Here is a 72,089-nt window from a genome sequence, read left to right as displayed (position 1 = left end):
GTCGTTTACTAAAAGTTGTCATGGAACTTTTTTTTTACACATAGTTGCCACGATGTGTTCCTTTAGAAAATGATAGCACGGTATGTGCATGTATCATGGTAAAATTTACACAATTTCCATGCTCCGTTTTTCTCAACATCATGGCAAGTAGTGTCATGGTAATTTCTACACATATTTGCCATGATTTGTTCTAGAGCATCATGGCAAGTAGTATGTATGCAACATGGCAAATTTACAAAAATGACTACTTTTTTGTTTTGTGCCCATGGCAAATTTATTGAAGATATCATAGTATTTATATATATATTTACTAGAGTCAATTACTCCGGTGGTGCTAGAACTTGACGCAAACGGTCACTTTAGTGCTACAACTTGTGGAATGCATCGAAGTGGTGTAAAAACTTGGCTTGGACGTGCAAATACGGTGCTAATCGCGTTTGTATATGTCCACGACGCTGGCAAGGCATGCTAGCGTGGCGTGGGCCCGTTTGTCAGTGACCCAACAATGAAGACAAGGCGTGCGGCATGCTTTTTTGCATGGAAACCTTTTATTATTTTCATAGAAAAGCTGCTGACAAGCGGGGCCTAGCTATCTGCAGCACAAATTTTAATTGAATGAAATTAAAGGTATGCTCAGGTTTCCAACCAGAGCAACCTCAAGTTCCCTGCTCGTGAAGTTAGCCATCCAACCCGTTCACCGTTCATGTACATTAAGGAAACACAGGCTATATTTTTGCCAAAAAAAGGAAACACAAGCTATATATCCTCAGTTGAATAAGAAAAAAGAAGAAAATATAGTAAAAAAGATGCAGCCGCAGAGACTCGAACCCTGAGCGTATCGTTAGCTTTTTAAAAAAAATTCAAATTGTTGTTTTTTTCCAAAATTTTATTAAAAAATGGAATTATATTTTTAAATAATATACATATAAATAAAATAAATAACGTTAAGTAAATGCTCATGTAGTTTCATAATTAATTTTTATTACAAACTGCAAAAAATAAAAATAAAATAGTAACATATTAAAAATAGGTCACACTAACTGACAAACTGTTGTCAGTTTTGGCCCATGTGCACGTTCTGTTATAGACGTAAATTGTAGCATTGTCTAAAAAACGTAAAGAGTAACAAACCTTTGCAAATTTGTGTTGTTTAATTAAAGAATATTCACCTAAAAATATTAAAGAATATAAGGTTGTGTATCCTCTTCAGACAACGAGCATGATTTTTGTTAGGTGGTTCGCAGCGGACACGTTAATTGGAGGTCACTGGTTTGAAACCTAAGCGCACCTTTTTTCTGTTCAATTATTATTTTTGCTGCTGACAGCTGAGACCCGCCTCTCGGGGTCTTTTTGCTGAAAAAAATATAAAAGACAAGCGGGTTTCTAGGAAAAAGGAAAAAAAACCACACGCCTTGTCTTCATTTTTTGGTCACGAACAACGGGTCCTAAGCCATGCTGGCAGGCCTCGTTAGTGTTGCGGACGTATACAAAAATGATTAGCACCGTATTTGCACGTCCGAGCCAAGTTTTTGCACCACCTCAATGTATGCTACAAGTTCTAGCACTAAAGTGACCGTTTACGCCAAGTTCTAGCACCACCGGTGTAATTGACTCTATTTACTATCACGTTTATTGACATGGCAAATTTCTGCCTTCTCACAAGTCCAAACCTTTTTCGCAACACATAATTTGCTAATACTAAAAAAGTTTATTGTTGCCATTGGACCAGTATGGCAAAAATCATGGCAAAACATAGAAATTTCTTAATTATACCATACAACATTTCTCTAATTCTTGCCATCATTTAGGACACAAAAACTTCAACAAATGCCATGCAACCATTTACACCCCCCCCCCCCCCCAATTTTTGTTTGCCATATGTTTTAAACTACGAAATTTCATATCTTTTGCTATGTGAATACTACAAAAATTTATATTTTTTTTCATGATTTTTATGGCTATTTTTCAAAAGCACGAGGGGGTGCTATTTCTTCATGATGATTAGAGACAACTTAAAATTAGTTGTCATTCCAACTTAAAATATGCCAAAAGGAACTTATACCACTATTGTACTTTTATTAATTAAAGAATGGTAATTCTTATAAATCAGAGCATGACCAACACATATTATATTTTCACAAAGTAGAAACATCACCCACAAGGCCGACACATGTTAAATTGCCATGCGTTATATTTTTTTGCGCATTTTTCCTCTGCATCTTTTTAGTCTCCGAAGTTTTTCAGGATGTGGGGTTTTCAATCTTCAGTAAGGCACGACAAATTCGAGCCTTTTTTAGCAGCAACAACTAGTTGAGGAGCGTTCGTTCGCAGCTTACCCAAGGGTCACTCTGGGTTTGCTGGGAGTGCTCTAGTGGCGTGCTCTCAGCCGCTGCCACGTGTCGCGCTCTGGACGCTTTCTCTGAATTTATTTTTCTATTTTATTTTCACAGGCGTTTTTGGTTTTTTAGATGTTTTTTTTAATTTTCCACAGGTCTTTTGTGTGAAAAAATGTGTTTTCTTTGTTTTCCTTCCACGAAAGGCACAGTTTTGCTTTCGCTGGCAGTGGCCCCACGTGATTTACTCCAGGAATATTATCGTTCATATGTTTCTTTCTCATCCGCACATCCTCTTCCATCTCTTCTGCCCCCGCTCACGCTCGAGACGCCATGGATGGCACAACCCGAGCTGTTTTCCTCCGCTTCTCTCCACCTCAAACCTCCACCCCTGACTGGCCTATTGCGCGAAAGCTCTCGCCGCTATTTTGCGGAGGCCATGGCTGACTTCGAGCTGCCCGGAGACACACGCCATGCATCGACGAGGAAGTTTTTGCTGCCACCGACGATTTTTTGCAGATGCTACAACGACCCCTAGTGGTTGCTGAGACAGGTGCCATGTCTTGGTGCAATCTCCAGGGGGAGAGCGAGGTGCCCTGCTGCCTGCTGGATCTGGGCAAGATGATGTGCTGCAATCGTTTTACAGGAGCTGCAACCAGCCACCGGAGTGCTACAAATGGGTATCCGAAGGAGCTGGAACCGGCCATGGGGGTGCTACGACACGTCGACGAGATACAATTGGGGGGAAGAATTCCCGGTGCTGCAACCGTCACGACGGCAAGATGGAACCAGCACGGTGGCAAGCGGGATCCAAAGGTGGGCGATGCTACAACCGACAAACGGCGAGCCGCCTCCCCATCTCTTCTTCCCACTTCAGCCACGGTGGCACGCATGAACTCCCAGGAGACGCCGTGAGTTCGTCCTGGTCACCCTCGGGACGCGCACGACGGTCGTGCTGCTAGGAGATGCACTGGATTGGGCCACGGCCATGCAAGCCATGGCGGTGTTCCCTCGGGATGCTACAACCATGCACCACGGCCACCCAAAGACTGTGCTACAACCAGCGTTAGTCGAGCTGGAGACGGCGACCACATGTGTTGCAACCGACAACCATCGATGCTGGAACGAGGTGGTGTCGGTATGATGGCTAGTCAAGGTTGCTGCAACCGACATCTGAGAAAGCTACAACCGGCGAGAAAAAAAGCTTCAACCGAAGGGAAGACAGAAGCGGGGCCTGGCACCACAGAAGCTGCAACCGGTGTTTGAGAAAGCTACAATCATTGATGAAAAAAGCTTCAACCGACAACAAAAAGGCTTCAACCGGAGGTGACATAAGCTATGAACGACACAAAAAAGCTGCAATCGGTGTCCGAGAAAGCTTTGACCGACACGGTGAGCTGACGATGGTGCCAGCGGTGAGAGGCAGATGATACACGGTGATGCTGCGACGAGTCGGCGAAGAAGCTACACTGGCCGGCGAGAAGCTGCAAGCCTAATCGTTGGCCGACCAGCAAGCACAAGCGGTCGTCGGCGAGCGCGGCGCCACGAGAGGACGGCGAGCACGGGGCGCGGGTGGCCGGCAAGAGCGGGAAGCCGAGGATGACGCAGGCGGGGGTGTCGCCGATCGTGAGCGTGCTAGGCGGCGCAAGCAGAACGCCCGTGTGGTGTCGGGCTCCGCGGGGGATGGGGAACCCCCCCTTTGTTGACTTTTTTTGTTTGCGGTGAGCAGCGAATCCTACGGACGCTATGCACTGAATCGTTCGGACGGGCTGCGACCGGCCGAGTTTTGGGCCGGCGCGCCGGCACCTATTAGCGGCCTTAACCGAACAAAGCCTAAGTGAATTCGTTTTTCAGCCATACAGTACACACAGGAGGCGTTTTGCGCGAGCGTTAATAAGGTTGTTTTTCTGGGCTACTCACTTGGACGTTTTTCGGGGGCCAGCCCATTTGCCATGAAGACGCCATGATAACATCACCCATGTTTTTTAATTTTCTTTTATTTGTACTCTTTACCTTTTTCCATTTTAGGTTTTTAAATTATTCATCAAACTTTTAGAAATGTAAATTGTGTATTTGAAAAATGTTAAAAAACTATAAAATATTTTTGATGCACACAATTTGTATGAAAAAATACTAATCAAAACATGTATTTGAAAACAAATGTTAATCATGTATTGAAATATTTAAAATGTATATAAAAAAACTTTTCATGTGTATATTAACATTGTAAAATGTGTATGGAAAAAGTAGGCATCAATACACATATGTTTCAAGAAATGTTAATCATGTATTTAAAAACGGTTACCTGTATAAACAAATGTTTCATATGTCACGAGAAAACGCAATATGTAGAACAGCTAGACATGAAATATATATATATATATATATATATATATATATATATATATATATATATATATATATATATGAAATTATTTTCCTAAAAAAATATAGACTGTTAAAAAATTAGACATCAGAAGATTTATCTAAAAAATGTTAATTATGTATTTGAAAAATGTGAAACTTATATAAAAATGTTCCCTCATATATAAAAAACAATTTACATTGTGTAAGAAAAAAAGAAATAGATTAGAACATATATTAAAATGATGTGGAACATATATTTAAAAATTGTTAAATTTATGCAAGGAAAATGTCCCTTATGTGTACAAAAAAGGAACATCATGCGTGAAAAAAGTAGTCAATTGTTGAAATAAGAGAAAATATGAAAAAACTAAAAACTGATGAAAAATTAAAAAAAATGAAAAGTGAAGGAAACCATAAAAGAACAAAGAAAACAAAAAACCAAAGAACACAGAAGAACGAAATAGTAAAATGAAAAATATAATGGAAAACAAGGGAAACAACTAAAGAAAAACCAGGCTGCAAGAAATGGAAATACACCGAAAAAAGATAGAAAAATCTAACGTGGGTCGGCACACTATTTCCCACTCGTAGGCGAATCCTAATAGGAATCAGTACGGGCGAGAAATGGCCCTCACAGATTTTTGGGACAAGCGTGGGGCTGACGTAAGTGCGGCTCAGCTTGGGGAGGGTTGGGTCGCATTGTCGGGTCTCCTCGCAGCGGATCCTATTCCCTGCTTGGGTTAGGGAATAACCATGAAAGGCATAGCTCCTCGGCCTCTGTATGGGTCGGCCCATTCCGGGTGTTTTTCTCACCAGTTTTGGCAATGTTCTAGAACCTTCTCTCTTTTTTTGCGGCCCTGAACCTATTTTTTCCCATATGTTTTTTCTTAGATTTTTTTTCAAATTTTTTGGGGTTTTCATTTTCCTTTTTAAAATTTCATAATATTGAACTTCCCGAACATTTTTTTGAATCCATAAACCTTTGTTTAAAGCCGTGAAGATTTTTTAAACTAAGGAATATTTTTTTAAATTCCAAATTTCTCTAGCTTATGAGACCTTTTCAAAATTTCATGAACATTTTTCTCATGGACATGTTTTGATTTACAAAGATTTGTTTGAATTATCGAACATTTTGAGCAATTCATGATTTTTTTGTATTAGTGAACATTATTTTTTCAAATTCCTAAAGAGTTTTTGAATTCAAAAATACTTTTTACGATTGAGAACATTTTATTTTTCAAAAAAAGGAAAACTTAAATCTTGAATTTGTGAACATTTAAAAAAATTCAACACTTTATTAAATCGATTTTTTTAATAAGCAGATAAAAATAAAGAGAAAACAGAAAACATAAAAACTTAATAAAAAACAGGCTACCCCACGCCCGCAATGGACCGACCCAAAGTGTGCGGATGGGAGCGCGTTGCTTGCTCCCTCCCACACTGGTCGAGGAATGGGAGCACTCTCTCCTCGCCTGAATGATTTTTGTTCCCTGGATGATCCCTCCCCAAAGGTTCGCGTGCTCCTAATTGACGCTCTAAGCGCCGCTTTCCCATACCAGCACCCGCTACACAGCAGTGGCGCTTCGTGCGCCAGCTCCCGTGGGCCGGCCCAGCAAAGGAGGGGATCACCAGTTCGGGAGTCGCTGATTTCCCGGTTAGTGGTCATGGTTGACTGGTCATAGTTTACCATTGACCAGTTGACTCTTTGAAAAGAATGAAAATCACAAAAAAAGAGTTTGCTGAATTCAAAGAAAGTTCACAAAATTGAAAAAAGTTAATCAATTTTCAAGAAACTGCACGAATTTGAAAAAAAAAATTCATTGATTTTATAGAAACTTTAAAATTTTGAAAAAGTTCATCAAATTTGAGTTAAAAACTCATTAATTTTTTTAAAAGTTCATTGAATTTGAATAAATTTCATAAAATTTGAAGAAAAAATCATTAGTTTTAGAAAAAGTTCATCAAATTTGGATAATAATTCATTGATTTTGGAAAAAGTTCATCAAATATGAAAACTAAAAAATAAAAGGGAACATGAAAAAAAGGAAAAAGAAAAATAGAAAGAGAAACCAAAAAGGAAAAGTAAAAAGTAATAAAAAAAGAAACAAAAAACTTAAAAAAGGTAGAAAACTGGGTAAAAAGAATCCACCGGAACCTAGCCTAGAAAATCGGGTGAAAAAAACCCGGTATTCCACGCACTAAGGAAAGACAACAAAAAGATAAAAAGAAGTAAACATAAACAAGTCCCGCGAGTTGGTCACTACGTGTCGCTATGAACGAAGTGGTTTGGAGTTCAAATCCTAGGGCGCACCCTAAGAAAAATGAATAAAAACATAAATGTGCCAGCCCAACGCACATGGAGTGTGTGCCCGTTGGCGAAATAGCCTTTAACCGGCGGTGAAGACATCAAATAGGGTTTGCCCTCCCTGAGCATACGGACCTTCGTGCCAACTTCCCATGAGGAACGTCAGCTGGCTATTTGAGTCCAAACATATTTTCTAAGACAAATTCACACATATGATTTTGAATACTTGTAAATATTTTTGCAGTCAAAATACTGAAACTCTGACTATCTTTCTTGAAAACGGACATAGTAGTCAATTTTTGTTGGGCGGGCCAAGCCGAAGGAATGCATTGTTTTTCTCCCACAGGACCCAACTTTTGCCTTCACTATTCACTGTTTTGATCGTGGATTGGGCGGGCCATGGCCATGTTTTGTTTCAACTAAGCTCCGCCTCTGATAGTAGTGTCGCTGCTGCTACACTTTTCTCTTCTTTGATGGAAGATTGGAAGTCAACTTAGTGCCTTCTCTTGTGGATTGGACTTGTTGTATGAGTCAAGCTTCCTTCCTGCACAAGAAATTTCTGACGTCTTTCTCAAGATTTTTTTTTCTGACGTCTATAATTAACATTTTTTAGACAGTAATGCAATATTCATACCGCTGATGATATGGACAGCTTAAAAATGGAGAAGAAATTCCTTAGACAGGAAGGAAGCTTGGCGTATGCAACAAATCCGATCTACAAGAAAAGTCACTAGGTTGAATTCCAATCTTCCGTGAAAGAAGAGAATAATCAACAGTAGCCTGCCACGTGAAGTACATCTGCACTACTACAAGTCTACAACCCATCAACTATTCGGGATGAATTTGCAAAGAAACACATACTTTTCAGGTTAACACCACCTATTGGTGTAACCGGTGCAGACAGCTCTAATTCATCACTTGATTATGTTGACATGATTTCTAATAGGTGGTCCTGCATGTAACTACAAACGCATAAAGCATGCAATGATAGTTGGCTCCGGTTAACTAAAACCTTTAATTTCTCCCAAAGGTATGGTCAAAATGAGTCAAAAAAATTCCAAGATCAATACTCCATTTACTAGATTTTTATTGTACTTCTTAAAATTCTTGAATTTGATTTTTTTAATATCTATTAAGCCAACAAGCTGCCAATATCTCCAACACATGGTCCAAATAAGCTAAAATGTTCTCAAATTAGTATTAGGTATATATATGATCACTAGTAGAAAATAGGGCTATCGTTCGGGCCTGGCCAGCCCATTAGTCCCGGTTCTTCAAGAACCGGGACCCATGGGGGGTATTAGACCCGGTTCGTAAGCCTAGGGGGCCGACCGGGGCCTCGTGGGGATTGGTCCCGGTTCATGTGGAACCATTTGTCCCGGTTCAAGCCACGAACCGGGACCAATGGTCCTCGCTCCTGGCCCATAACTATTGGTCCCGGTTCGTGGCTTGAACCGGGACAGAAGGGGGTGCTTTAATCCCGGTTCATGCCACGAACCGGGACAAATAACTTGCCTATATATGCCCACCGCCGCGGCAGAGCACTCCACAGTGCTCTGTTTTTTCAATCCGGCGAGGAGAGGGCATTTGGGTGCTCTAATTCAGCTCCTATGCACATGAGGTGTTCGATGAAATGCCCGAGCCACACTAGTTAAGCTTTCTCCTCTCGAAGCTCGACCTCAGAGCTCCATTTTTTTCGAGATTTGTCTAGATTTAGCGGTCTGTCACGCCCCGTCCCCGTTTTCACCGCCGCTGACCGTCTGCGCCGATCTCGTCGCCGGCACCACCGTGGTGAGCCTCTTGTTCTTATCTTCTTTCTGATACTTGTCTGATTTTCTTACTTTAGATAGATATTTGTTTGATTTTCTTACTTTTGACACACATAATTATATATAATGCACGCAGATGAACCGGCAATGGATGTTTGGTGACAGACACACCTCCGAGTACATTAAGGGCGTGCATAATTTTCTCGAAGTGGCTGAGGCAAACAAGCAGAATGGTTTTATGTGTTGTCCATGCACTAAATGTGGGAATACGAAGTCTTACTCTGACCGGAAAATCCTTCACACCCACCTGCTTTACAAGGATTTCATGTCACACTATAATGTTTGGACGAGGCATGAAGAAATAGGGGTTATGATGGAAGACGGCGAAGAAGAAGAGGAAGATGACAACTATGTGCCCCCTGAATACGGTGATGCTGCAATGGGGGGAGCTGTTGAAGATCAAGAGGAACCAGACGATGTGCCCGATGATGCTGCAACAGGGGAAGCTGCTGAAGATCAAGAAGAACCAGACGATGTGCCCGATGATGATCTCCGCCGAGTCATTATCGATGCAAGGACGCAATGCGAAAGTCAAAAGGAGAAGCTGAAGTTCGATCGCATGTTAGAGGATCACAAAAAGGGTTGTACCCCAATTGCGAAGATGGAAACACAAAGCTGGGTACCGTACTGGAATTGCTGTAGTGGAAGGCAGAGAATGCTGTGCCTCACAAAGGATTTGAGAAGCTACTGAAAATATTGAAGAAGAAGCTTCCAAAGGATAATGAATTGCCCGACAGTATGTACGCATCAAAGAAGGTCGTATGCCCTCTAGGATTGGAGGTGCAGAAGATACATGCATGCCCTAATGACTGCATCCTCTACCGCGGTGTGTACGAGGATTTGAACGCATGCCCAGTATGCGGTGCATTGTGGTATAAGATCAGACGAGATGACCCTGGTGATGTTGACGGCGAGCCCCGCAAGAAGAGAGTTCCTGCGAAGGTGATGTGGTATGCTCCTATAATACCATGATTGAAATGACTGTTCAGAAACAAAGAGCATGCCAAGTTGATGCGATGGCACAGTGAGGACCGTAAGAAAGAGGGGAAGTTGAGAGCACAGTGAGGACCGTAAAAATCGAGAGAGAGTACTGGGCTGAGTTTGCACATGACCCAAGGAATGTATGGTTTGGTTTAAGTGTGGATGGTATTAATCCTTTCGGGGAGCAGAGCAGCAATCACAACACCTGGCCCGTGACTCTATGTATGTATAACCTTCCTCCTTGGATGTGCATGAAGCGGAAGTTCATGATGATGCCAGTTCTCATCCAAGGCCCTAGGCAAATCGGCAACGACATTGATGTGTACCTAAGGCCATTAGTCGAAGAACTTTTACAGCTGTGGAATGGAAACGGTGTACGTGTGTGGGATGAGCACAGACAGGAGGAATTTAACCTGCACGTGTTGCTGTTTGTAACCATCAACGATTGGCCCGCTCTCAGTAACCTTTCAAGACAGACAAACAAGGGATACCACGCATGCACACACTGTTTAGCTGACACCGAAAGTATATACCTGGGAAGCTGCAGGAAGAATGTGTACCTGGGCCATCGTCGATTTCTTTCGACCAACCATCAATGTCGAAAGAAAGCCAAGCATTTCAAAGGCGAGGCAGATCACCGAAAGAAGCCCGCCATGCGTACCGGTGATCAAGTACTTGTTATGGTTAATGATTTACATCTAATCTTTGTAAAGGGTCCCGGCGGACTAGCTGTTCCGAGTGACGCTGAGGGACACGCACCCATGTGGAAGAAGAAATCTATATTTTGGGACCTACCCTACTGGAAAGACCTAGAGATCCGCTCTTCGATCGACGTGATGCACGTGACGAAGAACCTTTGCATGAACCTACTAGGCTTCTTAGGCGTGTATGGGAAGACAAAAGATACAGCCGAGGCACGGGAGGACCTGCAACATTTGCACGTAAAAAACGGCATGCCTCCAAAGCAGTATGAATGTGACGCCCGGGTAATTGAGCTACAGTAACCCCCCTCGTAATGATGCCATGTCACCCCAGTTACTATTGACAAATCTCGCGTTAGTTCAAAACGATTCGAATTCAAATTTGAATTAGAGGCAAACAACAAAAGTTTTTAACATATTAAATTAAAATGTTCGAAGTGTGCAAAAAAAATGCTAAGGTATTTATGGTCAGGGAACCATGCTTTTATAAAAAAACCTAAATACATAATATGAATTAAAATAGAAAAGAGAATTCAATAAAAGAAAAGGAAAATACAAAACAGAAAACAAAAGATAAAAGGAGAGAACCCCCCTGGCCAACTGGGCCAGACGACCCAGCCGGCCAGCCCATTTGGCCCTAACCGGCCCCGCCCCACTCCCTTAACCACCCACTACGACCGAACCCTAACCCCTATCCACCCCACTCGCTGCCCACGACCCCCTCTCTCTCGGTCGCTCCTCTCCCCCTCTCCCGATCCGATCTGGGGGGGATCGAACCCCCCAGCGCCCGAGGCCGCTGCCCCTGACGCCGCCCCAACGGCCGCGCCCCGCCACCCGGTGCTGCCCGACGCCGCTTGTCGTTGCCCGCCGACGCCGTTGCTCGTCGCCTCCCCGACCCCGTCGCTGGTGTCGTCCCGGACCGTCGTCGCCGCTCGCCGGAACCACGCCGCCAAGACTCCGTCGCCGCCCGTCGTCCCCGAGTCCTCCTCGACCCCCACTGCCCCGGACCCTACTCCCCGCAGTGAGCACCGCACCTCCCTCCTTCTTCCCCTTTGCCTCCGCCCTCGCGCGTCGCTAAGCTCGCCGCGGCCCCGCTCTCCCCCGTGCTCCTCTCCGTCTTGCACCACTTGCGCGCCTCGGCCGCACTGGCCGCGCGCCACGCCATACCTTGCCCGCGCTCCGCCTCACCCCACCGCTCTCTGTCCGTGCTTGTCCTTGGCCGCGACGGAGCTCTCTGCTCCTGCCGCGTGCTCCTCCTACCTTGGCCGGTCGCGCCCGCAGCCGTTCGGTGCCCCCCCCTGTTGCTCCGGCCAAGCCACCCCGCGGCCACTGTCGCGACTCCCGCAGGGTTGCAGCCGCTGTTGCGCCGTCTCCAGCCACCGCCGCTGCCTCCACCGCCCGTCCTCGCCGCCCTTTCGCCGTACTGCTCCGGCCGCCGTCGAGGCCGGCGCCCCTTGGTGGCCTCGGGCCTGCACGCCCGGCGCCCGTAACCGCGCCCGGGTGCCTGATGCCTAGTGCCCGTTAAGGCCCCTGGGCCATTGACAACAGGGCCCCACCCCTTGAGAACGTTTAAAAAAGGAATTAATAAAATTAATAATTAATTTAATTAATTAATTAGTGAATTAATTAAGTTAATTACTCCTGTTTAATTAATCTAATTAACTAGTCAGTTTAATTAAACAGTAATTAGATTAGCTAGAACCTAGTTAACCTAAGCAGAGTATGACAGGTGGGTCCCGCACGTCAGTTTGACCCAGTCAACGCCCTATTGACTGCTGATGTCATGCTAACGTCATGATGACATCATGCAATGTTCTGGATAATGTTGTATTAAATTAATTAAATAAATGCTAAAATTAATTTGAATCTTTTAAAATTCATATAAAATAAACCGTAGCTCGGATGAAAATACTTTGTACATAAAAGTTGCTCAGAACGACGAGACGAATCCGGATACACAGTACGTTCGCCCGCCACACATCCCTAGCATAGCAAACCTGCAACATTTCACCTCTGGTTCATCTGTCCAAAAACGCGAAACACCGAGAATACTTTCCCAGATGTTTCCCCCCTTTGTCGGTATCACCTACCACTACGTTAGGTCACCCTAGCACCGCATATTGCCGCGTCTTGCTTTGTGTTATATTTGATTGCTTTGTTATTTATTGTGTTCCCCCTCTGTTACTTCTTTCCGGTAGACTCTGAGACCGGTGCCGATGTCCGTGTGTTCGACAACACCGAAGATGACCCCTCCTTCTTGCCAAAGCAACCAGGCAAGCCCCCCCTTGATCACCAGATATCGCCTATTCTCCTCTATACTGCTTGCATTAGAGTAGTGTAGCATGTTACTGCTTTTCGTTAATCCTATTCTGATGCATAGCCTGACATTGTTGCTACATCTGTTGATACCTTACCTGCAATCCTAAATACTTAGTATAGGATGCTAGTTTATCATCATTGGCCCTACATTCTTGTCAGTCAGCCTTGCTATACTATCGGGCCGTGATCACTTGGGAGGTGATCACGGGTATATACTATACAAAGATACATGCTTTACAGATGGTGACTAAAGTCGGGTCAGCTCGTTGAGTACCCGCAGGTGATTCCGATGTGGGGGCTAGAAGGACAGGTGGCTCCATCCCGGTAGAGGTGGGCCTGGGTTCCCGACGGCCCCCGACTATTACTTTGAGGCGGAGCGACAGGGCAGGTTGAGACCGCCTAGGAGAGAGGTGGGCCTGGCCCTGTTCGGCGTTCGCGGATACTTAACACGCTTAACGAGATCTTGGTATTTGATCTGAGTCTGGCTACTGGCCTATACGCACTAACCAACTACGCGGGAACAGTTATGGGCACTGGGCGTCATGGTATCAGCTGAAGCCTTCGTGACGTCAGCAACTGAGTGGCGCGCGCCGGATTGGAACGTAAGCCTGCTCTTGTATTAAGGGGGCTAGTTCTGCTTCCGGCCGCGTACACAACATGCAGGTGTGCTAAGGGCGATGGGCCCAGACCCTTGTGCGCTTAGGTTTAGACCGGCATGCTGACCTCTCTGTTGTGCCTAGATGGGGCTGCGATGTGTTGATCTTCCGAGGCCGGGCATGACCCAGGAAAGTGTGTCCGGCCAAATGGGATCGAGCGTGTTGGGTTATGTGGTGCACCCTTGCAGGGAAGTTAATCTATTCGAATAGCCGTGATCTTCGGTAACAGGACGACTTGGAGTTGTACCTTGACCTTATGACAACTAGAACCGGATACTTAATAAAACACACCCTTCCAAGTGCCAGATACAACCTGGTGATCGCTCTCTAACAGGGCGAGGAGGAGGGGATCACCGGGTAGGATTATGCTATGCGATGCTACTTGGAGGACTTTAATCTACTCTCTTCTACATGCTGCAAGACGGAGGCTGCCAAAAGCGTAGTCTTCGACATGATTAGCTATCCCCCTCTTATTCTGGCATTCTGCAGTTCAGTCCACTGATATGGTCCTTTACACATATACCCATGCATATGTAGTGTAGCTCCTTGCTTGCGAGTACTTTGGATGAGTACTCACGGTTGCTTTTCTCCCCCTTTTCCCCCTTTCTTTTCTACCTAGTTGATGCAACCAGATGCTGGAGCCCAGGAGCCAGACGCCACCGTCGATGACGACTCCTACTACACCGGAGGTGCCTACTACTACGTGCAGGCCGCTGACGATGACCAGGAGTAGTTAGGAGGATCCCAGGCAGGAGGCCTGCGCCTCTTTTGATCTGTATCCCAGTTTGTGCTAGCCATCTTATGGCAACTTGTTTAACTTATGTCTGTACTCAGATATTGCTGCTTCCGCTGACTCGTCTATGATCGAGCACTTGTATTCGAGCCCTTGAGGCCCCTGGCTTGTATTATGATGCTTGTATGACTTATTTTATTTGTAGAGTTGTGTTGTGATATCTTCTCGTGAGCCCCTGATCTTGATCGTACACATTTGCGTGTATGATTAGTGTACGATTGAATTGAGAGCGTCACAAGTTGGTATCAGAGCCAAGTTGCCTGTAGGAATCCCCCTTCCGCACTCCTTGGCCGAAGTCGAGTCTAGACGTTGCAAAAACTTTTACTAACATGGCTGTGTGTCTTACGGGCACATGTCGCCATTGGGTGGTAGTAGTATCTTTTATTCCTCGACCTATACTCTGGGACTCTGAACTCTCTCCTATTCGGGTTTAGTGAATTTACTAAAATCTAACTTTAGGTTCTCGAAAACACTTTCCCACGAAGAGCCCCTTAGTACAGATGATCGCCTGCTGCACCATAAGAATCCAAAGATACTCTCCGATGTTCTCTTGAGACTTTGTAGCATCACTTTTGCAAGTCCCTTCAATCGATAAACCCATATGGATAACCACGTATACTCGCCAATTATACAATGCTTCCCAGTTGATCTTGTTATTACAAGATACCCCGAAATTCTCTCTGTTGTTCCGAGAATCCTTTGGGCTTACTGCCTTGCTGTTCTTTGCCACCTGAATACCCCTACGGATAACTTGTCGCACTTATCTAGTATCCACCCATTCCCAGTTGATTCATGTATTTCACAACAGTCTTCGAAACATCATTCGATCTTCCGAAAATCCTGAGCAATCTATTGCTCTTGAAATTCTTGCTCGCTTGCATTATGGTTAATCCCATAAGTCTCGTAATCTTATTGGCATACCTTGTCATTATCATTTTGAGTCTGTTGATTCAATATGTTGAGAATGCTCGCAATCCTCAATCAGATCCTAGAATTCATCCTTCTAGCTCAGAAGTCATTTGGATATGAGCTGGTTCTTGACCAATCAATTCCTTGATCGATTGTGCTTCTAAGTCTATCGAACTTATTCATTTTCGATCAGAACAATTGCTTCTGATCCCTTAATTTGGAAATCATAAAATTCTTTGCATTAAGCTTTGAATTAGTCAGTTATTTCTACAATCTATTGCCTTGGCATTCCTTCTTCCTCTGATTGAGTACCAATACTCACATCAGCCCCGTTGTGGACCGCCATACCCATTACCGGGTTATTATCCGACAGTGTCCTTCACAACCAAAATTCTTATGAGTTCCTTACTCGATACATAATACCTTTGGTAAATTGTATCCTCTAGTTTTGTCAACCATGCTCTACTTTTGAGCTTGTGTTATTTACTCCTGAAGTTCATGGTATATGTTCTAAGAAGCCCCGATGGGTTGAACCTATGCCTTCCTTAATCTGTGTGAACTCGAAAGTTTTCACGGGTCATACTCCTTTGGTAATTCACCAGGTAGGTTTTGACACTGAAATCATTTTTATCTAGAGCAGTGAATGAAAGGTTATGCATTGAAGAAGTGGGAGTCGACCTTGAACTTTGTGTTCATGCCCATGGACACGATGTAGATCCTATCATGGAAGCTACTCTTAAGTTAATTATTCCCTGGGTATAAGTTCATCTTATATCTGGGATATAGTGTTTTGCAATCTTGGTTCCGGCCATATTGATATTCTTTGATTCCTTTTCTCGGACAAGTTGAAGTACTTGTCTTCTGCAGATCATTACAGCTATCCAACCTCTATTCTGCTCTACCTTTGAGTATACCCTCTAGTATCTCGAGAATATCACGGAACTACATAACTACTTATGAGTTCTTCTTCAAGTATTATTTCACACCGATTTTAATTTCGCCTGGGTTCTGAGTTGTTAGACACTCAAGGACACCGATAAGTGAATCAATTCCGCACTTCGATTCAATAACTCTAAGTAATCTTTGTTGCTTATGAGCTTATTAATCCTTCAAGTCATTCATAGCCTGATCGGCTATATCAATATCGTGCAACTTTTAACTGTGCTACCTGGTCCTTCTTCTCGAAGCACAATTTTCGACGATGATCTAAGCTTACGTCAACTTTCCTCGTCATATCATTTTGCCTTGAACAACAAGCTTGATTCCGAGTGTGTGTCGTACCCGTGGTTTCAATAACTTTTCGCTCCATCCTTCCTTTTGCTTGATGTCGTCGATGAGCGATAATATCTTCATGAAACCTCTCAATAAATGTGTCATGATCATCATCAACATTCTGAGCTCTTCCAAGATATCTATTGAATTCTTCATGGGAAATACCATCCTTGTCCCTTGGTAAATCGTGTTGTCATCGACTACTTCCTTGCCTTCTTTGGCTGTACCTTGAGTTCCTGGCAGTCCAACTTATCTTATGTCCTATCTTGAAGTAATACCATCTTAAATATCAAGAATGTTGTGAAAACTTCACCACCTCTTAAGAATTCTTGGTATAGTGATACTTCTCACCCTCACCATTCTTTCTTGGTATCGGTGTTGATTCTAACCAGGATACCGACAATTGAACTATAATGTGTGAATTCAAAACTTCTAGCAACCCTATTGCTTTGAAGTGAATGGTCGATTTTCATTCTAATTCTTTTGTTCATCAAGTCACCATTCTAACATTGACCGTGCAACCCAGCCCATATTTCGGGTGCACCTTTCAACCAATGTTTAATTGTGTATGTATTTCCTCGAGCATACCTCATTATGTCATTTGATCTGACAAATGTTATCTCCTTGTTCACATAGTTGTGGAAATCCATCTTATGAAAATCTCGAGGAATTGTCGCTGAGTCTATCAGCCACACCCTCATCTCCTTGATTTAATGATGAACTCTTGTTTTTGACTCGCTCCCATAGTTCATTTCCCGAGAATCTTACAATGTCGTCTCACCAAATTGTGTTGCACCCCTTCCTTCTGAGGCATCCTAAGTCTGAGGTATCATGACCCCAATCAGATCTGAATCTCGGTCAGATATGATGGTTGGAATATATTTCCAAGAGTTATAACTTTGGTCTTTATATGACCCGGTAAGATGATGTCATGCCCAGCACACCTGGCCGGAGGACCTGTTGTTATAGTTTCCTTTTTAACAAGGTTAACCATTCCTCCATGAGGAAATTGTAAGACTTATTCTACAAGTTGTTCCTGATGGATCCTTCTTGTATCCAAGGTCTGACCTTTGCTTGAAGACCATGTTGATGCTATCTCGAAGCATGTCTGTGGTAATCCAATTTTCAATAAGAGCATTTGGATCACAATGCTAAATGTTCTTTATCATTTATCCTAACACCGTTGGGTAATATCATGAGATTCCTTCCCCCTTACCTAAATGGTTTTCTACTTTCTATCCTGTCATGGATATCATGCTCCGCTTGTCCTTGGGGAAGGATATACCCCTGAAATAAGTGTTTAAACACATTTTCCTTTCCATTGTTCTGTTTAATCTGATGATCACCTTTTCCATTCCATTATTTTGTTTGACCTTTCTTGCGAATTATATGATCTAAGCAGAAATAATTCCCAACATATGCAAACACCTCGATGTACAACTATGTCAGTGAGACCCTGTTACTATTGTTGATGACATTCCGGTAGCCACCGATGGACGAGAACTTTGCCTATTGGTCCGCCTCGTTCAACAAGCAGGAAAATGGTTCTCTTTGTCCCTCGTCCTTGGTACCGACGTGGCCGACATAATTGATAGGCTATCCTCTGACTTGCCTTGTTATCATGACTGTGCAAAATATCACCGCCCTTTCTACCTTTAACCCACATGCTGGGTCCATAACCCATAGGTCCCAGGATCGAAACCTGAATGTCCTGTATACCCCTATCTTCAAAGTTATTCCTCGCGTGTGACCTTGTATGTAATTCACGAGCCACCTTTCAAGAGATCATCAATACTGGTATCAGACACAATACTTATTTCCGTTGCTTTGAGCCCCTTTCACGCCATGTTTCAGGCAACGAACGATTGCCCATGCACTTGAAACTTCTACTTTGCACCTTCTTACTTTGCTCTCGATAATTTCTTAAATTTCAATTCGAGAGTTACTTTTTGCCACCTTCCCTAATGTTATATACCGGATAAGCCACCATGCAGGGTTCCGTTCCTTCGAGTTACCCCTTATCATTATTCGTAAGTACGATGAAAACCCCGAAGAAAGGATGACGACTTCATCATGATACCCTGAAGTAGAAAAATGAAGACATCAATGACAGGGATCAACTTATTCGCGAAGAGCAAGCCAGGATGAGAAGACCCGCTAGATTCGTAACCAAAACCTTTCCCCCTTCACTACCTCTTAAATCTCGGGACGAGATTTCTTGTAGTGGAGGAGAATTGTGACGCCCGGGTAATTGAGCTACAGTAACCCCCTCATAATGATGCCATGTCACCCCAGTTACTATTGACAAATCTCGCGTTAGTTCAAAACGATTCGAATTCAAATTTGAATTAGAGGCAAACAACAAAAGTTTTTAAAATATTAAATTAAAATGTTCGAAGTGTGCAAATAAATGCTAAGGTATTTATGGTCAGGGAACCATGCTTTTATAAAAAAACCTAAATACATAAAATGAATTAAAATAGAAAAGAGAATTAAATAAAAGAAAAGGAAAATACAAAACAGAAAACAAAAGATAAAAGGAGAGAACCCCCATGGCCAACTGGGCCAGACGACCCAGCCGGCGAGCCCATCTGGCCCTAACCGGCCCAGCCCCACTCCCTTAACCACCCACTATGACCGAACCCTAACCCCTATCCACCCCACTCGCTGCCCACGACCCCCTCTCTCTCGGTCGCTCCTCTCCCCCTCTCCCGATCCGATCTGGGGGGATCGAACCCCCCAGCGCCCGAGGCCGCTGCCCCTGACGCCGCCCCAACGGCCGCGCCCCGCCACCCGGTGCTGCCCGACGCCGCTTGTCGTTGCCCGCCGACGCCGTTGCTCGTCGCCTCCCCGACCCCGTCGCTGGTGCCGTCCCGGACCGCCGTCGCTGCTCGCCGGAACCACGCCGCCACGACTCCGTCGCCGCCTGTCGTCCCCGACTCCTCCTCGACCCCCACTGCCCCGGACCCTACTCCCCGCAGTGAGCACCGCACCTCCCTCCTTCTTCCCCTTTGCCTCCGCCCTCGCGCGTCGCTAAGCTCGCCGCGGCCCCGCTCTCTCCCCGTGCTCCTCTCCGTCTTGCACCACTCGCGCGCCTCGGCCGCACTGGCCGCGCGCCGCGCCATACCTTGCCCGCGCTCCGCCTCACCCCACCGCTCTTTGTCTGTGCTTGTCCTTGGCCGCGACGGAGCTCTTTGCTCCTGCCGCATGCTCCTCCTACCTTGGCTGATCGCGCTCGCAGCCGTTCGGTGCCGCCCTACTGTTGCTCCGGCCAAGCCACCCCGCGGCCACTGTCGCGGCTCCCGTAGGGTTGCAGCCGCTGTTGCGCCGTCTCCAGCCACCGCCGCTGCCTCCACCGCCCGTCCTTGCCGCCGTTTCGCCGTACTGCTCCGGCCGCCGTCAAGGCTGGCGCCCCCTGATGGCCTCGGGCCTACACGCCTGGCACCCGTAAACGCGCTCGGGTGCCCGATGCCTAGTGCCCGTTAAGGCCCCTCGGCCATTGACAACAGGGCCCCACCCCCTGAGAACGTTAAAAAAGGAATTAATAAAATTAATAATCAATTAAATTAATTAATTAGTGAATTAATTAAGTTAATTACTCCCGTTTAATTAATCTAATTAACTAGTCAGTTTAATTAAACAGTAATTAGATTAGCTAGAACCTAGTTAACCTAAGCAGAGTATGACAGGTGGGTCCCGCACGTCAGTTTGACCCAGTCAACGCCCTGTTGACTGCTGACGTCATGCTGATGTCATGATGACATCATGCACTGTTCTGGATAATGTTGTATTAAATTAATTAAATAAATGCTAAAATTAATTTGAATCTTTTAAAATTCATATAAAATAAACCGTAGCTCGGATGAAAATACTTTGTACATAAAAGTTGCTCAGAACGACGAGACGAATCCGGATACACAGTCCGTTCGCCCGCCACACATCCCTAGCATAGCAAACCTGCAACATTTCACCTCTGGTTCATCTGTCCAAAAACGCGAAACACCGAGAATACTTTCCCAGATGTTTCCCCCCTTCGTCGGTATCACCTACCACTACGTTAGGTCACCCTAGCACCGCATATTGCCGCGTCTTGCTTTGTGTTACATTTGATTGCTTTGTTATTTATTGTGTTCCCCCTCCGTTACTTCTTTCCGGTAGACTCTGAGACCGGTGCCGATGTCCGTGTGTTCGACTACACCGAAGATGACCCCTCCTTCTTGCCAGAGCAACCAGGCAAGCCCCCCCTTGATCACCAGATATCGCCTATTCTCCTCTATACTGCTTGCATTAGAGTAGTGTAGCATGTTACCGCTTTCCGTTAATCCTATTCTGATGCATAGCCTGACATTGTTGCTACATCTGTTGATACCTTACCTGCAATCCTAAATACTTAGTATAGGATGCTAGTTTATCATCATTGGCCCTACATTCTTGTCAGTCAGCCTTGCTATACTATCGGGCCGTGATCACTTGGGAGGTGATCACAGGTATATACTATAGATACATACATGCTTTACAGACGGTGAATAAAGTCGGGTCAGCTTGTTGAGTACCCGCAGGTGATTCCGATGTGGGGGCTGGAAGGACAGGTGGCTCCATCCCGGTAGAGGTGGGCCTGGGTTCTCGACGGCCCCCGACTGTTACTTTGAGGTGGAGCGACAGGTCAGCAACTAAGCGGCACGCGCCGGATTGGAACGTAAGCCTGCTCTTGTATTAAGGGGGCTAGTTCTGCTTCCGGTCGCGTACGCAACGTGCAGGTGTGCTAAGGGCGATGGGCCCAGACCCCTGTGCGCTTAGGTTTAGACCGACGTGCTAACCACTCTGTTGTGCCTAGGTGGGGCTGCGATGTGTTGATATTCCGAGGCCGAGCATGACCCAGGAAAGTGTGTCCGGCCAAATGGGATCGAGCGTGTTGGGTTATGTGGTGCACCCCTGCAGGGAAGTTAATCTATTCGAATAGCCGTGATCTTCGGTAACAGACGACTTGGAGTTGTACCTTGACCTTATGACAACTAGAACCGGATACTTAATAAAACACACCCTTCCAAGTGCCAGATACAACCCGGTGATCGCTCTCTAACAGGACGACGAGGAGGGGATCACCGGGTAGGATTATGCTATGCGATGCTACTTGGAGGACTTCAATCTACTCTCTTCTACATGCTGCAAGACGGAGGCTGCCAGAAGCGTAGTCTTCGACATGATTAGCTATCCCCCTCTTATTCTGGCATTCTGCAGTTCAGTCCACTGATATGGCCCTTTACTCATATACCCATGCATATGTAGTGTAGCTCCTTGCTTGCGAGTACTTTGGATGAGTACTCATGGTTGCTTTTCTCCCCCTTTTCCGCCTTTCTTTTCTACCTGGTTGATGCAACCAGATGCTGGAGCCCAGGAGCCAGACGCCACCGTCGATGACGACTCCTACTACATCGGAGGTGCCTACTACTACGTGCAGGCCGCTGACGACGACCAGGAGTAGTTAGGAGGATCCCAGGAAGGAGGCCTGCGCCTCTTTCGATCTGTATCCCAGTTTGTGCTAGCCATCTTATGGCAACTTGTTTAACTTATGTCTGTACTCAGATATTGCTGCTTCCGCTGACTCGTCTATGATCGAGCACTTGTATTCGAGCCCTCGAGGCCCCTGGCTTGTATTATGATGCTTGTATGACTTATTTTATTTGTAGAGTTGTGTTGTGATATCTTCCCGTGAGTCCCTGATCTTGATTGTACATGTTTGCGTGTATGATTAGTGTACGATTGAATCGGGGGCGTCACAATGAAGGCCCTGCCAGCTACGCTCTTACCAAAGAAGAGAAGGAAATCTTCTTTGAATGTCTGCTTAGTATGAAGGTCCCGACTGGCTTCTCGTCGAATATAAAGGGAATAATAAATATGGCAGAGAAAAAGTTTCAGAACCTAAAGTCTCATGATTCCCTCGTGATTATGACGCAACTGCTTCCGGTTGCATTGAGGGGGCTTCTACCGAAAAACGTCCGATCAGCCATTGTGAAGCTATGTGCATTCCTCAATGCAATCTCTCAGAAGGTGATCGATCCAGAAATCATACCAAGGCTAAGGAGTGATGTGGTGCAATGTCTTGTTAGTTTTGAGCTGGTGTTCCCACCATCCTTCTTCAATATCATGACACACGTCCTAGTTCATCTAGTTGACGAGATTGTCATTCTGGGCCCCGTATTTCCTCACAATATGTACCCCTTTGAGAGGTTCATGGGAGTCCTAAAGAAATATGTCCGTAACCGTGCTAGGCCAGAAGGAAGCATCTCCATGGGCCATCAAACAGAGGATGTCATTGGGTTTTGTGTTGACTTCCTTCCTGGCCTTAAGAAGACAGGTCTCCCTAAATCGCGGTATGAGGGGAGACTGGCTAGAAAAGGCACGCTTGGAGAGGAGACAATAATATGCAGGGACGGATATTCTTGGTCTCAAGCATACTACACAGTTCTACAGAACTCTACCTTGGTGACCCCTTATGTCGATGAACACAAGAACAGTCTGCGCTCCAAACACCCGGAGCAGTGCGTCGACTGGATTACATGTGAACACATCAGGACTTTCAGCAGTTGGTGGGAAACATGTCTCAGAGGTGAAAACACTGTTTGTGAGGAGTTGTACTCGTTGTCCAGGGGACCATCTTCGACTGTAATGATTTGGAAAGGATACGAGATAAATGGGAATACATTTTACACAATCGCCCAAGATCAAAAGAGCACCAACCAAAACAGCGGTCTCTGCTTTGATGCAGCCACCGAGAGGGGAAAGGACACATATTATGGTTACATAGTGGACATATGGGAACTTGACTACGGAGTAGATTTTAAGGTCCCTTTGTTTAAATGCAATTGGGTCAATCTGTCAGGAGGCGGGGTACAGGTAGACCCATAGTACGGAATGACAACAGTGGATCTGAACAATCTTGGGTACACTGACGAACCGTTCGTCCTAGCCAATGATGTGGCATAGGTTATGTATGTGAAGGACATGTCTACCAAACAGAGAAAAATAAAAAATAAGGAAGCGAATACATCATACGATGAGCCAAAGCGCCACATAGTTCTTTCAGGAAAAAGGGACATCGTGGGAGTGGAGGGCAAGACAGACATGTCCGAAGATTATGAAAAGTTTCATGAAATTCCTCCCTTCAAAGTCAAGGCTGACCCAAGCATCCTGATAAATGATGAAGATTATCCATGGTTATGGTGCAATAAGGAAAGGACACAAGCGAAGAAAAAGTGAAGACTTTGTCCACAACTATTATGATGATACCATGCCAACTTTCAACCTTTTCGTAGTTCATTTGAAATGCCTATTGTAATAGACAAGTTTCCGTATGAAATCCTGATACTTCGGAAGAGATTGTCCGTTTTGTACATGAAGTGCATCCAGTTTTTGCCATAACCCACTCAACTTTCTTGCACATGCTATGTGGATGAAATGATGATACCATGCCAACTTCCAACCTTTTCAGAGTTCATTTGAAATGCTTTTCAATTTCACGGTCTTATAGCTCAAAATAATCAGTAAATGCATGAAAAATAACAAATGAAGTTAGAAAGGGTTGAAAATTGATGATGTGGCTTTGAATGGCGCATTTTGAACACACAAAAAGTCAGGAGTTCAAATAAGTTTAAAAAAATGAAATCCTTGTGTAACAGATGAGTTTCCGTATGAAACCCTGATACTTTGAAAGAAATTTTCCATTTTGTATGCGAAGTGTATCCAATTTCTCCCACAACCCTCTCAACTTTTTAGCACATGCTATGTGGGTGAAATGATGATACCATGCCAACTTTCAACCTTTTCAGAGTTCATTTGAAATGCTTTTCAATTTCAAGGTCTTATAGCTCAAAAAACCCAGTAAATGCTTTTATAAAACTCTAATAGCAAAAGGAATCAACTAAAAAGTTTTTTTGATAGAAATTAAAATAACAAAAACTATTTTTCAATATAATGATAAAGCACGGTAATATTAAATAGCAGGAAAAAGAATCATTCAAAATATATTTTTATAGTGAAGTTATTCACAAACTAGTGATTCACACAAATTTCAAAGAATTAAAATTTAAACTATTAAAATTTGAAAACTAATGGAGTAACAGAAAGATTATAATTATTCTGAGCTAAAAGAAAAAAGAATAAAAAAATAAAGCAAAAATCAAAAGGAAATAAATAATTCCCACCGCACCGCGCTGTGCGAGGCCTTTAGTCCCGGTTGGTGCCACCAACCGGGACTAAAGGGGTGCATTGGTCCCGGTTGGTGGCACAAACCGGGACTAATGCCCCCCCTTTAGTCCCGGTTGGTGCCACCAACCGGGACCAAAGGCCTCTGCTTTCCGCCCTTTGGGTTGCTGAAAAGAGGCCTTTGGTCCCGGTTGGTGTCACCAACCGGGACTAAAGGTCGCATTCGTCCCGGTTTGTCTCACGAACTGGGACCAATGCATTGTCTATATAACTGGCACTCATCAAAATTTTCATTCAGTTCGTTCTTCTCCGCGCCCGACACCGCCAGACTGCCCTCTCCGCCTCGCCGTCGCCGTCCCGCGCCGCCCCGACGCCGTCGCCGCCCCCACCCCGCGCCCCGTGCCCCGCGACGCCGCCGGCCCTGCCCGTCGCCGCCCCGCCCCGCGCCGCCCCTCACCGTCGACCGTCGCCGCGCCGCCCCTCACGCACCGTCGCCGTCGCCATCCCCTGCCCGTCGCCCTCGCCACGCCTCGCCGTCGCCATCCCGTGAGGTTGAATTTTGCTAATTTAATTTGATGTGTAGTTAATTTAGATGTGTAGTTAATTGAGTTAGATTTTGTTAGATTTTTTTGTTAGATTTTTCTGTAGTTCATAGATTTTTTTGTTAGATGTGTAGTTCATAGATTTTTTTTTCATATTGTGTAATTTGTTCATATTGTGTTAGATTTTTTTCTGTTAATAAATTTTTTGGTGATATTATTGTTGAATATGCGTGTTTGTATGTTCATATATATGCAAAGATCGAATATGTCAAATTTTTATGATTTTTTTCTGTTCATATAATTTTTATGATTTTTTTCTGTTGTAATTTTGTTCATAGAATTTTAATGATTTTTTTGTTCATAGAATTTTTCTTTGTCAATTTATGTATATGTTCATATTGTGTATGTATAGGAAAATTGTGTATGATCAAAGTCATTTATGAATATGTTCATATTTAGAAGAGAGGAAAAAGAAAAATAAGAAGAGAAAGTATTTAATATTATTAGTTAGAAAAATAATAAAACTAGTTAAACTAGTTTACTTTTAGTAAGTACTACTTTATGAGTGCGGCTAATCTGCATCCGGGCTCAGCTGCACCCATGCTTAGAAAAAAATTCAAAAAAAACTAGAAAAATTCAAAAAATTCCAATTTTTTTATGGTGGTAGATAATTTGACGCGTGAGGTGCGCCCCAAAAATCAGCTCATTTGAGCATCTGAGCAGCTTTCGGCAAAAAAGACAAAATCAGGGTCTGTAAAAATGTTTACTGTTCACGCACTGTTTTGACCCGATTTGTCTTTTTTGCCGAGAGCTGCTCAGATGTCCAAATGAGTTGAATTTTGGGGCGCACCTCACGCGTTAAATTATCTACCACCACAAAAAAGTTTGGAATTTTCTGAATTTTTCTAGTATTTTTTTTGAATTTTTTGTTGAGAGGGAGCAGATGAGCCCGGGCACCGTTTTGAGTTTTCCCTACTTTATTCTATTTATGGTAAGTGCTTAATATATAGTTGAACTAGCTAGTTGATTTAATAAACTACTTTATTTACTATAGAAGTAGTTTATTTTTAGTAAGTACTACTTTATTTATTTATAGTAAGTGTTTAGTAGTTGAACTAGTTGATTTAATTAATAAAACTACTTTATTTTACTATATATAGAAGTAGTTCCCACATCAACGTCGACGATGCCTATCCCGCATCCTCGTCGTCGACTCGGCGGTGGAGGCCTGCTTGATCAGGGCCATGTCCGGGACTGGGCTCCGCCGGGCTCGTATTGGGAGGTGCTACCTTCCGGGGGGCGTAGGTTGGTGAGGAGCCAGCTCGTTGTTGACCCGATCCTTGTTTGGTGGCGGTCGTGTGGGCCGGTGACGATGCCGAGGTTTCCGGACACCGCGGAGGTGGAACGTCACCGTGACAGCGAGGAGGACGAGCACGTCCGTCGCTACATGGTTGCGTTGGAGGGCAGGTTCGACAATACCTGGCAGGTTCTTCAGGGATCTCACTGGAGCTATGATCTTGTGATGGTTCCTTATCTTTGGGTGTCCACCGCCCGCGACGATACCCGTCGGACGCTACGGTTCTAGCTATATTAGCGATGCTATATGTATAATAGTATTCGAGGAGTATTAGTGATAATATTCGACGATGTACGGACACAAGAGATGATGTACTTTTGCTTATAATTGAATGCATGCTAATTTAAATACTACTTTATTTTATGATTTGGTTTTGCTTATTAAATGCTCATATTGGAAAAGTACTCCTACTTTGAATGCTAAAATTGAAGAGCACTCTATGCAGAAGTCTAGGAGCCCCCTCCATCATCCACGCCGTCGTGGGGGTAGCTTCTCCTTCATTCTCGTGTGCTAGACATTTGGTGTAATAATGCACTCGGGAATGAAAGGAGGAGCTACCATCACCGATAGTCAAATCATGATTAATAATAATGATCTAATTTAGGTTTTTTAGTACATATATTTAATTGTACAAGTTTAATATTTGAATTATGAACATAGGCCAGAAATGTCGTACTCGGACGATGAAAACCGCCCGAGGGAGTGTAACTGGTGCCACGACGACCGAGGTATGTGCGACATGTTCCTTGAGCTGGACGAAGATCGGCCTTCAGCATTAAGCTCGAGGAGACCTTCGATGTTCATATGGTACGCAACGACGACAATAGTTTTTTCGTAATTAAGCACGACTTCAACTATTTTAACGTGTACTTTTCATCTTTTCCAATTCAACTAGCTTATCCCATGCTATGCAAGACGCTATGTCTTGGAGAGGATGGGTTTTGAAGACCATGAAAGTATGGAAACCAAAAAAGTTCACCTAAGGACCCATCATGGTGTGGATTTTGAAGTAAAGTTGTACAATGCTGAGAGTGTAACCCATTTTGGTTGCAAAAATTGGAAAGCACTTTGCAATATGTATGGTTTTGATGAGGGTATGCTTGTCACCATGGATCTTGGTGATCCTACAATCGAGCAAGACAATATGGACATTTGGTTCCTTGTGGATACACTTCCAATTCTTCCCCCATGCGAGCTTCTCAAACATAGTTATTAAGTAATTTATATTGTTTATTTCAAAATAGTTGATAGCTTATTTTCATTGACAATTTATTTTCATTCTTCAAAGAATGTGTGGAAGATGGTAGACAAGACCTACTACACCGATGGCTCCGAATTAACTTATAAGGAGAAAAATCATCTGATCGCATTTTGTACTGATCTTGAGAATTACAATATCTACAATCGAACTCCTCAACATTATGGTCAATATGTGCCAGTAGTGCTACGGTAACTATCATGGAGATACCCTGGTAAGATTTTTTACTATTATGACATCCATGCATCTTTTTGCATACTTCTAAAACTAGTACATCATTGCTAACTACAAAGTTATTACTATGTTTTTCAACAGATAATCCCGAATGATTGTGTGCCTCATCTGATGTATACGCACGGTCGCCTTGATGTTTTGAATATACAACCAGGTCGACCTACGAATCTCAATTGTCCATACCGGATTTCGAAAAGAAGTGGAGACATGACAATCAAAGAATGGAAAAAATGTATGGACAGTCGGACGGAGCTTCTTGGAAGCAAAAGGAAGAGAAGCGCAAGAATTGGAGACATGATGATCTCCATTCTTCATAATGGAGAGTCAGGGTCTATATTGTTTTATGCTATTTTACCTTAAGGGTGTTTAGGTCCTACCTGATACTGATGATCATGTGCTAAGAACAATTATGTAGGGTTGGGTTTGATGACTATGAGGATGATGATCATATGACTTGTTATTAATAACGAGTAGAAGTTGTATGATGATGCATGATTAGTATGACTTGTTATTATTTATGATGATGTATGATGCAAGCATGAATTATTATATATCAGCAGGTGAAATGAACATAGCAGTAGCGTTGGTAAACCAAGGACGAAGATATAAGAGAGGACACTTCTCTCTATTAGCTAGCTAATAACAACCTAAATTAACCCCCAAAACCCCTAAACCAGCCACTTAAAAAAAAAGAAAAACCTCAGCTCCAGCCAGCTGCTGACGCGTGAAAGCCTTTTGGTCCCGATTTATGTCACCAACCGGGACCAAAGGTCCCCTTGCCTGGGCTGCCCACAGTGGCCACGTGGAGGCCCATCTGTCCCTGTTCGTGTAAGAACCGAGATTAAAGGGGGAGGGCATTAGTACCGACCTTTTTGTCCCAGTTATTAAACCGGGACAAAAGGCCCTTACGAACCGGGACAAATGCCCTGTTTTCTACTAGTGGATTACTAACTTTTGAGATACTTTAAATGTTAGGATCTAAAAATATATAACGATCAACTAAAACTGCAATATTGGCAGTTTTTATTGGCTGGCTGATGTGATCTTTTTTTCACGTGCGCACTTGCAAGCGAGTTCCACTCATCATGAATCATGTCTTTTTTTTGCGGCGGGGGGGGGGGGGGGGGGGGGGGGTTAGTTAGCTTACCACATATGACATGTGGTCATCATGAATCATGTCAATGTAGTCAGATGGTGAATTAGAACTAGCCGCAACACGTTGTACCAATAGGTGGCATTTTTGTGCAACAAACCTGAAGAATAGGTGTTATGTACAAAATCAACTCCAACAATTGGTAGTTTGTGCAATTTCCTTCCCCATAGGTAATGTAAGACGGCCTTCGCAAGAGCACTGGTGTACTTACATTCCTCTTGGAGCGAAACTAAGGAAATGTTGTTTTCATCCATATGGCATTCTTCAATTTAAATCGGAGAGGAAGGCCTCTCTTTCATTCAAACAAATAAGTATAACTAGTGTTAAGAACATCTCTAGCAGACCCCCTATTTCGCGAAACTGCAAACACGGTTTACAATTCGCGCGGGGATGTTTATACAGGTTCAAAATCGCCGCGTCAGAATAGGAACTGTATCCAAACCCCTAAAATTTAGAAATTTTGTTTCGCGCGAGTATTTAAGCAAAAGCTCGCTGGAGCATAGATGGTTTTTCTTCACATAGGGACAGATAGTTTGTAGACATCATGCATATATTACATAAAAGCTCGCCGGAGCATAGATAGTTTTTCTTCACATAGGGGCAAATCGTTCGTAGACATCATGCATATATTACATAAAAGCTCACCGGAGCTACGCTACCGTAACATTACACAAAATTGAGCTTACCGGTTCTCGTGCGGTAGCTGACCAACGGCGGCGCTCAATCGGAGTCGGAGGAGTCGAGGTCGATGAAGAACTTCGCCTGCTCCGCCTTCATCAAGTGCATGTCAGCCTCCTTGGATGCGTGCGCCTGCGACGCCACGACACCCGTCTGGAGGGAGAGGTGCTCGTACTCGAGCTCGCGGCGGCGGCGACCTCCGGCCTCCTCCTGCTCCCTCGCCGACTGCTCGAGGACGGCGCGCTCGAGGAGCTCCTCCTATCCCAGGGGAAGGTGGTCCTCGGGCCCGATCATGCCTCGACGCGGCAACGCGGCGGGCTCGAGCTTGACGGCGCCCGACCGAGCTCCTCCGGCTCTCTCTTCAGGGAGTGAGCTGCGAGCTTGATGCGCCCACGGACGAGCTCCCCGCGGCAGAGGAGCCGGAGGCGGCGGCTGGCGAGCTCGCGCTCGAACTCATCCAGCTCGCGGCGGCCGGCTACCGCGGTTGAGCCACCGATGCGTGCCCCGCTTGTGCGCGGCATCAGATCTGGCGCGGCGGCGGTGCTCCGCCTCATCTCTGGAGCTACCATAGCCGTCCATGGCTTTTGCAGGCTCGCCGGCGGCAAGAAATCGGATGGAGGAGGGGAATCGCGGCGGAGGCGGTGGAAAATTGCGGGGAAACGTGGCGGCGGGGGGATAGGGTTTCGACCCGTATCTGCCCCGCAAACCCGTAGTTATACGGCTTCGAGGGTAAGGTTTATGGGCCGCGGTAAAAAAAATTACGGGCCGAACAAGTATACGGGCTCTGTTCTGACCAGAAAGTTGGGCCAAGCCCATATACTCGCCGGAATTATGCGGGTTCGCATGTTATATGGGGTCTACTAGAGATGCTCTAAGAACTTTGGTCCACGTCATGTACTGTTTGCATAAACAGCAACTACTCTCACTTTTTGGAAATTGCTCGTGACATGTTCAAACGAACTATGACCCGACAACACAGCTCGTTGGGGCATATGGAGCTGATATTCTGTTATCTTTTTCAAGAAAACTTTCAATTTATTCATCAAAACATCAAGGTATTACAATGAGCCTCAGAAGTAATAAAACGTACATCCAGATATGTAAACCATTTAGCGATCAGTATAAACACTGGAGCAAGCCGAAGACGCAACCCCATCATAATCCCTTTATCATTGGAACTGGGCAAACCTTGCTTTAGAAGACAATCAAGAAGTCATCTGCTAAGACCCCATAGTACTAGTGCACCAGAATAATAACCGTCGTAGATGAAGAGATGAGCAATATCGAAAGGATCCAACTTAAATACACACGGAAGTAGACGAACGAAGACCGACACCAAGGAGATCCACCAAACACTAAAGACAAACACCGACGGAATCTCATGAGATTCGTTGGAGACACGCCTCCACACGCCCTTCAATGATGCTAGACGCATTGTGGGATGAAGTTAGGTGAGAAGAATTTTATCCCATCTTCAGAGAGCCACTGCCACCTATCCTTCCTTACCATGGTACAAACACTAACTAAACTAAAATGAACACCTAAAACGGAGCCCTCCATCTCCATCGACCACGATCCACCGCGTCTCTATGACCCTAAGGCCATAGGAGAGGAGATAGATCGACGATGACACCAACGAGAGGCAGGGTCACATATATTTCCAATAGAGTGAGCGATCATTGCTCCTATTTTTTGAATATCATTAGTTTTTTTCAATATACACAAATGCTCATACATACGCGTATATACTCACTTGTACGAACGCACACATATCCTACCTCTATGAGCACCTTCGAGAGCCTGAACCGGCATATCATCTTGAGATTTTACGAAGTCACTATAGGCACCTTGTAGTCGACGGGAACATCTCCTCCCACTAAATGCATATCGTCGAAAATTCTGAATAAATATGAGCAGTAGGATTTGAACCCTGATGGCCTCGGATACCACTGTCCACTTAACAATCCAACCACAACCACAGGTTGGGTCGCGGATACCTTTAGTTTTCGGAAACACTAACGTCTACACGTGTGGGCGTTTGCATCTCGCCCACAGGCGTGGATCTGCGTCCGTTTGTGGGTGCCACGTAGGACTGAGTTGGTGTGTGGGCATTCATCCGGTCGTCCACACGTCCATTTCACCACACGGAGGGGCCGGTGTGTGGGCGTTTAGCAGTTCGCCCACACATCAGTTTTCACTCGCGCACAAGGGCTGGTGTGTGGGCATTTGTCATCTCGTCCACACGCCCGTCTCCTCTCTCCACACCCAAGCTGCCAGTTGCCATGTGTTTTGCAGTGTACATGACAACTGCTCTAGCATACTTGTAAGCAGATGGCAACTCTTTTTTTTTACCCGAACATGTCAGTTGCCATGTGTTTTGCACGGTACACGGCAATTGCCCCTAGTGTGCTTGTAAGCAGATGACAACTCTTTTTTTACCCGAACATGTTATTTTGCCATGTCTCTTTGTAGCGCTACACGGCAACTGCCTAGTGTTAGTAGGTGGCAACTTCTAAGATTTTCAAATCATGGCAACTGTAGTAAACCAGACCATATATGACAACTGCTTAGTGTTAGTAGGTGGCAACCTCTAAAGTTTTCAAATCATGACAACTATAGTAAACCAGACCATATATGGCAACAGCTGCAGTTGTCCAAAATGTCATCTGGCACTTGACCTGAGATGGCAACAACAGTTGAGTATCCATGACAACTGTAGTTGTCCGACATGACAACTGTAGTTCAGCGACATGGCAACTGCAGTTAAACGGACATTGAAGAGGGTCCGGAACATGGCAACCGCGGGGACGCGTGGTGACTGTCACGCGGGGCGTGCGGGACCATGAGGTAGGTGGCTGAGAGAGGTCGTGTGGGCGTTATGCATTTTGCCCACACGTAGGCGTGTGAGAGGAACCGCAAGGAAAAAAGAGACGTGTGGGCGCTAATTGTTTTGCCCACACGTAGGTGCGTGGGCTGGTTCTCTTAGACACCACATAAAATATGTGGGCAGACCCCTTAACACCCACACGTGTGGCAGTTATCGTTGTCCGTTTTCGGACAAACACTATACTTGCTCAGATTATTGAGAAAAAAAACTAGGTTGAAACACAATTTTTTAATGGTTCGAACATGGTATTTGAAATAAATTGTACTGACCCGGACCACTTTTTATTTCATTCACACTGGATAAACAATCTGAAATACACAACATAAACGCCGGCGTTGCAATCACTGCTCTGCCTTGTTCCCCAGCCCAAAGTCCGGTGACATGAACTCCTTGACCTTCCTCGCCGCCGGCCTGGCCTTTAGCTCCTCCCACCACGCCTTGACATGCGGGCGCTCCTCTACTAGCGACGCGTACTCCGTCTGCATAAAGTAGTGCATGAGCGGGAAGTGGTTGAGGTCGGCGAGGCTGACCGACTCCCCGGCGAGGTACTTGGACGCGGACAGCCGTTCCTCGTACACCTCCAGCACCTTCCTCAGCTTCACGACGTTCTCGTCGACGATGGCCTGGTCGCGCACGCCGCCGAGGAGCGGGGCGAGGAGGCACTGGATCGAGATGGCGCCCGCCACGGGGTGGTGCTGGTGGGCCTCCACCTCCAGCCACACGTCTACCATCGCCGCCGACTCCGGCGAGCCGTCTCCCACCAGCAGCTCCAGCTTGTACTTGCGAAGCACGTGCCTCGCGATTGCGCGCGATTCTGCGTGAAAGATTCTGATCACTGGTACAGTTTCTCCTTGACATCTGGGGTATAAACAGAGAAGAGATAATGACGGGATTTACCGAAGAGGGTGAGGTCGCCGTCCTCGAGAACGGGGACCTGGCTGAAGGGGTTCTTTGCGAGGAAGTCCGGCAGAAGGTGGTCACCGGCCTCGCGTTTCATGGGGATGAGCTCGTAGTCGACGCCTGCCTCCTCCAGACACAGCAGGGGGCGTGCCACGAACGGTGAGACTGCTCATCCGTACACCTTCAGCGCCGGCGCCATCGACTATCGAGATAGCTCGCGTCCGCTTCTTTAAGTTGACTGCGATACATAGCCGAGTTAATGATTAAATAGGCGCGCACCTGCTGATCGTGGATCCGTGTTACGTGTGTTCCTGGAGTCACTGCTTGCGTCCAAAGTAGACTGTCGACATAGTCCCGATCCACACTGCCTTAGCCTACACTAGTTGACACGCCAAATGGTCGATGCAAATGCATATTGTTTCTTAGGAAGAAGGTTGTCGCCCAACCTTAAAATGAAGCCTGAAGGTTGTCGCCCAATTTTATTTTATTTTTTCTTTTTTTAAAAAGCAAAAAATTATTTAAAAAATGGTTTTAATTTCTGAAAAGTTTGTACATTTTTAAAAATCATGAACAAATTTTGAATGTAAAAATATTTAAAAATGTGAATAGTTTTTGATTGTTTTTGAAACTATGAACATTTATAGAAAACTAGAACAAATTTGAAACTCTGAGCATTTTTAAAACAAAACAAACAGGTTTTGAAATTCACAACAAATTTTGAAACATTTCAATTTTTTGAAATTTGTAAACATTCTCTGAAGATGAGAACATTTTAAAAATTGCGATCATTTTTTGAAAAAAAATAGGGTTATTTTGGAACATAAAAGAAAAAGAGAATAAAATAAGAAATGGATTTTAAAACAGCAAATAAAAAATTGAAAGAAAAAAACCAGTAAAGAAAACAAAAAAGGAAGAAAATACCGGTTCAAAAACCTTCTAGATGGTTCCCAAACCGGTTAGAAACCTCAAGGTTCGAAGCCAGTGGCGCACACATGTAATACATGTCGTGGGTCGGCCATTTAATGTGGTTCCCTGTGTGAAGCAAAGACATTCTGACGCTGAGAGCGTCATATAGGATTTCACGTGTTACTGTGTTCATGTCGTCATTGATTGCGTTCAAAGTAGACTGTCGACACAATCCCAATCTACTGTCTTGGCATACACAAGTTGTTACGTCAAGTGGTCAATGTAAATGCATATTATCTTTTAGGAAGAAGGTTGTCGTCCAACATTAAGATGAGGCCCGTAGGTTTGAAACACAAGTTTTGATACAAGGGCGCAATGACCTGAAACATGTGATGCAAGAGAGCTCCTGTTGGACGCTTGAATAGAAATCCCGATGCATAGGGTAGCCCAACTAGGGTGCCTCCCAATTGGTGATTTTAGCTCCCCGATTCAATTTTCACTGCAGCATTCCTGTTTAACGTTGCATACCAGTTCACCTTGTAGCATCCTTGTTCACTGTGATCAATTTATGAAAAAAAAGCAAACAATTTTTTTTATTTTTTCTAAGATTTTTCAAATTTGTGAACACGAAACATATAAACACCGCTGCACTACCCGCCATTCTGGAGGCTTTGCGCGCGCTGAGCTTCGTCATCCGTTGGATTTTTTTACTGTTCCCTGATCTTACCTGCTGGCGTTTGATCAACCGTTGGTCCTTCTGTAAACACGAAGAATATGAAGAATTTTTGAAAATTATGACTAAATTAATTAGTTTTTGATTTTCTAAAGCTAGCAATTATTAAAATTCCAAATTTCTGGAAAAATGTTTTAATTTCTGAAAAATTTGAACATTTTTTAAATTAAAAATATTTTATAAAGACCTGAACAGTTTTTGTAATAATTGATATTTTTGAAATTATTAACATTTGTTTTATAAAAATAGGACAAATTTTGAACCTTGAGCATTTTTTGAAAGGAAACAATATTTTTAAAAAAATCACAACAAATTTAGAAAAAAAATCATTTTTTTTCTAAATTTGCAAACATGTTATCAAATTGAGAATAAATTTAAAATTGGGATCATTTTTTGAAATAATTGTGATTTTTTCAAAAAAAGAAGAAAATAAAACAAGGAAAAGTTTTTTAAATGAAAAAGAAAAAACTAAAAGAAAACCAGTAAAGAAAACAAAAAATAAAGAAAAAACACAGTTAAAAACCCTTTAGAAGGTTCCCAAAACCAGTCAGGAACCCTAAGGTTCCCAAACTGGTGGCTCACACGTGTAATGCATGTTGTGTGCCAGCCCGTTTTACGTGGGTCTCTGTGTGTAGCAAAGACATTCTCATGCTGAGAGCGTCATATAGGATTCCGCGTGGTATGTGTGTTCATGTGGTCATTCCTTGCGTCCTAAGTAAACTGTTGACACGGTCTCAATCCATGGCCTTGGTCTACACGAGCTGTCATGTTAATCTGTCGATGCAAATGCATATTATTTTTTAGAAGAAGGTTGTCGCCTGACCTTAAAATGAGGGCGGGTTTGAAATGCGGGTTCGATACAATGTCGCAAGGAAATGAAACATGCGATGCATCACATATAGACGCAAACTAGGAGGATACAAGGTCATTGTGGCCCAATACAAGCGACACAGCCTTGTAACTCAACAAGATTACATTTGATCCGGTTTCAGATGTAGATAGTCCGTCTTTCCCCCAGAGATAAAGCAAGGTACTGAACCCACAGAAGGATGCTAATTGAAAGGTGATTCTTACTTTGTCGTTGTAAATGGTTCCACCATTCTCGGACTGAAAATTAGATAGTTCTAAGAGAGAGAAAAATGGTAGGAAAATACGTCAGAGCTAAGGTGCCAACTTGCGGCTGTATACTTGCACTTGGGATTTCATTAATATTCAATATGGTCCTGGTAGATGCCACTACTATGTGTTATCAACATGTATGTTACGGTGGATGCGTCCTAATAACCTCGCGACCGATCAACAACCTGCATCGTGATTCTATTGTCCAACCAAGACCCTCAACATCGTGCGTCTAGCCATCGCCTTTTCTTCCGGACTTCTAAAATGACTTGTTTCTTCAGGAATTTTTGCTAAGTACATGAGAGGTTGGTTCCAAACATATCTAATATGCATAATTTACATAGGATTCAACAAAGTAAAAGCACAACAATACAAATTCATACCGGAGACAATAAATACCTTTCTTCTTCTCCTCTTCTTCCATCACTTCGTCCATTATTTTATTGAGACACAGACAAAACAAACAAAATCTTAAGTAAGTATTCCCACAATAGTTTCCAATTTTTCAACACGTGGTGTGAGTGTGACTAGAGTTGCATCTACATTCAAAGTCCTCAGTTTTTTCCCAATCTCCACTAGCATTTTTAAGTCATTCCAAAGTAACAACTCAACCTATCAAGACATATTTGAAGTTTTCTAGCATTCTTGTCTAATTGCTTCAAGATAGGAATAGCTTCACATAATTTTTCAAGCTTCTCTACCATAACAACACTTTCATTTATCAACTAAGATTCCTTTTGTTTTGGTGGTGAGCCAAATAGGCTCTCTATTACAATAAAGGAATTCAAAGTATTACTACCTAGGAAGTTTCCTTCTGAAAGGGTGTCTAGCACATGTTTGAAACAAGCTCACAATCTCTACTACCTACAATAGAAGTAAGGTTCCCTTTCCCGTCTTACATTGTATGTTTCGCCCGACTCCCGCACACCATCCCACATTGTTGGTCTCATCCCACCTTGAATTTTCTTCGCTCATAGATATTCTAAATTCCATCTTGATTGAGAAAATCGGGACACAATCGTCGAGATATAGAGAGTTGCCTCCCATCTTTCAAACAAATCGGTCCGCAATCATCAGGATCAAATTATTCTAGATATGGATTGATATCTCCCCTATGTCTAACGTGGTGGACAATTGTGCCCAGCCCTTGCGATGGGGTGCCATCACCAGCAACTCCCCACACCACCGCACATGGGGGCCGCCTGCTTGCGCATGCACGATGTCTAGGATGGACACCACCTGCTCATCCATGCACTTCACCGCCGCCTTGTGCATGTACATTTTACAGAACAACCCGAATCCCTCTGCTTTCCAGGGGAGGCACATCGGGTCATCGCTGGGGTCGTAGAGAGCCAAGGCTGCCACACCGAGATGGATCCCAAGGTTGTCTCCTCCTTTCTAGCAACCCGCGTGGCCACGACCCCGCACATGCTCCTCTATCTACTGTTGTGGCGACGACGACCAACACCAGCGTGGACGACAATCTGCGGTTTGCGCCACCGAGACCACATGACAACGACCAAAGGCACCTTGTTTTTCTCTAGGCATGTTTCTACATTGGACTTTGTTGCTATATGTGTTCCGATTGTGAGGATTTGTTAGGTTTCTATAAAAATAGGCCAAACGAACTAACACGTGTACTTACTGTACTGCAATGTCCACTTCTTGTTCTTTGATTAAGCATCCATGTGCGCCCTGCACTACTGGTCATGTACTATTGTTGAGTATTTGTATGTGCATAACAAAGAAATTTGAAAAGGAATTGCGCTTCATTTGGTTTACTAGAAGGAATATATTATGATGTTATAATATCCTAACAAAAGGCAACATATGATGCATAAATGTTTCTTGTGTTACAACCTTAACTCATTTATGTTGATAGTGAAGATGTATGACAAACTGCAAGATGACTTGTTCATGGGGTGCACTTTTTAAGTGCATGATGCATTTAGAAATTCCTATCTTTAGTTATTTTCCAACCTACTTTATTCCATTTTGTTTTGGAGCTTGGTTATACATGATGCAATCTCTATGTGTTGAAGTGCTTTTCTTATTGGCGCTACATGCATGTCACTACTCATTAGCAATCCATCATTGTTGCAGAACTATATCATAACTTTACTTCTTTTAGCACGTAGATAGCTACCAAATTTGATTTCGTCATAGGTTTCCCATGTCCAAAAGAGGGAATGATGCAATCTTTGTGGTGGTCGACAAGCTTTCTAAAGTCACTACATTCCTTCCTATCAAGGAGTATATCTCTAGAGCTCAGTTGACAGAGTTGAACACGACTAGAGTGGTGTCTTTGAACGGTATTCCTAAGTTGATCTCTTCAAACCGTGGAAGCATCTTCACATCCAAGTTTTGGGAGGCATTTCAGAAAGCTATGGGAACTAACATCCGATTCAACACAACCTGCCACCCCAGACTAGTGGTCAAGTTGAAAGGTTGAATCAAATGCTTGAAGATATATTGAGGGCTTTTGTGATCTCCTTTGGCATGAAGTGGGAAGAGCCTCTTCCGTTTGTAGAGTTCTCTTACAACAACATTTTCTAACCTAGCCTCGGCAAGGCTGCGTTCGAAGTTCTTTGTGGCAGAAAGTGTCTCACACGTCTTAATTGGTCTGAAATGGGAGAAAGTCAATTCTTTGGCCCTGATATAATCAACAAAGCAGAAGTGATGTGTCAGGTCATTCACGATAATCTCAAGGCAGCACACTCTCGTCAAAAGAGTTATTACGATAATCATCACCATGATATGGTGTATGTGATTGATGAGTGAGCGTATCTGTGTGTATCTCCGATGTAGGGCACACAACATTTTGGTATCAACGGAAGCTTGCCCCTAGGTACGTCGGACCCTTCAAGGTGATTGCTAGAAGAGGTGATCTTGCTTATCAATTGGAGCTTCCACCCAATTTCTCCAACGTGCATGACGTCTTTCATGTCTCCCAGCTCAGGAAATGCTTCAAGACACCATAGTATGCCATTGATTATGAAGCTATCATTCTTCAAGAAGGTATGTCATATCAAGAGCATCCCATTGCTATCCTCGACGAAGCTGAGTGTCACACTTGCAACAAGTCCATCAAGTTTCTCAAAGTCCAATTTTCTCATCACACCGATAAAGAAGCTACTTGGGAGCGTGAGGATCTCATCCTTTCAGAGTATCCTGAGTTGTTCCATTCCTAGATCTCGGGATGAGACCTCTTGTAAGTGGGGGTGATACGTCTCCAACATATCTATAATTTTGGATTGTTCAATGCTATTATATTATCTGTTTTGGATATTTTATATGCATTAATATGCTATTTTATATAATTTTTGGGACTAACCTATTAACCTAGAGCCTAGTGCCACTTTCTGTATTTCCCTTGTTTTTGACTTTTACTGAAAAGGAATATCAAACGGAGTCCAAACAGAATAAAACTTCACGATGATTTTTCTTGGACCAGAAGACACCTAGAAGAATTTTCCGCCTGGAGTCCCCTAACCCTAATTCCACTTCTATATATTCTTAAATATTCCCCAAACATCAGAAGCATCCACCAAAATACTTTTCCACCGCCGCAAGCCTCTTTTCCCCTGAGATCCCATCATGGGGCCTTTCCGGCACCCAACCGGAGGGGGGATTCGATCACGGAGGGCCTCTACATCAACCTTTCTACCCTTTCGATGAAGTGTGAGTAGTTTATCATAGACCCAAGGGTCCATAGCTAGTAGCTAGATGGCTTCTTCTTTCTCTTGGATCTCCAATACAATGTTCTTCTCGATGTTCTTGGAGTTCTATCCGATGTAATCTTCTTTTGCAGTGTATTTGTTGAGATCTGATTGATGAGGACATCAATACCATTGTTACACCCACAACCCCTACTGCTACATATACTGGACCAATTACTAGAGCTCGCGCATGCCAATTAAATTATCAGGTACTTTCGTTTCTTCATAATGATTCTAATGTTCATGAGAATATGATGCTGCCTAAATTAGATACATTTGTATTGCTTACAAATGAAGGGCCTAGCTTGGAGAAGGATGAACACTGGAGCACGAAAAAGCATGAAGATGATGGCATGCGCAAGGGGAACAAGAACGGAGTTACAAGTGATGATTTCATGACTTTGAAGCCACCATAATGGGTGCATGAAGCCTTGGACGAAATATACAAGATGCCACTTCATAAATTTTGTTCCGAGGCTATTCTAGGTGCTGCGTCACCTTATTATTGGGCCAGGCCCATGTAATTTCGAAATACATAAGTATAGGCTATTTTTAGAGTCCGTATGTGTGGGGAAACAAGAGATAGGGTTGATTTCGGACCCCTCCACAAAGGGCCACGAAATTCCCCCCTCTTCCTCCATATATACAACCCTTAGGGCACCGTTTAGACTTTGGGTTTTGTTTAGATTAAAAGTTCTCCATAGCTGCAACTTCGCGTACTTCGTTTGTGTTCAACAACCAGACAAAGGCGTCACAGAACCCCACCTTGATCAATAAAGCTTTCATCTTATATTCGCAATATCTAGATTGCAATCTTAGTTTCTTGCTGTGTTCTTCGTTTGCTCGCAGGAAACAGACCCTCGTGGTCAGTTTGATTGTGCTCCGGCGTGGTCAATAACCTCTCGGAGTTGGTTTAGCAATTGCTAAGGCGCGACGTCCTCGCACGTTCGTAGTTGGATCGTCAAAGTCGACTTCCACCAAAGCGAAATCCATCATATCATCGAAAGACGGGACACCTTTGCCTCTATCAAGTGGTATCAGATTTTCAGGTTGCTCGGTGAGATTTTACAGCTTTTTGTAGTTTAGATCGAGTCTGTTTCTTCATACCTATAGTCCACGAAAAAGCCAAAAAAAATTAGGGTTAGTTCATCCTACCCGAACCAATCTGAGCCTTTGCATAATCTTTTCTGTATTTGCGTTGTTGAATTTGCGGTTGCTTCATCGTGTCAAGTTGCTGGTCTTAGCGTCTAGTCTTTAGAGTTTCGAGTTCTGTTCACGGGTATTCATGCCACCGCCGCACCATCATCATCGCCCTGCCATATACCACCACCGCTTATCCGCTATTAATCCGAGTCCATATACCACCACCAATCCGAGTCCATATACCACCACCAATCTGAGTCCATATACCACCACCAATCCAAGTCCACATATACCACCGTCATATACCATCACCAGTGCGAGTTCCACCAGATTCATCTCCGCCACCAGTCCTAGTCCGAGTCCAGTATTTGTTCCTTTATCTTTGAGTTCCAGAGCACACGATACTACGAATCGTCAACAAGTCGGATTCCCCAACTTCCGTGCTACCCATACAAGAAAAATAGTTCCAGTTTCAAAAAAAAAAAACTAAGTCTGGAAAATTCAGGCTAGGCAGTTTTTAGGCCATTTGTAGACTTTTTTGAAAAAAATTTGTTGCGGAGCAAAAAAAAGTGAAAAAAAGAGAAAAAATTCAGAGTGTGCTCCTCCCTTGATTACATGTCGCGCCGTGATTTTGTTAGTGTTCTAGGCTCGCGTCTCTAGCACGGTCTAGCCTAGGACCAGCACAGTATCGTTGTTGAGCGTTTATTCAACTTTGCATCTCTGAATTGATTATTGCTAACCCTTTTTGCTACCATACTATAAGCCTTCCCAGCTTCACATACATCTACGTCGTGCGTTTGACTCTCCCTGGTAATCGCACTATCCAAGCTTTGAGAGTTTTGACCACAGCGGTTGCCGATCACCACCTGCTGCTGGGTAAGAACTGGTAAGAATTTGAGATTCGCTTGACGGATTTGTGACACCCCACCACCACCATATTCCAGTAGTCTGTAGGATCATATTCTTGTCTGTTTCTATTGCTGCTAACTATGGCAGGAACACAAGCCGACGAGATTGACTGGGAGAACATGACGAACAAGGAGCTTCATGATAAGTTTCATCAAATGTTGGGTCAACAGGTGGAAGACGTGATGGCCAGCTTTGGAAAGGCAATGGAGAAGATGGATGACATTGAGAAGTCAATTGACACCAAGTTGGACGCTATGTTTGATGAATTACTCAAACGTCTCCCACAACCAGCTCTACACTGCGATATAGTAGGGCGAGCACAGCGTGTTCCTATTGAGCCAAGACAAAATTTTGGTGCCGCTGCTACTGCTGTTGGTGCTTCTGTAGCTCCTGCTATTACTGCAGAGGTGGAGGACTATTACGAGGATGAGGTTGATCAAAATCAGAACTACGTGAAGCCACCAGCACCACCACCAGCAGGTCGACCTCAGGTATATATTCGCAATGGTAGGCCTGCACCACCACCTTAGGTACGAGATAATGACCATATTCCTAAACTAAAGTTGAATATTCCATCATTTGAGGGTAGATATGTTCCTGATATATCTTACTTGGGAGTTAGAAACTTAACAACGTTTTACATGTTTACAATATCCCGAGGAGAGACGGGTTGATGCTGCTGTTTGTGCTTTCACTAGTTTTGCATGTGTATGGTGGTCTGAACATTGTAGATTATATCCTATTCCAACTACTTGGGCTGCTTTGAAAACTGCTATGTGTACTCGTTGGGTTCCACCATATTATCAACGTGAATTGCTTCCAAAATTGCAGCGTTTAAGACAAGGGAAAAATTCTGTAGAAGAATATTATAAGGAATTACAAACTGGCATGATTAGATATGGTATTGTTGAGGAGAATGAAGCTATGCTTGCACGTTTTATGGGTGGATTAAATAGAGAGATTCAGACCATTCTAGAGTATAAGGAGTATACTAATATCACTCGTTTATTCCATCTTACTTGTAAAGCTGAACGTGAAGTGCAGGATTGACAGGCATTGGCGCGAACTAACTTTTCTGCAGGCCGACCTTCATCATGGACACCGCGTGCATCTTCTACTTCCACTGCACCAACACCTCCATTAGGTACCACCTACATCCGTGATACAAGAAAGCAGGCACAACCACCACTATCTGCCAAGAGCGCACCTGTCGGGCCTGCACAGAGCTCTTCTTCTTCCATGGCATCAACAGGGCAGACAAGTGATATTATTTGTCGTCATTGTAAGGGAAGAGGTCATTATGCGAGAGAATGCAAATCTCAACGTGTGATGATTGCTACTGAGGATGGTGGGTATGAGTCCGCTAGTGACTATGATGAGGAGACTTTGGCGCTTATTACAAGTGAAGAACACGGTGGAGCTGATTCTGATCATGGGACGCAATACATGGCTCCTGAAGACGCTGACAGGTATGAATGTTTAGTTGCTGAACGTGTTTTGAGTGTGCAGGTCACACAAGCTGAGCAAAATCAGAGGCACAATTTGTTCCATACAAAGGGAGTTGTGAAGGAACGTTCTGTGCGTGTCATCATAGATGGAGGGAGCTGCAACAACTTGGCTAGCATGGAGATGGTGGAGAAGCTATCTCTCACCACAAGACCACATCCACATCCTTACTACATCCAATGGTTCAACAACAGCGGCAAGGTTAAGGTAACATGTACTGTTCGTGTGCATTTTAGCATCTCTACATATGTTGATTATGTTGATTGTGATGTGATACCTATGCAAGCATGTTCCTTATTACTTGGTCGACCATGGCAATTTGATAAAAAATCCGTCAACCATGGTAGAAACAATCATTATACTCTGGTTCATAAGGATAAAAATATTACTTTGCTTCCTATGACTCCTGATTCCATTTTGAAAGATGATATTAATAGAGCTAATAAAGCAAAACAAGAGACAAATAAGAGTGAAAATCAGATTGTGGCAAAAGAATTTGAGCAACAAATGAAGCCTAATAGTAAACCATCTAGTGTTGTTTCTGAAATTAAATTGAAAAGTGCATGTTTACTTGCCACTAAATCTGATATTGATGAGCTAGATTTCAGCAAATCTGCTTTCTATGCTTTTGTGTGCAAAGAGGCATTATTTTCATTTGAGGACATGCCTTCCTTTTTGCCTCCTGCTGTCACTAACATTTTGCAGGAGTTCGCTGACGTCTTTCCACAAGACGTGCCACCGGGATTACCTCCCATTCGAGGGATTGAGCATCAGATTGACTTAATTCTTGGTGCATCATTACCCAACTGTGCACCATACCGTACCAATCCAGAGGAGACGAAGGAGATTATGCGTCAAGTACAGGAGCTACTCTACAAAGGTTATATACGCGAATCCCTTAGTCCTTGTGCTATTCCTATTATTCTAGTGCCGAAAAAGGATGGTACATCACGTATGTGTATTGATTGTAGATGCATTAATAATATCACTATTCGTTATCGTCATCCTATTCCTAGGCTAGATGATATGCTTGATGAATTGAGTGGCTCTACAATATTCTCCAAAGTTGATTTGCGTAGTGGATACCATCAAATTCGTATGAAATTGGGAGATGAATGGAAAACGACATTTAAAACTAAGTTTGGATTATATGAGTGGTTAGTCATGCCTTTTGGTTTAACTAATGCACCTAGTACTTTCATGAGATTAATGAACGAAGTTTTACGTGCTTTTATTGGACGCTTTGTGGTAGTATATTTTGATGATATACTGATTTATAGCAGATCTTTGGAGGAACATTTGGAACATTTACGTGTTGTTTTTCTTGCTTTACGTGATGCACGTTTGTTTGGTAACCTTGGGAAGTGCACCTTTTGCACCGACCGAGTATCTTTTCTTGGCTATGTTGTTACTCCACAGGGAATTGAAGTAGATAAAGCCAAGATTGAAGCTATTGAGAGTTGGCCGCAGCCCAAAACGGTCACACAAGTGAGGAGTTTTCTTGGCCTCGCTGGATTCTATAGGCGTTTTGTGAGAGATTTCAGCACCATTGCTGCACCTCTCAATGAGCTTACAAAGAAAGATGTGCCTTTTCTTTGGGGTACCGCACAGGAAGAAGCCTTCACGGTATTGAAAGATAAGTTGACACATGCTCCTTTACTCCAACTTCCTGATTTTAATAAGACTTTTGAGCTTGAATGTGATGCTAGTGGAATTGGATTAGGAGGTGTGTTATTACAAGATGGCAAACCTGTTGCATACTTTTCTGAAAAATTGAGTGGGCCTAGTCTGAATTATTCTACTTATGATAAAGAATTATATGCTCTTGTTCGGACTTTAGAAACATGGCAACATTATTTATGGCCCAAAGAATTTGTTATACACTCTGATCATGAATCTTTGAAACGTATTAAAAGTCAAGCTAAACTGAATCGTAGACATGCTAAATGGGTTGAATTCATTGAGACATTCCCTTATGTCATTAGACACAAGAAGGGTAAAGAAAATGTTATTGCTGATGCATTGTCTCGTCGCTATACTATGCTTTCACAACTTGACTTCAAAATATTTGGTTTGGAGACCATGAAAGATCAATATGTGCATGATGCTGATTTTAAAGATGTATTGCAGAATTGTAACGAAGGTAGAACATGGAACAAGTTCGTCGTTAATGATGGTTTTTTGTTCCGTGCTAACAAGCTATGCATTCCAGCTAGCTCCGTTCGTCTTTTGTTGTTGCAGGAGGCGCATGGAGGAGGATTAATGGGACACTTTGGCGTGAAGAAGACAGAGGACGTACTTGCTACACATTTCTTTTGGCGAAAGATGAGACGGGATGTTGAGCGCTTTGTTGCTCGCTGCACTACATGTCAAAAAGCTAAGTCACGACTCAATCCTCATGGTTTATATATGCCTTTGCCTGTACCTAGTGTTCCTTAGGAGGATATATCTATGGACTTTGTTTTAGGTTTACCTCGAACAAAGAAGGGGAGGGATAGCATATTTGTTGTCGTGGATAGATTCTCGAAAATGGCACACTTTATACCATGTCATAAACGCGATGATGCTGTTAATGTTACTGATTTGTTCTTTCGTGAAATTATTCGCTTGCATGGTGTGCCAAATACTATTGTTTCAGATTGTGATACTAAATTTCTTAGCCACTTTTGGAGATGTTTATAGGCTAAGTTGGGGACTAAATTGCTTTTTAGTACTACTTGTCACCCCCAAACTGATGGACAAACTGAAGTAGTCAATAGAACATTGTCTACTATGCTTAGGGCTATTTTGAAGTATAATAAGAAAATATGGGAAGAATGCTTGCCTCATATTGAATTTGCTTATAATTGTTCATTGCATTCTACTACTAAGATGTGCCCTTTTGAAACTGTGTATGGTTTCCTACCTCGTGCACCTATTGATTTGTTGCCTCTTCCATCTTCGGAGAAGGTTAATTTTGATGCTAAACAATGTGCTGAATTGATTTTAAAAATGCATGAGTTAACTAAGGAAAACATTGAGCGTATGAATGCTAAATATAAACTTGCTGGAGATAAGGGTAGAAAACATGTTGTGTTTGCACCTGGAGATCTTGTTTGGTTACATTTGCGTAAGGATAGATTTCCCGATTTGCGCAAATCAAAGCTAATGCCTCGTGCTGATGGTCCTTTTAAGGTGTTGGAGAAAATAAATGATAATGCATATAAACTTGAGCTGCCTGCAGATTTTGGGGTTAGTCCCACTTTTAACATTGCAGATTTGAAGCCTTATTTGGGTGAGGAAGATGAGCTTCCATCGAGGACGACTTCATTTCAAGAAGGGGAGGATGATGAGGACATCAATACCATTGTTACACCCACAACCCCTACTGCTACATATACTAGACCAATTACTAGAGCTCGCGCACGCCAATTAAATTATCAGGTACTTTCATTTCTTGGTAATGATTCTAATGTTCATGAGAATATGATGCTGCCTAAATTGGATACATTTGTTTTGCTTACAAATGAAGGGCCTAGCTTGGAGAAGGATGAACATTGGAGCACGAACAAGCATGGAGATGATGGCATGCGCAAGGGGAACAAGAACGGAGTTACAAGTGATGATTTCAGAACTTTGAAGCCATCATAATGGGTGCATGAAGCCTTGGACGAAATATACAAGATGCCACTTCATAAATTTCATTCCGAGGCTATTCTAGGTGCTGTGTCACCTTATTATTGGGCTAGGCCCATGTAATTTCGAAATACATAAGTATAGGCTATTTTTAGAGTCCGTATGTGTGGGGAAACAAGAGATAGGGTTGATTTCGGACCCCTTCACCAAGGGCCACGAAATTCCCCCCTCTTCCTCCATATATATAGCCCTTAGGGCACCGTTTAGACTTTGAGTTTTGTTTAGATTAAAAGTTCGCCATAGCTGCAACTTCGCGTACTTCGTTTGTGTTCAACGACCAGACAAAGGCGTCATAGAACCCCACCTTGATCAATAAAGCTTTCATCTTATATTCGCAATATCTAGATTGCAATCTCAGTTTCTTGCCGTGCTCTTCGTTTGCTCGCAGGAAACAGACCCTTGTGGTCAGGTTGATCGTGCTTTGGCGTGGTCAATAACCTCTCGGAGTTGGTTTAGCGATTGCTAAGGCGCGACGTGCTCGCACGTTCGTAGTCGGATCGTCAAAGTCGACTTCCACCAAAGCGAAATCCATCATCTCATCGAAAGACGGGACACCTTTGCCTCTATCACTGATGAATTGTGGATTTATGATCGGATTATCTATGAATATTATTTGAGTCTTCTCTGAACTCTTTTATGCATGAGTAAGATATCTTTGTATTTCTCTTTGAATTATCGGTTTGAGTTGGCCAACTAGATTGGTTTTTCTTGCAATGGGAGAGGTGCTTAGTTTTGGGTTCAATCTTGCAGTGTCCTCACCTAGTGACAGAAGGGGTAGCGAGGCACATATTATATTGTTGCCATCAAGGATAAAAATATGGGGTTTATATCATATTGCTTGAGTTTATTCCTCTACATCATGTCATCTTGTTTAAGGCGTTACCCCGTTCTTATGAACTTAATACTCTAGATGCATGCTGAATAGCGGTCGATGTGTGGAGTAATAGTAGTAGATGCAGAATCGTTTCGGTCTAGTTGTCACAGACATGATGCCTATATTCATGATCATTGCCTTAGATGTCATCATAACTATGCACTTTTTTATCAATTGGTCAACAGTAATTTGTTTACCCACCATATGTTTTCTTTCAAGAGAGAGGCCTCTAGTGAAACCTATGGCCCTCGGGTCTATTTTCCATCATATATTTTCAGATCTATAAACCAAAAAACCCAAAAATACCTTGCTGCAATTTATTTATATTTACTTTAGTTTGCTCTTTCATTTATCTTTTATACCTATCTCTATTAGATCTCTCTGGTTCGTGACCATGAAGGGATTGACAACCCCTTTTTCGTGTTGTGGGCAAGTGCTTGTTAGTTTGTGCAGGTGCATATATTGGAGACTTGCTTGTGCCTCTACTAGATTGATACCTTGGTTCTTAACTGAGGGAAATACTTATCTCTACTTTGTTGGATCACCCTTTCCTCTTCAAGGGAAAAATCAATGCAAGCTCAAGAAGTAGCATGGCGGAGAGGTGTAGCATCCCCAACCCAAAAACCCTACTCGAGGACCTATTCTAATATATGATTATGCTATGGATGTTTATGATTGGAGTTGTTTTCCTTTTTATTCTATTCATGGCATTATTGGTTTCACATAAACTTCAATTCTTGAACACTTCCAGAAATTCCACTTGAGAACTCTCCAAAACTCATACAAAACTTCCAACTTCTCTCTTTATTAGCTTTTGGAATTTGAGTTGCAACTTTACTTCAAAATTAAATGGTTCATTTCCCCCATAGATCACATTTAATGTGTAGGGCCACCTCCTAAAATTTGAGCCAATGTGGAGTTCTTCTAAATCGGTTTTGAAATTCAAATAGCTTGAATTTCATTCAAACTTGTTTGAGTTTAAAGATTTCCAAAAATACCCAAACCACTTCTCCAAATTCAGACATAATTTTTCCTCCAAGAAACTGTTTTTCCCATTCCCCAAAATGCCCCTGCATTTCTTCCTTCTTTTTCTATTTTGGAAAATAAACAAAGGCAGTATTTCAGCCTTTCCACAAAAACATCCCAATGCCAAAGCAACCCATCAACCACGCCGAAGCTTTTTCCCACCTCGAGCACCGACATACCCTCTCAACAAGCGGTGCCATGCGTCCCACCTTTTCTCCTTCCTCTTGACACACCCTAGAGAGCGTCGGGACCACGATCACCCGACGACGTGTTCGCCCACGCTGCCCTCCCCTCGCACTATCTCCTCCTGTAGCATGCCATCCATATATCCCTCACGCTCTCTTTCCCCTCGTCTAAGCAAGCCTCCCCAAGAAACCCTAGATCCACCCATCCCGGCGGAGCCCAAAAGCTCCCAAGAGCACGCTCATGGCACCACCATAGCCATCATCGTCATCTACCCCCACAACCGGGCCTAGGAAATTCATCATGTACGACTACGTCCCTAAAGTCCACTGCACCAATTCGGCCTGCACTCGTCATCGATCAATTTTGTGCGTCTCCGTCCACCTCCAGTCAAGCGGATCATGACATCGTGATCCTGGTGAGCATATGCTCCTCCCCAACCCTTTTCCCTCCCGATTAATCCCTACAACACCCAATTTCATGATGTTTGAGCGCACCGTCGGAGGTCCATGTCGTCGGCGCTGCTCTGGTGGCCTTTGACCAGTCCTTTTTGTACCATCACAACCACACGAACATGTAGATACTTCTGTCACGATAATTGTTTTTGGCTTGCACGCCATAGCACACATGCCCGTGCATGCCCGAGCGCCTCCCCTCTCCGGCATGTTGTTGTCGCCGCCTCCGTTAACGTTGTGGCACGTGGGCCCTGGTCGGACATGCCGTGGGACATCTCCATGTTGAGTCAACATGCCAAGCAAGCACCCTGGACCCATTGTGAGTCATAGTGGCTAGGTGGGTTCTGGGTGGCTTTAGCAATTTCTCATGCTATCCTTTTGTTTTCCTTTTCATTTCAAATATTTTCTTGTTTCTTCCAAAATCATTCAAATTGCGTAAAATTTGATAAATCAAATCTGAATATTCCTAACCCAAACATAAACATGTTATATATGGATTTGGGGTAAAATTGTCTATATATTTCAGATTTGAAATTTGTTTTTGGTTTTTAGCACTCGAAAATTCCAGCACTTGTCACTTTTATGATTAGGTCCCTAAACTCTGTCAAAATATAAGTTCTTCATACCTGTTTAAATTTTGACAAATTTTATATGATTATTTGCCAGAATCTTGCAAGAATTCTGTTGGTGCACATTCATTCTTCAAATTTGATTAAACTTTATTTCATTTTTGCCTCACATTTGTACTACAACCCCATTCATTTTTCAAATTTGAGCAAACTTTATTTCATTTTTGCATCACATTTGTACTACAACCCCCACACCTTGTCCAGTTTATGTATTTCGCATCCTAAATAAAAACCTATGAACTTTATATTCATTTGGGAATACTCAATCCATACATTCTAGAAATGCAAATGGATTCCAAGATTGTGCACCCAACTCCTTTTCCTTCCTGGTTGCACTAAACCCCTTTTGAATCTTGTTTCATTCATAACCAGTGCTTCACAACTCTGTTTAATGTGTCCTTTATATGCATCCTTGCTAGGAAAATCTATAGAACATGAATTGATATGATCGTGCATTAATCACACCTTTTTTTACTATTTTTAGTAAACCACTTAAATTAAAATAATTTCACTTGGAGTTTTCACTTGGATCAAACTCCAATTAAACATGCTAGATAATTTAATTCAAATGGATCTTTAACATGTCATGCCACTTGTTGATTGTGCATTATACCATGCCTTGTTTTTCTACTATATCATTTGCTTCTTTTCGGTTTGGTTCTTATCGATAGAGTCCGACAATGTTAGGGAGTTCGTGGAACCGTGTGGCAATCTCTTTGAAGGGCAGGCTTACCATCAACTAGAGGATTCAACAGGCAATGATGATAATTACCTTGGATACTATTACTAGCTTTATGTCACGCCCAATATGCGACCCTATCCAAAAGGAACTCGAAGGTCCCACCAAGGATAGACCCGCATATTGAAACACTTTTGCAAGGTGGATATCATTACATCAACATTACATAATAGATGGGGATACATACAATAGGCATACAATGCCACTCGAATACAACATCACAATACATAAGAACAACATCCGACTACGGATGAAACATAAATAGAAACTCAAACGACATCCACCCTGCTAGCCCAGGCTGCCGACCTAGAACCTATCCCCTGATCGAAGAAGAAGCAGAAGAAGAACTCAACGCAAGAAAGAATCGCTCTCGCGTCATGATCATCGCATAAACCTGTACCTGTAACTGTTGTTGTAGTAATCTGTGAGCCACGAGGACTCAGCAATCCCATTACCATGGGTATCAAGACTAGCAAAGCTTAAAAGGGAAAGGAAGGGGTAAAGTGGTGAGGCTGCAGCAGCGACTAAGCATATATGGTGGCTAACATACGCAAATAAGAGCGAGAAGAGAGCAAGCGGAACGGTCATGAAGCTAGCAATGATCAAGAAGTGATCCTGAGCTCCTACTTACGTCAAACATAACCCAGAAACCGTGTTCACTTCCCGGACTCCGCCGAAAAGAGACCATCACGGCTACACACACGGTTGATGCGTTTTAATTCGGATCTGGTGTCAAGTTATCTACAACCGGACATTAACAAATTCCCATCTGCCTATAACCGCAGGCACGACTTTCGAAAGATTATACCCTGCAGGGGTGTCCCAACTTAGCCCATGACAAGCTCTCGCGATCAACGAAGGAATAGACCTTCTCCCAGGAAGACCCGATCAGACTCGGAATCCCGGTTTACAAGACATTTCGACAATGGTAAAACAAGACCAACAAAGCCTCCCGCTGTGCCGACAAATCCCGATAGGAGCTGCACATATCTCATTCTCAGGGCACACCGGATTGTCCAGACTTCCGGTAGGCTAGCCCAGAGTTGCACCTGGTGGCCACCGGCGGCCGACAGTTTGGACCAACACTCACAACGAGCACTGGCCCGGGGGGGATAAAATAAATATGACCCTCGAGAGCGCGACTCTCAAGGGAAAAAGGGCTAGGTGAGGCAAATGGTAAAACCAAGGTTGGGCCTTGTTGGAGGAGTTTTATTCAAAGCGAACTGTCAAGGGGGTCCCATAAATCACCCGACCGCGCAAGGAACACAAAATCCGGGAACATAACACCAGTATGACGGAAAGTAGGGCGGCAAGAGTGGAACAAAACACTAGGCAAAAGGCCAAGTCTTCCACCCTTTACCAAGTATATAGATGCATTAATAATATAAGAGATATTGTGATATCCCAACCAAAATCCTGTCCACCATGGAGAAATCTTCAACTTCACCTGCAACTAGCAATGCTATAAGAGGGGCTGAGAAAGCGGTAACATAGCCAAGCAACGGTTTGCATAGGAAAGGTGTCAAAGGTTAGAGATTCATGGAAATTTGGGATGGCTTGATAACAGGTAATAGGTAGCGCAACATAGCGATAGAACGAAGCAACTAGCATAGCAATGATAGTAGTGAGATCCAGGGTAGCGGTCATCTTGCCTGAAATCCCGCACGGAAGAAGAACGAGTCCATGAAGAAGACAAGCGGACATAGTCGAACGAATCCACACGAACGCAACATTACCGGAACTAAGAAGCAACACCGGAAAGAAACAAACAACATGGTAAACAACCATCACATAGACATGGCACGATGCACAACCAAGTATGATGCATGTCCGGTTTAATAAGGCATGGCATGGCAAAGTGCAACAAACATCACTACAAATTAAGTGGAGCTCAATATGCAACGAGTTGCATATTGACGAAACACCACATGCAATTATTTAGTTTGATCTCGGTTATGTACCCAACAATATTAAATGTTATTAAACATGGCAAGAGGTGAAACATAATGAAACTACCTATCTAGGCAAGTTTAACTGAGGCCGGAAACCACAAACAACAATTCTGGAAAATCCCCATATGCAAATTATGGATTTGGTACTGTTCTGCCCTAAAAACAATTTTAATGTTGTTAAACAGCAAAATAAAGTGCACCATGTTAAACTAGGCATTTTTCCACCCCATTTACATATAAAGTTTATTAAATTCGGAGCTACGGTTATTTAGTTATGAAATAAAGCATTTTAACATGGCATTATGCAAAATAAACACAAACAGCATGTTAAACATTTTTAACATAGATAAAAGTGGCATATTATTAATCTACACAATTTTTTGAGCATTTTACATATATAAAACATTTTAATCCGATGCACGGTTATGACATTATTAATGCATGAAATCTAGGGGGTTTTCTGTAAAACTGATAATCACTGGAATAATAGACAAATCGCAGCGCAGGGAAAAAAACACCACGGGCCGAAACTGGCTGGGCCAATAGTGCACGGGGGCGGGGCTGCTCACCAGGCCTCATGGGCCGGTCGGTAGAGAGGCCTGGCAGGCCGGCTGGCTTCGGCTGGGCCTGGGGCGCTGGCGGCAGCTGGGCCTGGGGCGCTGGCTGCGGCTAGGCCTGGGGCGCTGGGCCTGAGGCGCTGCGGAGGAAGGCCCACGCGGAGGGACACATCGGTCAACGCGGGCGGGCGGCTGCACTCTGCTCGTCCCGAGCAAAGACATGGCGGCGGCGGTGGCTGGCTCTCCGACGAGAGGAGCCGGCGATGCAAGGCGAGGCGGGAGGGGCCCCGACCAGATCCGAGCGGATCGGGTCCGGCCGGATCCGTTCCCGGTGGTGGCGAGGCCGGGTGACGACGGGAGCTCCTACGGCGGCGCTGGCTGACGCGGATCCGAGGCCAACAGGGCAGCACACCTGCGGGAGAGGAGGACCCCGGGTCAGTTCGGGCAAGGGGAAGGAAGGAGAGGCACGCCGGGGTGACCTGACGAAGCTGCTCGTCGGTGACGGCACTCCGGCAAGGTGGGGATGAGGCGGCGATGACGGCGATCGACGGCTAGGGCAGGGGAGGCGCTCGGGATCGAACCCGATCGAGCAGGGCGCGGGAGCGGGGCCTGCGAGCGCGCGGCGGCGCAGTTCGGGCCCGGGCGGCCTGTGCCGGGCTCCGCGGGCCGCGCGGGAGGGAGCCGGCTGGGGAGGACAAGTGGAGGCCGTGGGTTGGACAGAAGAGCGTGGCTGGGCGATGTGGCGCGGCCTGATTGGCCGTAGGGCGCTGGCGGCGACACCAAGTGGCGGCGGGGCTGTGGTCGGGCACGGATCGCGAGGAGGGTGGTGGCGGGACAGAGGTGGAAGGAGGCTAGGGGGTAGGTTTAGACAGAAATGGAAGGGGAAAGGCTGCTATATATAGCAGGGAGGCCTAGGGATTAGGGTTTGGGGAGTTTAGGGGGGTTTAGGAGCCCTCCGTTCGCGATCCGACGATCAGGAACGGAGGGGGGTTTAGGTGGGCTACAGGTGGGCTGAGAAGAGGGGCTGGGCTGAGAGAAGAGGAGAGAAAGAGAGGCCCGGCGGTAGTTTCGGAGACCGAAACGTCCGACGATTAAACCGGCAACGGAGCCGCTATGCATTTAACGGTTGGGCTATCAAATGAACTCTAAATGCGACGAAACTTGGCAGGCGGTCTGTCTACACTATAATAAGACCGCACGACAAGTTGCAACCCATTCCGAGAACATTTTTATGCCACTTATAAAATAATATTTCGGAGGTGCCGCGGGCGCGTGCGAGTGTGTCTGGACTCCGAACGGACAACGGAGAGAATCGGGGAAACCCGAACGGATGCAAGTTTTATGAAAACATATGGATGCGATGCACATGATGCTATGAGATGAGATGCATAACAAGAACAAAATGCAAAACAAACGACAAAAAAACCCAACCACGAAGGAAATATCATATAGTATCTCCGGAAAAGGCAAGAGTCGGAGTTACGAATATGGAAAGTTGTATCCGGGGCGTTACACTTTACTTAATAGATGTCTTGATGCTAACATTTGGTCCCGCTACCTACCACATTGTTTCAAATTTCAAGCCTCCCAACTGCAATGATATAGCCTTTAACCTTCACTACCTAGCAAAGCTTTGATTGGCTATGTTATCGCTTGCTCAACCCTTCTTACAACTTTGCTAGTTGTAGGTGCAGGTGTTTCCATGCTTCAACATGGATAGCATTGGGATAGCATCATCATTATTATTATGCTTAATTTTTAAACTTGACTATACACTTGACTAAGGGTGGAAGGATCATGCCTTTGCCCAATGTTTTGTTCCACTCTCGCTAACCCTAATTTCCATTGTTCTGGCTATTATGTTCCTTCATGAGCGCATCCTACCGTGTGTGTGTAGGGTGGGGGGGGGGGGGGTTATGGGGCTCCCCTTGAATCTCTATATCTAGTGTTGAACTCTTCCGGAGGATCCAACATTGGTACTAAAAATAAAACTTGCATAGGGAGTCTTCAACCCAAGTTATCTTAATAGACAACTTGGGCCAATGCCCGAGAAAAGTGTTGGTCCATAATGGGCAGCCTACAGGACCACCATGGGAAACCCAGTTTGGTTAACCGTAGCCTTTCCATTTGACTGGGACCAGGTCTAGATACACGTTCGACTCTGATCCGAATGTCGACGCACCAGGAGGTATTCTGGATTAGTTTGAATTTAGCCAGATGAACTTGTTACTCTCGAACTCCTTGAACTTATCGTGTTTATTACATGTTGGTTCTCGCAGGCCCTGAACTTGGAGGAACAAGGTATGCATGCAGAACTTGTAATGGGAAGTTGGAAGCACCTCAGCAGGTTAAATCTTTCGGAAAGCCGTGTCCACAATTACAGACGACTTGGAAACTTATAATGCCAGACGTACGCAACTTTAATCAATAATAAAAACTGGCTCAAATGTGTGCGTACCGTGACTGTCTCTTGTGGGTATACAAGCAAGAAGAGAACACAATGAGGTTATGAATGATAGGTGTTCAGGATCACTTCTTGATCAACTAGTTTGCGGCCCCTTCTATGTAGGTTGATCTTATCTTATTCTAGTATAGTAGGAATAATTGGTTTATATTGCTTAGCTGCCTGCTGCAACCTCACCACTTAACCACATCATACCCAAAAGTGTTGTTAGTCTTGGTACCCTTGGTAATGTACTTGTTGAGTCCAAAAGGCTCACATATACCACAACAACTCCAGATGCCGGTGACGATGAGACAGGTGTAGGTTCAGATGATGTCCTCAACTACCAGTTCCACTATGATGATGAGCGCAACAAGTGCTACGTGACGTTCGGTTACGATTATGACCATCACTAGTTTGGGATTCCGGTTGGCAATCTGGGACCGTAGGGTGGATGTTTTGCTTATTTCTCTTGCCACTTAGCAAACTTGGTTCTTGACCGTACTCGGATCTGTGATTCTTTCGCTGCCATGAATGATGTAATGTTGGGTCGTGTTGACCTCTGATTGATGAAATTGTCATATATTTGACCTATTGTCACTCGTATTTATCTCTTCATCTCTTTTAGTTGTATTTGTTGTGATGTCCATCCTGTTTACCAACTTATGACCCTGCCTGTAGTTATGAAGTCATATGTTGAGGTGACCAAAATGCTCTTCTAGCCCCCGAAGATAGCAACGTCTTGGTTGGGACTAGGACTACTTCTTGGACGTTACAACCCACCACCGTGCTAGCCAGTATCGTCGCAAGAACATTAACCTCCACCACGATCGTTAGATCCGGGCACTAGGGCCCGAATCCCACGTGTGTCGTCCCCTGGTCAGCCGTGTTTGGTCTCCTGTTGTACTGATAAGCAGGCCGCCACCAGATTGATCCCCTCCCTGGCCGCCCGCACCCAAGGCCACGGATCAATGGAGAAGTCTGTCTGATCCAGACGAATGGGTTGGAGGCTGACTTCTAGTCCGAAGCTAGGCTACACCGGCGATGTGAGCCTGACCTCGCCATGGCCGCACCGCACGCCCACCCCACACACACGTCGCACACTTGCGCATCATCGCACCGCGATGGGGGAAAACAGGTGCCCCGCATCCACCTTCCTTGGGGCCGGCCTAGACTTTGCCGGGAGGACCTTCCAGCAGCGATGAGACTAGGAAGGGAGAGAAAGGATGGTCGAGACAGTTAGGGTTCGGAGAAAGGGAGGCGGCACCCGATCTCAGGCTGTTGCATATGATCATATCATAATTTATGTAAACGAACAAGAAGATAGATAGGTCACTACCAATATGTAATCATGATTGCACTCTAACGGATCAACTAATAGACAAGTGTTAAACATCTAGCAACCGATACATTTTTTATAATTGTAGATAAAGATATTTCCTTATGATTTTGAAAACAAAAAAAATATAAAATACTAAGGTTTTCAAACATTCTTTTTTGGTTATACTATATTATTTTTATGATAATAATCATATGCGCACAACATGTTAGAAGGTGGGCGTGTGGAGTTGTGTCTCCGGCGGATCTGTCTTTGGTGGATTTGCTCGGATCTGTTTGTCGTTCGTATTCGTTCGTATGTTTTCAGGTTGGATCCTTTTGATCTACACTCTTCATCCGCGGTGGTTGCTGTTCTGATGCGTTGGTTTTACGGGGCGGTTGCTGTTCTGATGCATTGGTTTTACGGGGCCTTAACACGACGACTTCCCGACTGTCTACTACAATAAGGTTTGCCCGGCTCTGGCGAGGAAGGGGCAATGACAGCGGCGCGCCTTCGGCTCGCTTCAATGCTTGTAGTCGTCGCTAGGTGGTCTACGGATCTGGACGTAATTTTATTATTTCTAATGTCCGTTATACTACCAGTACCATGATTGAAAATGAATAGATTAAAAGTTTTTCTTTATGCATGCCCGCGGCCCCAAGCCAACCCCCGACCGATAATTTTTTTCTTTCTAAAAAATGCAGATTCAGTTTTGCGTTAGCCCCGGTCTCTCTGCATCAGGTTTTAACTTTGAGGCTATCAGCTGACACTTGCGCAGCGCACCACACCACAGGGAGGTCGACACGTAAGGGGCTGTGGCGTTCCTGAAGTAGCCAGCATGCCCAAAACGGATACTGCCTACTTACACGAAACGAACAACAGGAATGCGTGGTGGCAGTGGTTGCGCAGCGTGCACGCGGTACGCGTCTCTCCACTGCGACACGCATCCCACCCAAGCAGTCAAGCAGTTTCTATACATACGGACCATTGTTCAAGGCCAACTTTCAATCTTATTCTAGTAAAAATTAAGGATCATTGCACCTTAATTTACTCATCTGTCCACTACACGCCGGTATCCCTAGCCCATCAGGATTCAAGCACCAGTGTTGGAGTTAATTTCAAGATTTCCGGTGATGCATGTTCAGTGGGACGAGACTTCCGTCGACTGCAAGACACCTACAGTGACTTCATAAAATTTTAAGATGATATGTTAACTCAGTCTCTCGGAGGTGCTCAGAGCATCTACAGCGGGGCACCCCAAACCTGCCACAAACGCCCGGGCTGACCGGCACCCCTCATATCCAACCTAAATATGGGGCGGATATGGGGGCGCACGGGCGCGTGAGCCGACCCCACTACAGGTCGTAGCGGTCCCACCTGCAGCGACAGAAACTCCGCCCTCTCTCATCGGTGCATCAAATTTTAGTCCCATGTTGCCATGCGAGGCGGACACTGACCGGCTTAAATAGCGGCGCCGGCGCATGGCGGCAAGCTTCTCTGTTGTTGTGTAGGTCTATCAATTCTTGCTGCTTGAGTGAGATAACTTGACAGTAGACCGCATTTCATTAGCTGGTGATTGTTCATCAAGTGCAAAGTTCGTCTCGTTCATGTACGTTGATACCCCTACTACAGTAAGCAATTTTTAGTGTGTTTCGACAGCCTAATCGGCCCAAATCGGACGGGATGATCGTCGTGCATGGCCCTACATGCATGTAGCAGATGTTTTGAAAATAAGGTAATGTGGTTGTAAATGGTAAAATTTAAGGTCCGCCCGGTTACTGTCAACGGGAGCGTTCGGGCATGTCCGTGGACGTTTTTTTTAGAGAAAAGGCCAAGGCCCGACTTTATAGATAAAGCCACACGGCAGCGTCACGAATACCCAATGCTCACACGAACACAGAGCCACAGAGAAAGGTAAATAGACCCAAAGTAGTAGCGATACAGGCAGCTGCCAAACACGGCACGCAGGCCGGGAAGAGAAGAAGACCTAATCCCGCAAACTACAGCACCAAAATTATACACCATGATTCGTCCCGGAGATCTGAGAGGCTGAAGCCCGAATTTTGGCGATGAGCAGGTCCAGGGCGTCCCGATCTGGCTCCTTAGTCAATGATCTCCACTGCTGCAAGAATATACATGATTTGAAAAGAACATCAGCAGGCTTAGATGGGAAGGTAAGCTCAATAGTAAATTTGTTTCTAATGGTCCATAGTGCCCAACATAAGGCTCCCAAGCCAACCCAGAATACCCTCCTGGTGACCCCTACCAGAGATTTGGCTACGGTTCTAATATCTGAGAAAGAGGAGGGATTCCAGGAGACCCAAAGCCAGGATCTGACGCAAGCCCAAACTAATTTGGCGAGAACACAGTTGAAAAAGATGTGATTAGAGTTTTCCAAAGCCCCACACAAGTTACAGAATTCCGAGCCCGGCCCATTGCGTTTTTTGATCTGATCAGCAGAAGGGAGGCGACCACGGAAGGCTTGCCAGAGGAAAATCTTAATCTTAGGAGGGACCTTAGATTTCCAAACACAAGAGAATCTAGCCGAAGTAGTACCACCAATCAGTCTAGAGTACAGCGATTTGACCGAGAATATACCAGAGGCCGTAAGCGGCCAAACCACCGAGTCGGCCTCCTCCTAGAGCACAGGGAAGAGGGCAGAAAGACTTTGCCACTCTTCCAACTCTTCAGGAGACAGGGCCCGACGAAAAGCCAAGTCCCAATTATTAGCAGCCACCTCCGCGATGGAGATTTGCGGATTGGGGCAATAAGAGAACAGAACCGGAAAGCTAACTGCCAGGGGAGCATCCCCAGACCACCAATCTAACCAAAAACGAACAGCGGACCCATTACCCACACAAAACTTAACGTGCTCCAGAAAAATCGGCCGAACTTTAACAAGGGCTTTCCAAAACTGCGAACCGCGCCGCGCGGGGGCAAACATAGGGTTGGAGTTAGGATAATATTTAGCCTTAAGAATCGGAGACCACATCACATCGGCCCCAACCGTCATAATTTTCCACCACCACTTAACGAGCAGACAAATATTCATCACCCGAGTATTAATAATGCCTAACCCCCCAAGATTTTTAGGCTTGCACATCAACTGCCACTTGACCAACCTATACTTTCTTTTGTTATCAGCAGAATTCCAATAAAAGCCACCCCTATGTTTGTCGAAGCCAGCATGCACTCCATCCGTGAGACGATAAAAACCCATAAGGAACATCGGGAGAGAGGATAAGCAAGAGTTGATTAGAGCCACTTTGCCAGCATTGGTATTATACCTACCCCTCCAAGGAAGCACCCTATTCCCCACTTTAGCAACCACCGGAGCGAAGTCTTTCGCGTGAAGCAGACCAGGAGAGATAGGAAGACCTAAATATTTGAAAGGAAAGGAACCTAAGGAGCAGTTGAGGAGCCTGGCCACCCGCAAGGCCTCCGCCCGGTCAACCCCCGTCACCATAACCTCACTCTTGGCGAAATTGATCTTAAGACCAGAAACAGCTTCGAAACACAACAGAATAAATTTCAGATTGGCAATACAGGCATTGCCCAACTCTACCAGGATGATTGTATCATCCGCATATTGTAGATGAGAGACCCCTTCCGGAAGTAGGTGAAAAACCACAGGGATAAGATGACCACATCGAGCCGCTTTGGAGAGCATACAGGAGAAGGCGTCAGCCACAAAGTTGAAAAGAACAGGGGAGGCCGGATCCCCTTGGCGGAGGCCCCTCCCATTCGCAAAAAAGTTGCTAATAGCACCATTTACGGCAACTGCAGTGTGGCCACCCGAGACCAACTGCATGATACGGTGAACATAAGCACCGTCGAACCCTTTGGCAAGAAGAATCTGCCTGAGAAAAGGCCAGCTAACCGAGTCATACGCTTTTTGGAAGTCTAGCTTGAGGATAATGGCTTTGGATTTCCGCACATGAAGGTCATGAACAATCTCATGAAGGGAGAGAATACCATCTAAAATAAAACGCCCTTTGATAAAAGCAGACTGGAAGGGACTAATAACTCTGTGAGCTACCGGAGACAACCGGTTCGCAAAGCCTTTGGAAGGGAACTTGGCAAAGTTGTTAATCAACGCTATAGGCCGGAATTGGAAAATGACATCAGCACCCTTTACCTTAGGGATCAGGGATATAACAGCATAGTTCAGACGAGAGATGTAGGGGATGCATATATGTTATTGGTGAGTGTACGCACGTGTATATATGTATATACAATCGCTTGCATCAGTACGGTGTTAAAAAAAACCATGTGCACCAAAGTAGCCTCTCCCCGACGGGCTCCACCCAATCAAACCCATTGAGCAGGGCAAGCGGTCGAGCCCCATCCCCCATCCACCTCCATAAAACCCTCCTTGCTGTGCTGCTCAGGGCTCAGGGCTCACAACCGCGTCTGCGAGGAGTCGAGGAGGAAGGCACCGCGTCTGCGAGGTACGCTCCGCCCCCCGCCCCTTTACCCCACCCACCCATTTCCTCTCTTCGACGAATTAAGAGTGATTCTGCTGTGATTGTGGCTACTGTGAGCTGGGAGATGAAAATAAAAGGGGGGAAACTTGCAATCGTTCATCAGTGCTGGACATTTTGGGGTTTTCCAATGCAAGCTCCTTCGTTTCTTTATAAGTTTCTTTTACAGATCAAGATTGAGGCGTTCTTTTCAGCCCGCTTCATGTGTGGAGCTCTATCCTGATCTTCTTTTTCAGCCTTCATCGTTCACTAACAATTATTTTGGTTGAGACCTTCGCTGCCTTAGAAGGTCATCTTGATCTTTTGCCTCTGATCTGCACAGATCTAATTTTGTACTGTGAGGTGGGGAGAAGAAAAGTGAAGGGACGAACCTGCCGTCTTCTTTTGGTAGGCTTATTATTATTATTTACTTGCTCATGGGTTGTGGTTTTCTGAAGCAAGTTCTTGGCTACGTGCTATTTTCTTGATTACAATGTTTTACGTTTGTGGACCTCTTGATCTTCATTTCCCGTTTTGGCGGTAGATATTTGGTTGAGATCTGCAGTGCCTTTTGAGATTATCATGTTCATTTGTTTCTCATGTACCACAACTCTGTATGTTCTTAGCGGAGCATATATATGTTGATTTATGACACGGTGATTGATTTCGATTGCAGAGGATTCCTGGAGAGACCAAGTGCAAGAGCTATGGGCAACTCCTGTGTTACTGGCGCCTGCAGTAAGGGTTTCTTTTGAACTATCTTCCTTTTGCTTCTTACTGGGCAACTTGTCATAATAATTCGTTTGAGCATTGTTGTTACTGGGGCTGTAAGGGTTTATTTTGAGCATTTGTTTTGCTGCTTAATTGAATTAGTCTAGATGGTTCATCTTATAGACAGGGTTCAGACTGTTTCACAAAAAATCAGAAAAGAGTTGAACTATTTTACTGAAAGACAAACGAAATGTATTATGCCATGCAAAAGAAGAAAAAAAACAGGTGTTCATAGTTTGTCTTTCAGTAAACGAAATTAGTGCATTTGTTTTGTCAAACGAAATTAGTGCATCTGTAGAGAGTGAGAAGAGTAAATAGTACTTCCTCTGTAAACAAATATAAGAGCGTTTAGATCACTAAAATAGTGATCTAAACGCTCTTATATTTCTTTACGGAGGGAATACTTCACACTAATTGACAAAACTGCATGGATCAAGCATGATGCTGTTATATATTGTGGTCTTTGATGCTGTTACCGATGCAAAAAATCGTTGTTTTGTAGGCCAGGGTTCCAATGGGTCGGGGACAACCTTCAAATGGAGGATCGATGGTTTCTCCGCGCTTCTAGATAAGGATGAAGGATGGACCAACTCCAGTGTGTTTGTGATCAAGGGGCTTAACTGGTACAATTACTAGTATTTTTTTCTGCTATTCCAACAGAGTGGATAGCTTGATGCATCCATGTCAGGAACAAAATTCATTCTTACTTTATCTTGACTTGTTTTGCAGGTACCTGAAGCTGAACCCAAGGGACAGAAAGAGTGGCGACCAGAATGAATATGTTACTCTTAATCTTGTCCTGACTAAAGTATCTGAGAAATCCCATACGGTCGCGGAGACAACTTTCAAGTTCCTGATATATGACCAGTTACATGGGAAGCACCATGAAGAGCATCAAGGTACGTTAGCTCCATGGAGTAGTCCTTTAAGGTTCACAACTAGTTGGTTACTAGATTGATAGTGTAGATTATAACCTGTTTCTCAAGAGGAGTACAATAGTTATGAAACAAAGAGAGGGGGAGAGTTAAAGGCATCATTTCTTTGTTCATTGCCTTACATTTCAATATTTTGTTTGTAGTGAGCCACAATTTTCAGGCTACAAGCAGATTCTCTGGGACCTCATGCATGATCCCCCTCGCGACGCTTAAGGAGCAGCCCTCTGGATTCCTCGTCAATGACAGCTGTGTTTTCGGTGTCCAGTTCATCAAAGTTGTCGCTGTTAAAGGTAAACATGTTTTGGAGACGCTGTTTGTTCAGAAGACTAGCAACATCAGCAATGGCCCACAAGCCTAACCTGGAACATTGATGATTTCTTTGTGTTGAAGAACCCGAGCACCTCTCCAGAGTTTCAGCTCTGTGGACACAAATGGTAACTTGACCAATAACATTAATTCTTAATTATTCGGTTTATATACAGAATTGTCTTAATTTCATTTGAAGAGGAAGGCCATCATACTTCTTTTAAAGGAAACAAAAAATAAAGACCGTTGGAGTTCGACCTCTTCATATCAGTGATGGATTACACCGTGTGATGTTCCCCAATTTTCAGGTTCATCACCATCTATCCATCTGGTTCCGATTCGAATGGGAACTACATCTCCCTGCATCTGAGCATGAAGGACACACTCCATAAGGATTCGGGGGTCCTGGCAGAGGTTAGCATAAGCATCAAAGACCAGGAAACTGGCAAGCACATGAAAACATCAGGTTCGCCCTTTAGCAGAAATTTCACGTTTTTTTTTTCAAAAAGGGGGTTTACCCCAGCCTCTGCATCAGAAAGATGCATACGGCTCATATTATTAAAAATAAAATCCAGTAACAAAGTCTCCAAGTATGTTGGTGCGAAAAAAAGTAAAAGCTCGAAAGAGCTGAAATCCTAAGCCACAACCGGCTGGCAAACACAATAGGAGCACTACATGCCTATCCTATTACATGACCGCCATCCAAACCGGTTGAAAATAACCCGCGCTACCATCTCCCATCGGGTAGACGCAGTAACCAAACGCTCCCTGGCCTTCGTCGAAGTGAGTAGCGACCACATACGGATGAATGCCGTGGCCCTGAAGATAACCTGCAAAAAGTGAATGTTTGTTGATCTGTTAAAAACTAAATCATTTCTGCAGTTCCATACTGCCCAAAGTAAAGCACAAACGCCAACACGAATGTGTCTTGCAGTATCGGAATCAACCCCATCAAGCCATGGTCCAAATAACATGTTGATAGAGGTGGGCTGATTAATATTAAACGCAATATGAATCGACCGCCACAGAATCTTAGCCAACGGACAATCGAGGAAGAGGTGTTTGATGTTCTCGTTATTATCGCAAAAGCTACACCTAGATGAGCCCATCCAGTTGCGTTTTGCCAGGTTATCCTTAGTCAAAATGACTTGTTTATGCACAAACCACATAAACACTTTGATGCGTAAGGGAACCTTTACTCTCCAAACATGAATCGAGGAAGGGACAACGCTAGAGTTAATGACATCCAGATACATAGACTTAACCGAGAACGCACCGTTCTTAGTAAGTTTCCAATGCAGCTGATCTGGTTGCTGGGTCAGCCGAACCTCCATTAAACGTCTAACAAGGTGGAGCCAAGCCTCCCAACGATTTCCGACTAGCGTCCTCCGAAAACTAATATTGAGGGGAGTGGATTGTAGAACAGATGCAACGTAAGCTTCTCTACGTCGCACAATGTTGTACAAAGTAGGATATTGAAGTGCAAGGGGAGTCTCCCCAAGCCACGTATCCTCCCAAAATCTCGTAGTGGCTCCATTCCCGACAATAAATTTTGACTTGTTGAAAAAAAGCTGTTTGACTCTCATCAAACCCTTCCAAAAAGGTGAGTCGGAAGGCCTCACATTTACCTGGGCCAAGGTTTTAGCATAAAGATACTTATTACGCAAAATCTGAGCCCAAGTAGCTTCCGTCTCGGACGAAAGTTTAAAAAGCCATTTGCTAAGGAGACATATGTTTTAACTTCCAAATTTTCAATGCCTAGACCCCCTTGGTCCTTCGGCCTACATATTATATCCCACTTAGGAAGCCTATACTTTCGTTTGAGGTCGTCAATCTGCCAAAAGAACCGAGATCGGTAGAAATCTAACCTTTTCCTGACTCCCACCGGAACCTGGAAAAAGGATAAGAGAAACATAGGCATACTGGTAAGGACCGAATTAATCAGAATCAATCGTCCTCCGTATGACATGAGCTTTCCTTTCCAACAGCTCAGTTTCTTTTCAAAGCGATCCTCGATGCATTTCCACTCACTGTTAGTCAGCTTACGATGATGAATGGGTATACCTAAGTACGTAAACGGTAAGGAACCCAATTCACATCCGAACAATTGTTTATACGTGTCCTGGTCCTCCTTTGCTCTTCCAAAGCAAAACAATTCGCTCTTGTGAAAGTTAATTTTGAGGCCAGAAAGTTGTTCAAATAAGCATAACAACAGCTTCATGTTTCTTGCTTTCGCCAAGTCGTGCTCCATAAAGATGATTGTATCATCAGCATACTGAAGAATGGAAATCCCTCCGTCAACTAGATGTGGGACCAGGCCACCTACCTGCCCTGCATCCTTTGCCCGACCTATTAAGATAGTGAGCATATCAGCCACTATATTAAACAGGATCGGTGACATCGGGTCTCCTTGCCTTAGCCCCTTGTGTGTTTGGAAATAGTGACCTATGTCGTCATTCACTTTAATCCCTACACTCCCTTTTTGCGTAAAGGAATCAATCTGGTTTCTCCAGGCCGGATCAAAACCTTTCATACGCAAAGCTTGTTGAAGGAAAGGCCATTTAACTTTATCATATGCTTTTTCAAAATCCACTTTAAAAACTACGCCATCAAGTTTTTTTGAGTGGATTTCATGGAGCATTTCATGCAAGACAACAACCCCTTCAAGGATGTTTCGATCAGGCATGAAAGCAGTCTGGGACGGATGAACCACAGAGTGCGCAATCTGCGTAAGTCTGTTCGTCCCGACCTTGGTGAAGATCTTGAAACTCACATTAAGCAGACATATAGGTCTGAACTGCTCAATGCGAACCGCTTCTGTCTTCTTAGGAAGAAGAGTTATCGTTCCAAAATTCAGCTTAAACAACTGAAGCTGTCCCTCAAAAAACTCCTGGAACATGGGCATCAAATCACCCTTAATAAAATGCCAGCACTTTTTGTAGAACTCCGCCGGAAACCCATCCGGTCCTGGAGCCTTATTATTCTCCATCTGTGCAATGGCATCAAACGCCTCTTTCTCAGAGAAAGGAGCAATCAGGAGCCCATTCTCGGCAGTCTCAAGTTGAGGAACATCCTCAACCCTAGACTCATCTAAGGACACAAAATTCTCTTCCGGGGGACCAAACAACTGTTTATAATAATTGGTAATATAGACTTTCAGATTGTCTTGACCAACTATCGTCCCTTCATCTTGTTCTAACTGAAAAATTCTCTTTTTACGATGCTTCCCATTAGCGATCATATGAAAGAATTGAGTATTGTCCTCTCCTTGTACTATCTTGCGAACCTTAGCTCGCAACGCCCACTTCAATTCCTCCTCGTGAAGAAGCTATTTAAGTCGCATCTCCGCCTCTATCTTTGTTTCCAACTCACTGGAATCCAAGATAGAAGTTTCAGCTTTAACTTCAAGGTTTTGAATAAGTAGAAGAAGTCTTTCCTTCTCCGCCTTATAAATACCATGCGTGTGCTTAGCCCATCCTCGAAGGAACCTTTGGAGATGACGAATCTTACATTGCCATCGCTCGATAGGCGTCCTTCCTCCTGAGTCATTAGCCCACTCCCGAGCTAACCAGGCAAGTTCAAACGAGAAAATGTTCTTGTTGCCCACAAACGTTTGAACCCCTGAATCAACTAGTAACGGTGTATGGTCAGAGACACCCCTTGTCAATGCCTGCACGGTTACCAGAGGAAACTTCTGTTCCCACTCGACACTCGCTAAGACACGGTCAAGTTTCTCAAACGTCGGGACCGGTAACGAATTAGCCCAAGTGAATTGCCTACCCGAAAGCTCCATCTCTCTGAGGTCCAAACTTTCAATAATAGTGTTGAACATGAACGACCATCGGCCATCAAAATTGTCATTCTTCTTCTCCTCCTTCCTACGAATAATGTTGAAATCCCCCCCCCCCACTAAGAGGGGTAGCTGTTCGTTACCACAAATACGAACCAGATCCGCCAAAAAGTCTGGCTTGAGCTCTGGTTGCGCAGCTCCGTACACCGCCACTAAAGCCCAATCAAACCCATCGGCCTTAGTTCGAACTCGGAACTTGACGGCAAAATCCCCCAAAACTACACTCCGGACTTCCAACGTTTCGCACTTAACCCCAAGTAAAACCCCACCGGATCTTCCTCGAGGTGGGAGGCAATGCCAATCAAAATCTACCCCCCCGGACAACGTGGCAAGAAATTGTGAAGTGAAGTTACTTCTTCCAGTCTCAGACAAAGCAATAAAATCTAAACGATGTTCAAGAGAAGCCTCCGCTAGAAATCTTCTTTTAGCCAAGTCTCTAAGACCTCTGCTATTCCAGAAAATGCCTCTCATAATTCATCATAAATTTTTTTGCAGTGCGGATCCTAGCACTCCTACGTGCAGCTGAGACTGGATAAACCTTCCGTTTCCACGTCCGCTTTGGCTTATGGTGACCATCAACCTGGTCAGCACAGGCATTCTCTGCTTCTATCGCCTCGGGCTCATCTACATAGAGGGACACCTCAGGAATGGTATCCTCCTCCGTCTCGGGTAGTGCAGGGTCAAGATCGGCACACAAGCCATCAAGAACCCTAACCCCCAGCGCCTCTATCTCCGAGTCGTTCATAGGTTTAACAGCAGCAATGTGACGGATCATATCTACCGCACGATCAGCTTCCAAATCAAGAATGTCATTAACCGACCTAGAGACCTCAAACTCATTGTTACCAAGTGAAACTCCTATTTGATTTGCATTATGAATAATTTCAGCATCAGTAAAATGCAAAATGGAATTGGACTGATCAACCGACATACCAGTGGAGGATTCGATGTTGCGCAGCTTGGCAGCTCTCAAAGCAGCCCTCAGCTGCATGTCATCAACGTCCGGCTGCTCCTGCAGCCTCCCGCTGACCCGCCTCCCCTGGGAGACTGGGTCCGGGATACCGCCAAAGGCGGTGACCTCCTCGCGTGAAGCTCTGCTAGGGGAAAGGCCTCCTGCCCATCCCCCAGTAGCGACACCCCGGGCCTTAGCCACCGGGGCAGGAGAACAACACGGCGACGACACCCGCGTCCTGACCACGGGCGAACCGCCGGCAGCAGGAGCGGGGGAGACCTGCGCACGGCGCTCCGGAGAGGGAGCCGGGGAGATGGGCGCACCACCTGACCCGCCCACCGCATCGGGGCAAAGAGGGCTGGCGGCCACCTGCGAGGCCACCCCTCCTCCCGCGCGCGGCGATGTGGAGAAGATCGCCGAGTCCTCGGGGGGCGCCGGCGGTGACTGTATCACGGGAGACCGGGCCTCCTGCCCGTCACCTCTAGCCACGGCCGCAAGCGCTGCACCATCCACCGTAGGCAACATCAAAGTAGGAGATGTGGGAAGGGCCGCCTGCCCCTCGGGACCTCCCACCTCAACCGTAGGCGCACAAAGAGGAGCCATGGGATCCACGGAACCCGGATCAACACCCCGAAGGCGAGGCGGAGCAGAGAAAGGTCCCAAGGACCCAAGCTGCAACGTGGACGTCGGAGCAACCCCAGAAGAACTAGCAGGAGCAATATTAGTAGACTCAGACGGACCTACCGGACCCTTGGCCCCGTTATCATCACCCATAGCCGAATCGTCCTGGTTTCCCGGGGCACCTCCTCCCTCGGTCGTGTCCATAGGGTTGTCATCCTCAAACTCGTCGAACAAATTAGGATCCTCATACAGAACGTCCAACTGATACATAACACCATCGTACGTCCAAGGCACCACATTCGGCAAGAACTCAATATTAGCCACACTGACAAGTAAACGCGCCACTCCGTTGGCCCTAGTAAATGGCATATCCACCTGTTCAGTCTTGCCGATCAAAGACCCCAAACTCCACGTCACCAAGAAGCTATCCAAGGGATCAGATGGCGCCCCGGAAAAACGAACCCAAATCTGCCTCAAAGGCATGCCCTGTGGCTCCTTCTTCTTCCACGCATCAAACTGCAACACAAAACTAGTGCCTGTGACCCTGCTCATACCAAACTTGAGGATTCGCACCTGATCCTCTTTAGACGGAAAATCAACTTTGTAAGACGTATCATTAAGCTTGAGTAACGACCATTGAAAGTTACCCGGAGCGAGTTCCCGCAGCTGCTGAATGATTTGCGCCTCGGTCAACGGTCCATGGACTATCTTCACCACCCCTGGAAAAGAAGTCTCTACCGCTGGTGCCAGAGGTGCCACACTGGGAGACTCGAAGAACATCAACTCCGAGCAGCAGACCCCGTATATCTGAACAGTCGGCTTAGGCCCAAGCATAAGAGGGCAGTCAGCAGCAGCATGCTTCGGTTTCCGGCACAGGTCACATAATTCCGCAGTGCACTCAGCCATAAAGTGTCCCGTGTCACCACATCGAAAACAAGTAAGCTTCTTCTTCTTAGCCGCCCACTTGGACAACTTGTCAGCCTCAGATCTTTCAGTACCATGCTCAGAAGCAGAATCACCAGTCTGCATGGTTTCCGGCAATGTGACTTCGGCCAGTGCCTGAACCGTTTCCACCGCCACCTGCGGTAGAACCGACCCTTCGTCGGCCACCACCTCAGTCTCAGCCGGAGCCTTCGGAAGCCTAGGCGGGTAGTTACGTCTGTGCCCACCCCGACCTCCGCGGAATCGGCCCCGGAAGGGACGGTTATTAGGAGCAACCGCCCCCTCCACGAAGTTACCGGGGGACCCTGAAAGCCCCGGTTGGCATTGCCGTCGTCCGTCCAAGCATAACCACGGCCACCGCCGGAGGACGAAGATCCCCGATGCAAACCAGCACCGTAGGCGTCGTAACCGTCATCACCCCACCGGCCACGCGGGGGATTCCGGTCATTTCCCGGCGACGCCCCAACCCCACGGCCGAGCGAGCCTAGTCCAGGGCCACCGCGGCCGACCGCCATTTGCCTCGGCCACGGCCTCGGCTCAGCCCTAGTCGGAGGCGGCGGGTCAGCCCTAGGCTGCTGTGGCGGCGGGGGCAGGGCCCGAGCGGGTGGTGGAGGCGCCGCCCGAGGCGGTGGAGGAGCAGCACGAAGCGGCGCCGGAACCGCCCGGGGCGGAGGTGCCGCCCGCGCAGAACCCGGCGCTGCAGCGCCCGCCGCCGAAGAGGCCGAACCGCCCGCGGCCCCGGACTGGCTTCTCGCCACAGGAGGCATCCGCGGCGGCGGCGGCTTGGGCGGCATGGCCAGGCGTTGGGAAACAAGGAGCAGGCGCCGGTTGACTCCGGCTATCCCTCGCGAGGAACGACACAAGGAGGCAGATGGAAAACCCACACGTCCACAGCGCCGTACCCTAGCAGGGATAAGCGGAAGGAGAGAGGGGGTACGTGCATGCGGGGGCGATCGATCCAAGGCCCCCTCATGCACGCAAGCCTCCCATGCGTCGTGTGCCTGGCCAGCCCCCTGGGCCTCAAGCCCAGTACTGACCAAGCCAAGATCGCAGAAACTGCCAGGCAGTCCAACCGAGCCCAACAACTCGTTCAAACGCACCACTCTGGCGGCTCGGATGTCACATGGCACGGCCACCGCCGGCGAACTTTGTGACACCCTGGAACCACCCTTTTTCTTGCGCCGAGTCACTCTCGTCCAACAGTCGGGATGAAAATAATCTGACAAAGTGATGGCCGACGGCCCATCCTTTGGCAACGGTCCCTTCCATGGTTTCACCTTCGACTTCTGCGAAGTAGCCGACGTATCCAACGAACTCGAGTTCTTATAACTCACCTTAGGTTTAGACTCCGAAGTAGATGTGGCCACAACAAGTGGAGATGGTGACTGCACCGGCGCCTCCGGCAGATCCTCAACATCATCTTCTTCATCATCGGCTAGTATCCAAAAGCGTCCCCCAACCCGCCGCGCAGGCTTGGGCTCCTCGGCGTCACTTGTGAGATCCACAGACTCAATTTGTTCATCGCATACCCTGGGTTCCTGCACACACTCAAGAACATCGATATGGAAAGAATCAATAATAAACCTCTTACCAACAGCAAGATCTTCGTCAACGTTGAGATGTCGTCCGGCTAAAATATCTCCTTCTTCATCGCGGATCGTCATCCAACGGGACGGGTGCGAGTAGA

At 45.0% G+C, this 72,089-nt stretch overlaps 1 protein-coding gene and 1 pseudogene across 1 annotated transcript; one reads left to right on the top strand and one right to left on the bottom strand.

Moving 5' to 3' along the window:
* Nucleotides 1-33,024: 33,024 nt before the first annotated feature.
* Nucleotides 33,025-33,896, bottom strand: LOC123088249 (glutathione S-transferase 4). The gene is made up of 2 exons (XM_044510450.1): nucleotides 33,674-33,896; nucleotides 33,025-33,590 (listed from the first exon to the last, which is right to left on the bottom strand). Exons 1-2 carry the CDS (start codon nucleotides 33,771-33,773, stop codon nucleotides 33,118-33,120), a joined length of 573 nt encoding a protein of 190 aa, XP_044366385.1. The 5' UTR covers nucleotides 33,774-33,896; the 3' UTR covers nucleotides 33,025-33,117.
* A 28,041-nt stretch (nucleotides 33,897-61,937) lies between these two features.
* On the top strand, nucleotides 61,938-64,786 carry LOC123112207 (probable inactive serine/threonine-protein kinase fnkC; annotated as a pseudogene).
* Nucleotides 64,787-72,089: the final 7,303 nt, after the last annotated feature.

The sequence above is a fragment of the Triticum aestivum genome, chromosome 1B (genome assembly GCF_018294505.1).
Source record: "Triticum aestivum cultivar Chinese Spring chromosome 1B, IWGSC CS RefSeq v2.1, whole genome shotgun sequence".
Classification (NCBI taxonomy): Eukaryota; Viridiplantae; Streptophyta; class Magnoliopsida; order Poales; family Poaceae; genus Triticum; species Triticum aestivum.
This window is presented reverse-complemented; position numbering and strand designations above follow the sequence as displayed.

Coding starts and splice junctions, on each gene's coding strand:
- LOC123088249 (XM_044510450.1), bottom strand. CDS start 33,773: ATGAAACGCGAGGCCGGTGACCACCTTCTGCCGGACTTCCTCGCAAAG. Junction 33,591..33,673: donor CGGCGACCTCACCCTCTTCG/GTAAATCCCGTC, acceptor TCTTTCACGCAG/AATCGCGCGCAATCGCGAGG.